The 65,971-nt window shown below is 33.9% G+C and overlaps 1 protein-coding gene across 2 annotated transcripts; it reads left to right on the forward strand.

The window, feature by feature from the left end:
• Window positions 1-5,488: 5,488 nt before the first annotated feature.
• Window positions 5,489-41,923, forward strand: LOC134845210 (uncharacterized). Of its 2 annotated transcripts, none has more exons than XM_063862111.1 (3): window positions 5,489-5,625; window positions 33,222-33,376; window positions 41,325-41,923. In XM_063862111.1, exons 1-3 carry the CDS (start codon window positions 5,573-5,575, stop codon window positions 41,621-41,623), a joined length of 507 nt encoding a protein of 168 aa, XP_063718181.1. In that variant the 5' UTR covers window positions 5,489-5,572; the 3' UTR covers window positions 41,624-41,923. The 2 variants fall into 2 exon arrangements, 1 of the variants encoding a protein (XP_063718181.1); XR_010162724.1 differs by lacking the exon at window positions 5,489-5,625 and adding an exon at window positions 14,440-14,551.
• Window positions 41,924-65,971: the final 24,048 nt, after the last annotated feature.

Consider the following 65,971-nt stretch of genomic DNA (forward strand, 5'->3'; position numbering starts at 1 on the left):
ACCGGGTATCAAATGAGTTGACGAAAAAAAAATGAGTCGTCGCCAGGTGTTTTGTGTCCTGAATAGCCCGCTGAATAGCCCGCTGATAGTTCATATTTCTCCTCTTTAAATGGGTTCTGGCCTCCGTATAATACAATTCCATATCCTGTACTAGCCAGACTGGAATTCTGTGGGAGACATGAGAAATTGACACTATAAAATTGAGTCATCAAACTGAGTTATCAGTATTTTAGATTTAAAAAGATACTCACAGGCTGCTGGTTCTATGCTCAGCTCCACGGTATTGTCTTCGATGCTTTTTTCCTGTATGTTAAAAAACGCCTGGACGACAGCATGCCCAGGAATTTTCTCGAGCATCCCTATGCATGTGAACAGAAACGTGACAAGGGCCCTGAACAAGGTCAATTGTTCTTTGTGTGTCAAGGTTTTGTTTCTTTTATCGGCTCAGTCATTCGAATTCTTGACAGTGTGTAAATTGACTTTTTTGAGAGTCTCTTTATCATCAGGGGATTTCAGCTCGTGAGGTTTTTCCAGGTTGCTAAAAATGATATGATTCAATTTCGGTATTCAGTTTTTCAGTTTAACAAAATTTTTCATGCTTCTAGAATGTGTTTGCTTTTAAAAATTTTTCTTCAACTTACAGTTTCGCCTACCTTCTCTGGCTCTGCATGATCCCTTTTGCGGCTTCCTGTGCGCTCGTCATTCCGGGCGTCTCGTGGTTCCGTGGGGTATGGGTTCGCCTCTCATGGTCATGCGGTTGTCTTTCAATTTCTCAATAATGGGGAAACGCCGATGGTCATGGAGAATTCGGATACGGTGATGCCGACATATAGGAATCTAGGTAGGCTTGTTAATGCTGATATGCTGGGGCTTGCACTCATGTACCATCGAGAGGCCTGAATGGACATGTCGCAGAGGGGTTTGTGGTTGCCCATATGTCGGTGGAATTGGCTACGCGAAAGGTCGCGGGGGTGCTCGCAAAAGGGTTATCGGTGTCGGAGGAGCAAATGATGTTGTCTCTGTTGTTGTGAGTGATGAAGGAGGCACAGGGATGTTGGAAGGCAATGCAAATGGTGGTGATAGAGAACTGGAGGGCACTGAACATGAAGTTTCAATACTCGACATTTTACTTAATTCCGTAAGTTTTTACTAGATTCGGAAGAAAAATGAGAGATGCAACTAATATTGAGCACAAGATGAGGATGAATTCATATCAATTTGGCGTCCAAAAAGACGGAAAAGAAAACCCAGCAGTTTGGAATATAAAAAATTCAACGAACACATTGATGCTTGTGTCATCAGCAGAAGGCGGTATGCGAGAAAACAAATGCTGTCGTTCAACCCCAGACGGCTGCACAGGGACTCGATGGTCTTTTTCGAACATGCTGGGAGTGTCAAAAACGGCATTGTCATCATGAACGACCCTTTCGTGTTCCAGTGCACAGTTCGGTTGGTCGACAAACCTCAGGATACTACGGGGAAAGGACCATCAGGCAGTGGCAGTTTAGTTGTTAAGTACTCCGATTTGAGAAACGAGTCACAAGGCAAATCAAGGAAACGAAGCGGAAAATTTCTGCGATACGAGTTCATAAAAATCAAAAGATTAAGGATGCTGAGAAACCTAGACCCAAACAAAAACGCTCAGCGTCCAAAGCCAAAAAAAAACATACAAGGAGGAAAACCGCAGGAAGATATTTTGAGGAGCCTTGATTACTTTGAGTTGCCAGAAAAAGACATTACCTCGAAATTTTCTCCATGCATCAAGTGTGTAAAAAAGGCAAATCTATCATGTAACTAATCAAATGTGTAAGTTACCCACTAAATAATCACGTCCAACTATCCTGATAATCTGTATATGGTTATTTTGACTTCATCTGATATCCTGAAAATTTATACTGCATTTCCGAATGCAATAATTTCATAATATTATTGGTATTAAAATTTACGTATTCTAATTATACACCGTATTCTGATTTAAGATTATGGCTAGGATCGACTACCTTGCGCGCAGGAGAAAAATTCCGTGTTGATTATTTGAATCTCGATTGCACGAAGAAACGAGCAGTTGCTGGAATGAGTTCCGTCGAAAATTAGGATGTCACCGTGAGGATGCCTTCTGTTATGGCGGAGCTTGCTGAAGACGAGTTTTTGGTATTTAGCTGTTTGTTTCAGTTTTGACGTTTTCCCAAAAACCATCATAGGGTTTTTTCTTGTGCTTTGTTTTAGATTTCACTCACCCAATTAGCCAAGTTTTTGCAACGTTTTGGGCAAAAAAAAGATGCATGGCTTGATTAGGAAAAAAACAGAGCAAACTTTTATATTGGTTCCAGCTAGACCATTAACCAGAAACTCTGATTAAATCTCTCAAGTTTAACGAACGCAGAGGTTTCCTCAGGAGCTTATTTCGATGCCATATAAATGCATGCCGTGTTAGATATACCGTCGACAATAACTACCGAGAAGTATTTAGACATAATCTGGCTGAGACTTTTTTAATATTTCTATTTAAGTCCTTCAGATTAACCGTAAGTTTCCGTAGTCTTTTTACAGTATGCAATTTGTGTTATATGGTCTGAAAATTATCCTGGCTCGTCGAATTTGCTCATAGGGAGTATATTATCAATTTAAAAAATAATAAATTCAATAAATCCGTTTTAGATAAGATATAACAAAATTTGAACAACTGCAGCTGAAATAAATGTTAATTTCAAATAGAAACGTAGAATTCTTAAAATGTTGCTTTATCAAACTATATGTTTGCAATTTGAAAACACTTGAAAAATTTAATCTAAAGTTTTTCCCTAATAATTGAATTAGTTGATTGGAATGAATGGATTAATTTAGATGCGAGTTTACATCATAGTTTGTTCAAATTTTTCTTCTTGCAGAAATTGAAATTGATGGCAGGAATTGAGAGCCAACGTTTTAGGATCTGATAGGTAGTGACAAGTTACCACATGCATTGTAAATTGAGCCAAATCAAGCGGTTGCACCAAAAAATATTAGCGCTTGGTAAAACAACCCTGAGAACGGAAGTAGACAAATTACGCAAAACAAAGAGCCCGGGCAAAAATATTTCACGGCGGCAGTAAAAACTAGATATAAAACCTAACAAATAATTTGTGAGTTGAGCCGCTACGGTGACTCATTTTGGTGTTAATAGTTTCCCGGGAAAAATTATAATGGACATTAAAAAAAGAATAGCTTGGCAAGTTACTAATGGTGTAGGTATTAAACTTGATAGTTAGGACCCCCATGGGATTACGAATCCAAATAGAGAAAATTGTCCCCGAGTGACCCCAGGGTGACAATTAATTAATCTTTACGCGTTGAGGACCAAAATGACATAGAAAATCTCGTGATCAACGCCGGAAAATACTCAACTCTTTGAAATGGGAGTCGATCAAGTCACTTATAATTGGGAGGAAACTGATCTAGTGGGAACTGAAGCAGAAGCTGAAGTAGTATACTTTTAACATTGCAACATTGAATTAGTGGAATTCAATAAAGTGCAGACGGCAAACATGGGGTTCAGCTAAGCTTGGTGAATCTGCTTTTAATCGAAAAGTAGGCCTAGAACCTATCGGTAGTAATAAGAGCGAGAAATGGGAGGAAAACCACCAAATAGTCACAGAAAAGTAGTGCCAGAGAATATCGGCAGTAATAGGAGAAAGAAATGGGAGTAAAACCTTTAAATGGTCCCAGACAAGAGTACCAAAACATATCGACAGTAATAGGAGCGTGAAAAGGGAGTAAAACACCTAAAGAGTTCCAGACAAGTAGTCCCAGAACGTACCGACAGTAATAGGAGCGTGAAATGGTAGTAAACATAGCTGAATAATCAGATCGGAAAGGATATTCACTTAGCTCTCCAGTGATGACTTTTCGGCATAACTTGACCCCTAATGGGCGAATTACGTTACCCTAATAACTTGAAACTCGAGATATTTTTAGACTCTTGAAGTGAATTGTTTATCCTTGAAAGAGGTTTTTCACTGCCCCGGGAGACCATCAGAGGAAAATTCGGGTTCGGACCTTGCGAATGGGTACCAGAGTAAATGTCAAGACTTGCAGGGACTTTTATAACTTTAGCTATAGCTATAACTAAAACTCAAATTAACCAACACAGCGGAAAATTTACGGGTAGCCTACACTTAGACAGAACAGTCAATTCTCGAAGTTAGTTAGATCACAGTTATTGCAGAGACATTTTATAGTTGGCTCTCAAAGTTAGTTAGAGAACAATTGCGCTATGAGAGCTAAGGTTAGTTCTCGAAGTTAGTGAGAACAGTTAGTACCGAGTTAGAGAATAGTTGGTTCCCGTAGTCAGAGAACACTGTAGAGAACTTATTAATTTTGCAGGTCAAACTGAGTAGTTGTGCGGAATAAAGGGGGCGGAACTAAACAGTTCAGATTCTCTGAAGCGGGAAAGTCGTTGAGTTGAATTAAAGTATTCGATAAATCGCGGACCCTTTTTTTTGTTGAGACTATTAGATCATATTCTGGCCAATCAGAGCCTTCTTGAATTAAACTTATATTAATCTGAATTCACTTACAGTTTGAAGTTCTTGCGATAGTGAATGCGAGGGATACAGCCACAGTAGCAGTCACAAAAGGGAGTTCTTGCAACATAGTAGAGTATGTCGCCAATTTAACATTTTAACCCTTTCGAGATTTTGTATAGTATTGAATCTCGGTGGTTTCACTGAATTCAATTCTCAAGGGGGTGCGGTGCAGTTAATTAAGAGAGAGAATGGACCTAGAAAAGCAATCACCTAAACCTACCTTGCAGTTCAAAAATTTATATAAGTTTTGATATTTCAATTTTCAAACGAAAAATTGATGTAGCAATTCATACCAGAAATTAATTTAAAAAGACTCTTAAAATTATCGTGCAAATTGACTGAATGTAAAAGATGTTGTCAGAGGTACAGAAGAATTAATTTCGTTTTTGTTTGCAAAAAATAACATTTTCATTTTCCTCTCAAATCACTTCTGAATCGATTAAATTTAGTATTGAAGTTTCATATCTACGTAAATGGGATGAAACACAGCAGTCAACATTAGTTACTGCAAACATGAATAAAAGTTATTGCAGTTACAAGACGGCTCGTATGAGTGCGAACTTATAGAAGTTTTGAGAGCACTTGAAGTTAACTAATGTGTCCTGTCCTAACTTGGGTTTTCAGCAATCTTCAAGTTTTCCCTAAGTTTGAATTTTAGTTCATAATAGTTGAATCCGATTGTTGTATCAAAAATAATCAAAATATTCAAAAGCGGATCTAAGTTTTTTTTGATCGGACAGCCGAAAACATCCATAATTTGGCCTCAAATGTCTTCGGCTTGAAGTCTTGTCGATTTGACATCTTAAACCATTTTAAGTCTGCCATCTATGCGCTAGTTGCAAGTTGCATATGGCGCATTAACGCAAACTTCTTAGAAATAGACTGGATATAATTTCCTAGCGTTTGGTTAACTATTTCTGACACAGATTCAGCAATCATGCGACATTAAATCGTACTTTACGCAAATCTCAACAAAAAGAGAAATTGATTTTTTTTATTTTTTCAAAATGCAATCGTTCACCCAGACTGTAAACACGCTTTTGGCGCTCATAATTGTAAGGTTAGTCTTTAAATATATACATTTTTTCAGATACGAAAACCTCAGAACGTGATTGTGGGTTTCCTGTAAGTTGCAAACATAGGATAAAACTGTTTTACGTGCCGAGGCATGTTTATTTTTAATCCAGGAACAAAAAATTCGATGTGCTGATTTCGAAAACGGTAATTACACCAGATTGTCGATATACTTCTCAGAATTTGTCAAGTTCTTGACGGGGTCCACAGAAGTCCTGAGAATCGTGTTGATTTAGTCGAGAGTGTTTATGGAATCCTAGCTTCAGTTTCTGAAATTAATGCCCATGTGAACTCAAAGGGTCAACAGCACATGTATAACCACTGTCCCCGAAACTGGAGAGCAAAAATTCTTTCTTTTTGGTATATTAGAGGAACCAAGTGAACTATCTTGCCCTCTTCAAAATCAGGAGTTCACTTGGTAAAAATTAAAAATTTTCAGCCAATCAGATTTGAGCATAATGAGCAGATTTTTGTTATACGGCCCAAAATACGTCGGTGAGGGGCCAACAAGCTAAAAATAAGAGTACCATATTCCAGCTAGCCGAGAATTAAAAATATTATGCAACATGACACCAGATTGTCAATATTGTTATGTAATTTAGTTTATGTAATTTAGTTTATTTCGATGCAGGGGCGGATCTAGGATTTTCTTGAGGGGGGGGGGGTTGAACTTTAATTTTTATTTTTTGAAAATTTTTTCGACCTTTTTTTGGGTTGACCAAATTATTATTCCGAGCTCCCCCAAGTCACTAAAAAGACCCTGTTTTTTTGGCGCGCACTCCCCCCTCAAAATTAGTATATATTGGCGCCAAAGGCGCCTTCAGAAAATGTTTACGGTCCGTCGCCAAATATGGATATCTGAAAACAGTACCCTTTGGGTCAGCAGGGGATCGAATCCCTGAAGAAATACGAGGTTTTTGAAATACATGTGATACAGTAAAAACGTGTTGTGAGCGGTTTTGCTTAGTCCTAACCAACGTTTCCAGAAATAGGCATAGCTGCATTCCAGACATAGCTATATTCCATATGTCGCAGAAGGTATAATAATTGCATCTAAAATTTTTGAGCTGACAGTTCTGAAGGTTTTTGAGGATTGAATTTTGCAAAAAACGATTCCACAGTTTTGATGCCTTTTGTGCGTAGATACTTCACGTGAGCTTTTTGCTTTTATTCCTTATGAAATAATGATGCCAATGGAAGGGTTTTCTGGGACACATTCAAGTGCTTTCTCCCAAGTAAGTTATTTTAGAGTGAGCTGCGATTCATTTTTTGTCGATTATCAGCATGACCTTCTTTTTATCGATGTTGACTCATAAAACATTATTGTCACAGTAAAAGGCTTTCTGTACAGTTCAAATTGAAGATCTAGTTGTGTTTTTTTCCAATACATGGCCATCAGCGTTAAAAAAGTGGTAAAACCCTGGTATGTTCCAGAACTTGTGCTGGATCAGCTGTGTATAATAAACAGATAGAAGTGGAGCCAGTTGGTAACCTTGTGAAACGCCTTTGTTCTGCGTGACTTTGTTGGATAGGTAGACTTGATCCGATACTCATATGTGATTGTACTTCATTATAATGGTCGCAACGGATTAGTCGCGACGGATCATCATGGTCGAAAAAGTCTGGAAATGCCAGATTTTGGTCGCCAAAGTCAGGACATGTCTAATTTTGGTCTGGAAAGTCTGTACATGCCAAAATTTTGTCGCGAAAGTCTGGACATGAGTCTATGACCTCGACCTGGGTATTGCTTTTAAGTTTGATAGAAAATTTTCAGATGAAACATTTCGGCTTAGTGTCTTCAGCAAAGGCTACTGCTCAGACTGTGCAATGCATTTCTGGAATTCGCAAAGCAAATATAAACTTTTCTCGATGTTGTGTTTGCTGTAGTAATTGATTTGATCAGTTTTTTGAGTGTTGTTATTGTTGATTTTACTTTAAGGATTCCGTACTGCCTTTTTGGGATAAGGTTGTTTTTTAAAGAAAACTCTGTCAGTCTTTCTTTTAAGAATCTGGTGTATATAATAAAAATGGTGTTGTTCACAGCTGTTCCCCTGTAATTATCCGGGCTCTATGGTGTGCCTTTTTCTTTGAAATTTTTTTGCAACTGTGTAATGTCTATTTTGCTCTGGAATTGTTGACGAGTAGAAGCAACAGTCTAGTAGCAGTTTTAAAACCTCGGCTAGCATATTATGTTAGTTTTGATGTATTCGTTGGCTATTTCATCTGGGCCAGCGGTTTTTTCGACTTTAACCAATTAATTGCAATAACTAATTCATTTAGGCTAATAGGGTGGTCTAGTTGGTCAAGATATTGGACGCCGTTTTTATTAACTTCAGTTTGAATTTTCATTTTGCTGTCGTAATATAATTTAGTGAAGTGGTTCTCCCAAGTGATTAGTGATATAAAGGTTTTTTAATTTTGACTTGTTTATTTTGAGTATGTTCCAAAGTTTCGGTATGTCTATTTCCGCGTTTTCTTTGATTCGTTCGGTTTGTTTCTTTTCAATGCTGGTTTAACTTTCTGGCAGGTTCTTTTGTAAAAGTTTTTTAGCAAACCCGTTTTCTTTCATTTCAAGTATTGCTTTTTTTTTCGCTTCATTGCTGCATAACAAGCTGCGTTGAACCAGGTTCTCTATTTTTGTTTCCTTTCTGGTAATTGCAATAGGTATTTACATTTCTGTAATGTTCCGTACAATTCCCATATTTGAGAATAAATCTGGGTGTCTAGCAGTTTCTAACTGATTTTTCAATGCTAGTTGCTATCTACAGTGCTGATTGTTCCGACTTTTGTAACGAAATTAACAGAATATTTGTGCTCGGGGTGGGTTTTTCTTCAGACAAGTTTCAGTTTTTCACCTGTGATCATTTTTTGTTAAGTTATGGGGGTTTGAAGATTGCCATTTTGGCCAATTGTAATTTTTATCCCGACTTTTGAAGAAAAATGTGGCGTATTTATGTTTGGTGTGTTGTTTTTATTCAATGAAATTTCGACTTCTTTGTACCATCTGAAAAATATTGTTGTCTGAAACTAGAATGTAAGCAAAATATAATTTACTCACAATCAGTTTTCACAAGTTATCATTGTTGTTCCGACTTTCGCAACGAAAGTAACAGAATATTTGTGCTCGGGGTGGGTTTTTTTTCCTCAGACAAATTTCGACTTTTTAACTAGCCATTTTTGACGGAATTTTTTTAAAAATCATTCAAAAGGTATTGGTGTCCTGGCCTTAAGTTTGAAAAGATATTTCACTTGTGACCATTTTTTGTAAAGTTATGGGGTTTAAAGATTGCCATTTTGACCAATTTGGGACAATTAACGCGCAATTAACGTGTGAGCGGAGATTTAATCCGTCTTATAAATCGTTCCAAATTGGTTGAAAGAAAGCTTATTTGCCATAATTGATTTGTTGCAATGAGCGAAATCTATTCTTTTCTTTTTAATATGGAGTGTGGGTTTATGGTATCAAAAAAAAATCAAATTTTAGAATTTTTTTTTTCATTTAATTATATTACCTATAATTTTTTAATGTTATTACTGCTCCATGAACCTTGAAAGGCAGTCGAAACATTTAGGGCTTCGCCCTGATACGAGCAGTCTTATTTTTCCGACTTTCGATACGAAAGTAACGGAATATTTGTGCTCGGGGTGGGTTTTTTTTTCTTCAGACAAATTTCGACTTTTTAACTGGCCATCTTGTAGCAGTTTTAAAACCTCGGCTAGCATATTATGTTAGTTTTGATGTATTCGTTGGCTATTTCATCTGGGCCAGCGGTTTTTTCGACTTTAACCAATTAATTGCAATAACTAATTCATTTAGGCTAATAGGTGGTCTAGTTGGTCAAGATATTGGACGCCGTTTTTATTAACTTCAGTTTGAATTTTGATTTTGCTGTCGTAATATAATTTAGTGAAGTGGTTCTACCAAGTGATTAGTGATATAAAGGTTTTTTAATTTTGACTTGTTTATTTTGAGTATGTTCCAAAGTTTCGGTATGTCTATTTCCGCGTTTTCTTTGATTCGTTCGGTTTGTTTCTTTTCAATGCTGGTTTAACTTTCTGACAGGTTCTTTTGTAAAAGTTTTTTTAGCAAACCCGGTTTCTTTCATTTCATTTATTGCTTTTTTTTGCTTCATTGCTGCATAACAAGCTGCGTTGAACCAGGTTCTCTATTTTTGTTTCCTTTCTGGTAATTGCAATAGGTATTTACATTTCTGTAATGTTCCGTACAATTCCACAATTGAGAATAAATCTGGGTGTCTAGCAGTTTCTAACTGATTTTTCAATGCTAGTTGCTCTCTACAGTGCTGATTGTTCCGACTTTTGTAACGAAATTAACAGAATATTTGTGCTCGGGGTGGGCTTTTCTTCAGACAAAGTTCAGTTTTTCACCTGTGATCTTTTTTTGTTAAGTTATGGGGGTTTGAAGATTGCCATTTTGGCCGATTGTAATTTTTATCCCGACTTTTGAAGAAAAATGTGGCGTATTTATGTTTGGTGTGTTGTTTTTATTCAATGAAATTTCGACTTCTTTTGAACTTTTTGTACCATCTGAAAAATATTGATGTCTGAAACTAGAATGTAAGCAAAATATAATTTACTCACAATCAGTTTTCACAAGTTATCATTGTTGTTCCGACTTTCGCAACAAAAGTAACGGAATATTTGTGTTCGGGGTGGGTTTTTTTTCCTCAGACAAATTTCGACTTTTTAACCAGCCATTTTTGACGGAATTTTTTTTAAAAATCATTCAAAAGGTATTCTTGTCCTGGCCTTAAATTTGAAAAGATATTTCACTTGTGACCATTTTTTGTAAAGTTATGGGGTTTAAAGATTGCCATTTTGACCAATTTGGGACAATTAACGCGCAATTAACGTGTGAGCGGAGATTTATTCCGTCTTATAAATCGTTCCAAATTAGTTGAAAGAAAGCTTATTTGCGATAATTGATTTGTTTTCTATTTGTTTTGAAACCTATTTTTTTCTTTTTAATATGGAGTGTGGGGTTATGGTATCAAAAAAAATCAAATTTTAGAATTTGTTTTTTCATTTTATTATACTACCTATAATTTTTTTATGTTATTACTGCTCCATGAACCTTAAAAGGCAGTCGGAACATTTAGGGCTTCGCCCTGATACGAGCAGTCTTATTGTTCCGACTTTCGTTACGAAAGTAACGGAATATTTGTGCTCGGGGTGGGTTTTTTTTCTTCAGACAAATTTCGACTTTTTAACTGGCCATCCAGTAGCAGTTTTAAAACCTCGGCTAGCATATTATGTTAGTTTTGATGTATTCGTTGGCTATTTCATCTGGGCCAGCGGTTTTTTCGACCTTAACCAATTAATTGCAATAACTAATTCATTTAGGCTAATAGGGTGGTCTAGTTGGTCAAGATATTGGACGCCGTTTTTATTAACTTCAGTTTGAATTTTGATTTTGCTGTCGTAATATAATTTAGTGAAGTGGTTCTCCCAAGTGATTAGTGGTATAAAGGTTTTTTAATTTTGGTTTGTTTATTTTGAGTATGTTCCAAAGTTTCGGTATGTCTATTTCCGCGTTTTCTTTGATTCGTTCGGTTTGTTTCTTTTCAATGCTGGTTTAACTTTCTGACAGGTTCTTTTGTAAAAAGTTTTTTAGCAAACCCGGTTTCTTTCATTTCATTTATTGCTTTTTTTTTCGCTTCATTGCTGCATAACAAGCTGCGTTGAACCAGCTTCTCTATTTTTGTTTCCTTTCTGGTAATTGCAATAGGTATTTACATTTCTGTAATGTTTCGTACAATTCCACAATTGAGAATAAATCTGGGTGTCTAGCAGTTTCTAACTGATTTTTCAATGCTAGTTGCTCTCTACAGTGCTGATTGTTCCGACTTTTGTAACGAAATAACAGAATATTTGTGCTCGGGGTGGGCTTTTCTTCAGACAATTTTCAGTTTTTCACCTGTGATCATTTTTTGTTAACTTATGGGGTTTGAAGATTGCCATTTTGGCCGATTGTAATTTTTATCCCGACTTTTGAAGAAAAATGTGGCGTATTTATGTTTGGTGTGTTGTTTTTATTCAATGAAATTTCGACTTCTTTTGAAATTTTTTGTACCATCTGAAAAATATTGTTGTCTGAAACTAGAATGTAAGCAAAATATAATTTACTCACAATCAGTTTTCACAAGTTATCATTGTTTTTCCGACTTTCGCAACGAAAGTAACGGAATATTTGTGCTCGGGGTGGGTTTTTTTATCCTCAGACAAATTTCGACTTTTTAACTAGCCATTTTTGACGGAATTTTTTTAAAAATCATTCAAAAGGTATTGTTGTCCTGGCCTTAAGTTTGAAAAGATATTTCACTTGTGACCATTTTTTGTAAAGTTATGGGGTTTAAAGATTGCCATTTTGACCAATTTGGGACAATTAACGCGCAATTAACGTGTGAGCGGAGATTTAATCCGTCTTATAAATCGTTCCAAATTGGTTGAAAGAAAGCTTATTTGCCATAATTGATTTGTTGCAATGAGCGAAATCTATTCTTTTCTTTTTAATATGGAGTGTGGGTTTATGGTATCAAAAAAAATCAAATTTTAGAATTTTTTTTTTCATTTAATTATATTACCTATAATTTTTTAATGTTATTACTGCTCCATGAACCTTAAAAGGCAGTCGAAACATTTATGGCTTCGCCCTGATACGAGCAGTCTTATTTTTCCGACTTTCGATATGAAAGTAACGGAATATTTGTGCTCGGGGTGGGTTTTTTTTTCTTCAGACAAATTTCGACTTTTTAACTGACCATTTTTGACGGAATTTTTCTACACCATTCGAAAGCTATTGTTATCCTGAGCTCAAATTTGAAATGATTTTTCACCTGTGATCATTTTTCATAAATTACGGGGGTTTAAAGATTGCCATTTTGGCCATTTTGGGACAATTAACTTGCGATATATTTCGTGCTATTAACGCGTAAGCGGAGAGTTAATCCGTCTTAGAAATCATTCCAAATTGGTTACAAGAAGTTTATGTGCCATAATTGCTTTGTAACAACGAGCGAAATCTATCCTTTTGTACTTTGTATGGCGTGTGGGGTGATGATTTTCATAAAAAAGTTCAAATTTTAGAATTTTTTTTTTGATTTTGTTATATTTCATTGAACTTTTAAATGTTATTACTGCTCCATAAACCTTAAAAGGCAGTCGGAACGTTCAGGGCTTCGCCCTGATACGAGCACTCTTGTTTAAATTAAAGAACAAATTAAACAAAACTCGAACTTTCAAACGCATTTTTCTCAAATTGGGTTAAGATTAGACAAAAAGTGAAGAGATCAAAAGTTGCTTAGAATTTCAACAGAATAAATTTGGTGCAATTGTTTTCTCAAAAATTTTCAACCAAAATTTTACACCAAAAATGGGTCATTTTGGTTTTTTTCATTTAATCAAAAATTACGCTGAAACTAATTTGTTAATTGATGAGAAACATATATCACAAGAAGCCTCTTACACAGCCCAACAAAGTTCTAGAAAGTTTGAATCTCCAAAAGCCTGGATAAGAGAAACTATTTTTGCCTGATAGTCAAGAAATGTGATTTTTCTTTAGTTAAACCAAAAAGTTTTGCTTAAAAACAACTTTTAAACAATTTGCTCAAATTTTTGGAGATTTAAACATTAAAAGAACTTTTCTTTTTTTCTAATGTGAAGCCAATTTGAGAAAAACGCGTTTGAATATTCAAGTTTTTTTTCGCTTTGTTCGGATAATTTTAGTCAGCACAGTATATCATGGCAAAACTGTGCCTGTGCTTGGTTAATGCGGCAAACACAACGGTCAAGAATTTTCTTTCTGTCATTGTGTTGAAATATTCTGGCGATCCATGCAGCCGCTTCTCTTTGACTTGAAAACTGTTCGACAATTGTTTTCAAGTCTCAATATTGGTCTAAGATTGGACGCCGCTTGACCATATTCATTGATGCTCACAGATCACAAGACTGCTTGTATCACAGCAAAATCTTCAATGTTATGGCTGCAATTCAAAGTATCTGCAGCTATTTTTCAAACAAATCGGCAAAAATTTTCAGAAAATAAATGGAAGTGTCAATTTTTGTGTTTGTTATAAGACCTTCCACCATATTGATCCGCGCAATGTCAACTACCAGGTTATTTTTTACTCAAATAGAAACTGGTTTCTCGAAGCAATTAGATTGCTGTAATTCAATATGGAATGATTTCTTCCAATGCACTAGTGAAAACGCAATCGTGATTCGAATGATATTTTCAAATTTTCAAAAAAAATCTCAGTTACGAGAAAAACCAAATAAACATTTTTGAGTTTCGTCTTATTTGGAGCAATCAAAGCAAGCAAGTAGGCCTTATAATAGCTTACAATTCAATTTCGCCGTGAAAATAAATTTGATCCTGTAAAACTAAATATGACCCATTTTTGGGTTAAAATTTTGGTTGAGAATATTGGAGAAAAAATTGCACCATGTTAATTCTGGTGAAATTCCTAGCAACTTTTGTTTATTTCTTTTTCGTCTTATCTTAACCCAATTTGAGAAAATCGCGTTTGAAATTTCAAAATTTATTCGTTTTTTACGGTTAATTTGAATGAGCACTGTATTTATTATTGTAAGTTTTCTGGATTCATATTTTTGTATCTTCCGCTGTATGCTTTTCAGCTATTTTTAAAATTATTTCCAAGTTGATCTTCCTGAATTACAGCAGTAAAAATTAAGTAGGTACTACTTCATCCGTTACAGAAACAAGTGGCCTGTTGAGGGTCGTTGAGGCAAAATAAACAGAAAAAGCATATAAAGTTCAAGCTCTCAGTTAATTTAACTCCTCCAACTCCCTTGTTCAGGCGGTAATTAATTTCTCCGACTAAGACGCAGACGCGTTTTTCACCGTTTTGCTTTGTTACTTCAAGAAAAGGGTGAGTAGAATTTCATCCAGCAAGATGTTTGGTTCGGAAAACACGAGTAACAAATATACGTCTTAACCGAGCGCATCGATGAGATTGTTCCATTGTTCCTTTCACAATCAGTTCGTGTATAATTGTAATTTCGCGTTTGATACTTATAGTAACGCTCCCTGATGGTCTTTCGCTTACAGTTTTTTTGCTGTGTGCAAATAGTATACGTTGCTTTAAAGAGATGTATGAGAGATGCTCAGCTGCAGTTTCTATAGATGCAATGTGCTCTTTATCCTTTTTATGTTCCGTGAAAGGATTTATAGTGATCAATTGTTTCATTTCCAGTTCTTTAGTCATGTTTTTTTTTGGATCTCGTTGTTGAAAATAAATATTGTTTCTCTGCATTTTCAGTTTTCATCTTGCGGAGTTTTGTTCTTACTTTTGATACTGAAACTCTGTTTCTTCTTTAGACACATCTGGTTGCATGAAGACGCCCTGTTTTTCTCTCATTCGTTTTTACTTTGATTTCAACTATGTCTTTCACTTCAATGATCTCAAAAATTTCATTGGTAAGCTCTGTTGAGTTATGTTCGATTGACTGTACTCATAGAGTAATTTCAGATAAGGTACACCGTCTGCTCGTCATGCTATCTTATTTTCGGCCGGATAGATTCGCGCAACTTCTTAGTCTAATACCGATCTTAATCTTACTCTGCTATCTCTTAGTCTCAATAGATCTAGTGTAAACTGGTTCGTGCGAGTTAGTTTCCAGAAGGAGAACAACTGTATTCTAAGTTTTATTCAAATTGCTCTGGTGCGGAAACTACTGGTGCTAGTGTAATGTTAGTTATGGATTATGATTGGTTAGTTAAGAATATTTTATAGAATTAGAGAATTATATTCATAACCAATTATAAATTCTTTTTTAGAACTGGTTCCACCCATACGGGATTTAGAGAGTTTTTAGTTCTTATTGTTTTAATGTAGTGAAGGACGGGCGATGTAGGTTCTTTTAGAAGTTGCAAGCATTGGGTTCTCGGGGGCAGAAGAAGTGTGGCTGTTGGTGTTTGACGGGTGAAGATTGTCATGTTTTTTTTGTAGATCGTTGATCGTGGTAGTCTTGTGTGATTGTGTCAAGACTTCTGATCGATGCAATGATGTATCGATTTCGTCAGGTTTGGAGCGAGACTGCATGCATGGTGAAGTTTTACTTTTCGGGTGTAGTGCCAAGTGAATAGGATCTGTACGTGTAGTCAACACATCGAGATGGCCATTGGTTGGATCAAGTGTTGGGTCCATATTTTAAATCCTTTGAGGTAGTGGCTTTAGGCAGCAAATCGAATAGATTTGCCATTCCGAAATTGGAACGTGATTGGATTGTCGTCTCCTTTGCTGCTCGTCTTTTGGGCTTTACGAAATCTATACACACTGCATTTATCTTTTACATATATAAATTTTTTTGTTAATTTTAGTTTGAGTTATGATTTGTTTTCAATAGTTATCGCAAAAGCGTTTTTATATTAGTTTGGTTATTTTTTAAAGAGTCGCTCACCCTAGAGCAACTCTTGGCAAAAATAGAGTGTGGGTCACAGCGTGTGATATAGCGCGGTGGGTTAGGCCGGCTATAGAGCATGCTCAGGACGTCGCTCTGGTTGGTGAGGTCAGGAGTGGGGTATATTTTTGAGGTCTCTTTGTGCAGAGTCTCTATTTGTGTTCAACTTTTTGTTTCGTTTTCATTAATTGTTTTTCTCTTTTGGTTTTGGTTTTGTCCTATTCTCAAAAATCGAATCTTTTGGTTTGGTTTTGTCTTTCGACTTTTTTGTGTTTTATTTGATTGTGGTAAGGCTTGAAAGTGGTCTTCAAAAAATAATTTATCCAGTTTTAATCTGGTTTTAGTCTGGTTTGGGTACCGGGGCTTTTCTTTCTTAGTCATGTTATTAGTTTGTGGTTTTTTACGTTAGTAAGCTGCGTTAGTAAGCTACGTTAGTAAGCTGCGCCAACCGGGTAAAAGGAAAGTTTGAAACGTGTGAAGACTGGTTAGAGTTGTTATCAGTGAAAGTAAAAACTTAAAACTTAACATTTAAACAATTCTTCGCGGGCGAGCTGTGCGATTGTGGAAAAATTTATGGGCGAGTCAATGATTCAAATTTTAAAAAAGAAGCGTTTTGTAAAAAAGTTAGTACTTGTATGAAATTATCTGCGGTTTTTTATGAATTTACTGCGTTGAAACATAATTTTACTGCTTTTGGGGAAATTTTTAACTGTTGAATTTTTTGCTTAGTAAAAAGAAACTTATTGAATTGGGGATCATTTATTAATTTACTGCTATTTGTGAGAAATTTTACTGCTTTTTGAATTTTACTGCAATTTGTTATTACGATTTTTGAATTTTTAAGAAAGAAGTTTTCAATTTTTGAATTGTTTTTTGTTTGGTTTAGATAATGGTGTGATGAGATCTAAAAAGAAGTGAAACATTTATAGAGAATGGTTAGTTGTGTTTTGAATTTGTTAGTCTAGAATACATAATTATACTTACTTAATCAGCAAAAAAAAATCTAATTGAAAAAATATTGCGAATGAAATTTGATGTTGTTAGAAGTTTAGCAAGTAAGCGGGTGATATATTTAGTCTGTAGTAGTGACCAAAGCAATTCAAGTGCTTTGATGATCTTGTGCTCTTCACTATATGGTGAGAATTCATGCGGTGTGTTTTGGAATAGATTATAAAGCTTATGATTATCTTTGGTGTTATGTATGTATTCTTGGGTTGGGATTTCAACGGGCTGTATATATTCGTGAGGGAAAATTAGTGGACGGGATTCATCAACACTAAAAATTTGGGCTAGTGGGCAGAATACATACTTTTTTTCTGATAGAGTCGTAGTTTCTAAGGATTTCTTGCAGGTTAGTGTCTTTGATAGAATATGTGGAGTTTAAGAAAATGGTGAAGTGTATTTGGCGTTAGTAAATTGAAATCGATGGTGTGGGTTTCGTGATGGTGTATTAGTTGTGTAATGGTGTTGTATGAATTTATTGTAAGTGTATGTGTGAGTTATTTTTGTGCGTATTATATTTTGATGTGAGCAGTGTAAGTCACGTTCTTTGAGTGTTAAGAAAATAAAGATTAATGAAAAGTGGTTAAATTTACTGAAAAAAGGTGCAAGCTTTTCAGTAAGAAAACTGATCGTAGGCTTTTGTGTTGCGAAGTGCTGCGGATATCATGTGGTCATATTTTTTATTCATGCAGTTGATAGAAAATACAAATGAAGATTTGATGACAAATTTCTCGGTTAGTTGGGGGTTAGCGTTAATATCGTCATTTGAAAAGATATCTTCATTGGGTCGTGCAATCGCGTGATCATAATGGTTAATTGAAAATCTATTAGCTTTTTGTGCAGTGAATCTATTTAGTGTTTGGTTTAATCCGATAGTTGTGAACTGTTTTTTGTGAAGTGCTGTAGTGGGATGATATAGCTTAGTTTGACATAATTCGTTGTAATCTAAGTGGTAAGAAAACTTAGAGAAATTCTTTTGTATTAGTATGAAGTGGATAATTCATGAAGGTCTGAGCTGGTCGGGGGTGAGAAGGGAATGGAGTATTGGGGAGTTTTTGTTTAATTACTCGGTGGGCTCGGGTTTTTCCAGTAGTGGATGGGGAGTTGGAGGATTCTGAGGATGTCATGATCTGTGAGAGGTGATGAATGGTTAGTGTGTTAGGGTGTTGTAGTAGTTTTTGAAGGTTTATGAAGTTATCTAATTCGTTTTCAAGTTCAGTATCGACGGGGCTAGAGTGGTTAGTATCGCTGGTCATTGGGGGAGTAGATTGGGGTTGCATCAGTGTAGGGGGAAGGAGCTGAGGAAGGTTCATCGGGGATTTGGGTATGTATGGGTTGAAAGGGGAGTTGGAAAAAGTGGAGGTTCTAGGTTCGGAGTCTGCAAATTCATCGGGGGTTTCAATATCAGAGTTATTAAATTGTGAAGTGGTGTGAAAAATTGTGTTCGTTGAATTGTTGTCTGAGTCCATGCTTGGTGACTTGTTAGTACATAATGGTTCAGGGTAGGGAGGAAAATCAAAAAATGGTAAGACTTGGAAGTGACTTTGGAGATTGGATGGGTTGAAAGGGAACGGTTGAGGGATCCAACCTGGCGGCTCATCGTGGGCTAAAAAGGTGGTTGTTCTGAGAACGGAAATGAGTGGTATGTGGTTGATCTACAATTTGTTCAAACGTCTCGTCTACATTTGGTTGTTGTGCTACATTGTGGGTATCTTTGACTTGTTGAGATGTGCTCTGTTAGAGATATGTTTCTGTAATTTCGTGGTACTAAAGATAATGGATGGTTATTTATAATGTATGTAATTGTGGTGTAGTAGGTGTTGTGTTTGTAGTGTCTTGTTAAGCATCATATGTATTGGGTTTATTTGATAGTTTTTTATTGTATTCTCTTATTTGAGCGTCTAAAAGTATTTTATTAATTGAAGTTGAAAATATTACGAAAAATCCTGCGAGAATTATGCGTGCTATACTTGCTTGTTTGTTCATTTGTGTGTGTACTGAGCATGTATTGTAAATTCTTTTCAATAATGAAAAGAGAAATCCCATAAAATGAAACCTTGCATATAAAGTAGTCAATCTTTCTAAGATGTAGTAGGGCCATCCTAGAAAGGCGAGTAGTTCATTTTTTTAAATTTACAAAACTAAAGATATTGAAAGGGGAAATATCTCAAGGACGGTAACTTTCACCGTTTAGATAAATGTAATCTTTTATATTTTTAAAGTATCCACCGTAGACTTGTGTATAGATGTCTGAAAATCCTGCGGTTTCTGCAAGTTTTCGTAAATTTTGGTCGATGGATTGTCTTTGTATTGTGTCCATTTTTGTGAGGAGTTCTTGAAATTGCTGTTTGCAGATGTTTTGTTGTATATCTGATCTGGAGTATATATCTTTTGATGGAAGATCTATTTTTGGGTTTCTAGCAATAGTTTTAATACTTTCTTATAAAAATTTCTTCAATGATGGGAAAAGTGTTGGGTGTGGTGTGAGAAGATAATATTTATCTTCATCGGGATTTAATTGTATACCATTGTGGCTATTTTTAGATCCAAATGGGACGACTGTATCCCAAAAAAAGATTCTTATAGAAAGCGTGTCAACAAAATATACTTAAATTTTGTAAAATATGGGCATTCTTTTGTAACATTTTTTTAACTTCAAATACATATAATGGTGATACTTTTTTCGTACATGGGTAATACCACAATAAATTTCCTTCGTCTTCAATAAAAATTGATCTATTTCCTGACAACAAATGTCCTGCATAAGGTATTTTTAATACTGCAACTGCAAGTGATTGTAGGATTTGTGTTCGTTCAAGTTCACATAAATGATGAAGCGCTTCTAGTTCTGATAGTGACATTTCTTGAAAAATTCTCCTTATTGTAAAATTTAATTGCATATCTAAGTGGATGCTATAGTGCATTGCATCATAATAAATATTGTTCATAAATGATAGTTCTTGTAATCGTGTACTGCTTTTGTCTTGTGGTCTAAGTTTTCCACCAGTTTCTTACAATTTTCAGAAATTTTACTGGGATGTATGAATTTTCGAGTGTTATATTTGCAGGCGAGTTCTGTTTCTGGGTAGAACTGAAAACGTGTTAGATTGTTGTCTATATTATTGATATTTTTGAAATTTTGTCTGATTTTTTCAGGGCTTACTTCATCATAAGGGATGAATTCAATAAAGTATTTTAGATGAAATTTAATCATTCTTGCGTGTATTTTTGCAACATGAAATGTGGTACATGTGTCTCGGGGAACCAAACAATTGTTGCTCGTGTTCTTGTAGTTGGATCGCATTATGGTCGTTTGTACAAGATAATTGGACTCTTTGATAAATTATAGTGTCATCATTTAAATCTCGTGTTAATTGTATTTTTCTAAGTAGATTTTCTAATAAAAAAATATAATTTCTTGATATCCTTCGTTTTTTGTGTCAGCTTTCCAATTAGAAGGCTTGTTAATTCCAATGTGTGGTATCCAATTTTTATCATGTAGATCATAAGTTTATCGTCCATGTGCGCCGTGGAATGGGTATTTGTCATCTAATTTTATATGACCCTTGTATCTTTCAAGTTCCGCTTGATGTGCAGAGTCTGGAAAAACTTGACAATTTTCTAATTTTCGATTTGTGCCTTTCTTTGTGGTTAATTTTAGTCAATTAGGTTCGTTTTTACAATCTTCAGGGCTAAGATGTAAAGTTCTTTCTATTTTACTTTGTTAGAAAGATTCTTGATCAAGTCTGTTTTTGTTTCCATTTGAGACTTGAGAACAATGAACTTTTTTCTCTGAGAATGTTGCTATAAACTTGTAACCTGTTAATGTTGTAGCTCTAGCTTTTGAATAAAGTATAGCTACTATACTTATTATTTCTATTTCTTGTGGTTCAGATTCACATTGAGTTATTTGATTTATGGCGTATTTATGTAGTGTTTTTTGTTCATTCTCTTCACAATCATAGTGTGTGACTAATAAATCTTGGGGTCCTGTTCGAGGTGAAAGGGATTTTATGATTTGTTGTTTGTGAAAAGTAAAAAACGGTAGGGTTTGGAAAGAAAATTCTTTAAAAATATATGTGTAGAATAATCTTGAATGAGGATTATAGAATGTGATGTATCCAAGTGGCTTTTTTGTATATCTTTCGTTTTTATAGATATTTTCTGTTGCGATGAATGGATAATGATTGAGCTATATTTGGTGCAGCTAAGAGGAGAGGTTGATGTACTAGATTGTTTAAGTTTACTGTTATTTCAAATTCAATTTAAATTGTCTTGTGTAAGATTTTGTACATTTTGATCCTGTATGTCTTTATGAATGTCGTGTCTATATTGTAATCTGTTGAGTGCCAGTTAATCTATATCGTACCTGAGGAGGTGGTCAAGGATTTTAAGGTAGGTTTTGTGGAGTGAAAGGAGTATCATGATAAAAATTGCAGAAAATTTAAAAGAGAAAGAGAACTAATTCGAAAGTATCTATAATAAAAAATTTGATGTGAAGAAAGATAGATATGATTGAAAAAATTTTGAAGTTGTATTTTTTAGAAGATTGACCGATTCTGAAAGAAACATTTGAGAAAAGAATCGTTCTTGCCGAATTTTTTTTTGTTGTGGCAATATTTGAGTGTGGTCGGATTGTTTATTGATTTTTGACAAGTGGGTTGAATATTGGCAATTTTTGGTGAAGAAGAGTCTGAAGGTCTAGGAGTAAGCTTTCTGATTTTGTTTTTTTAATTGGATGATCGGGGGTATCTAGGATTTTTTCGTACTTCAGGCTAAATGATCATGTCTTATATTTTCTTTAGGTTAATTTAATATTTTTCCTCAAGAGAATTTTGGAGTGTAAACTGGGACAATATTGTTGATTTTTGTACCATTTCATTTGAGGGTTGTCATATTTAGAATTTGTTTATTCCAGTTGTCAAATATGAGCGTTTTGCATTTGTTTGACCTGGAGGTCCTTCAGTTACAGTTATTTATATATTGAATTTTGCAAAATGTCGGCTAAAGATGTGGTGTCAGAATGAGGTGATGTTTAGATAGCTTCTGATTGGCTAAAGTCGAACTGGTTATTCAAGGGTGTCAGCACGAATATTGAAAAGAAAAAGAATTTGCTATATTTCTGAAAGTTTAAAAATGATAATTAATTAGAAGGAGGTTTTTAAAATTCAACTTTCTTTAAAATTTTAGATTGCTTAAGATTTTAGACTTTTTCGTGGCTGATTTTGAACTCGTGATGATTGTCGGTTTTGAGAGATTTCTTTTTTTCTGAGGTGAGATTTTTTCTTCCGATTTTCTGTTTTTTCTTGGTTTTTGAGGTATCTGTTTGTTTTTTATTTCTCGGTATTTTTGTCGAGTATCTTTTGTTTCTAGATTTGTGGTAAGCAAGTTGTATCACTTGCTTGTTTTTGTTTTTTGTCTGAGTTATTTTGGACAATTTTAAGTCCTGTAAAGGAGTATAATTGTGTTAGTTCGCGAAGGGCGTATTCTTTAGGGTAGTATGGTAAAAGATTTTTTCTGTGTTGAACAATTTTTTTTTACTTGATTCAATAAAATGATATGTTACATCAGTGGGTTTGTCAATAATTCTTTTTTGTATTACAACGTTTGGGAATAAGGCAAATGTTCCATTTTTTGAATTTGTAGCTAGTGTGAGTCGTGAATTCTTTTGGGAATGAATATTTTGACTTTGTAAAAATTTTTTGACTATTTTTTGATAAAGTTCTTTGTTTTTTTTTGTCTCTGTTTAAAATCCATTCGGTATGCGTGCCGGAGGCTAATTTCAAAATTTGTGGGTGATGAAAATGATCTTCACCGTGTGTATATAATGGTAGATTATAACACATTGATTCTTTTGTGGGTTGGCAATAGCCTTGAGCGTTTTTTGAAGAATTTGCTGTGAGCAGTATTGGTTTTCGTGGCTCTTGATTAAAAACCAGTTAATAAGGTGATTGTTATTTTTGAATTATAAGCTAAGGGGAATATTTTTACGTCTGTTGACCATTCAGTATAATTTGTATCGTTTCCATTTATGATACATCTGAGGTATTCCTGTAATGAACGGTTCATTCCTTCAACTAAACCATTAGTCCAAGGGGCATGAGATGTTCGTGGTTTGTGTTTGATGTTAAATAGATGGCATAAGGTAATTATTTCATTATTAATGAACTCGGTGCCATTGTCTGTGACAAGGATTTCTGGTAATCCTAATTTCGCTATTCAGTGTTCACAAAGTGTTGTATATGCATAAAAGGCATTACAATGAGGTACTGGGTTAAGTGCTACGTAGTGTATGAATGCGTCAACAATGACCATTATATATGAGTTTCCTTCCGAAGTGGGTGATATTGGTCCTTTTGTGTCGAATGATATTCTGTGGTTAAACTGTAAACTTTGTCCTTTAAAATCTTGTTTTTCTGCTATTTGCTCTTGATGTGGGTATCGTTTATTCAATTGGCAATTTATGCAATCATTGCATAAAACTTTAATCCAAATTGGTGCATTTGGAAAGTAAAACTTTTGGATGACAATTGAGTTTGTCTTTTTTCTGATCCTGCTTGTCCTTTAGTGTTTAAGGAATGTGAAATGTGAAATGCTTGGAGTATCATACTTAGTGGTAAGCATGGTACTGTTAACTCCGATGTTTGATATTCTAAAATATTTGTGTTCTCATTTATGGATGTATTGTTGAATTTTCTAAAATATCTTATAAGCTTATTATTTCCTAGACTTGTGATATCTGCTTTTATGGGTTGTGTTTTATAATTGTGCCAAGACTTTAATTGTCTAACGACTGGGTCAAGATTTTGGTATTTTTGTAGTAGTTCAATTGTTAATTTCTCTGTATTTAGTAGAAAGATGTTATCAGTTTCTAACTTTGAGAGAGGTATGTTATCGAAAAGGTCATGGAGGTTGAAAACTTGATTTATTGTGTAGTTTTTATCGGTATCTGGAGGTCCTGATAAATTTATTTTGTCAGTTAAAATTTCTTTTTCTACTAAAGGGAATAGATCTGTCCTGTACATTTTTTGTTTGAACGGTTTTGTTGTGTGTGGTTTTTGATCCCTGATGAGTAAAGTATTGGTTTAAATGTAGAGTTTCCTAAGAGGTCTACTTCGTAATGATTATTTTGGCAATCTAATTATAATGGAAAGTGTTGCAAGTTTTTTGTTTGTGTTTGATCAATGTCAGTTTTTACTTCATATTTGCATTCTAGTCTTGGTGATGTTTCGTCTTTTGCAAGAAAAAACTTAATTTTTGTGGTTTTTCTACTGTTGTTTTTCTTGGTAAGAATTCAGTGGTGTGTTTCTACTGAGTGTGTCTGGTAGTGCAAGATTTTTTCCTGCTGTGCAAACTATATGTAGGTTTGGTAAGTTCATTAAAATTAATTGAAATCTATAAACTCTATGGTTTGGATTGGATTTCTGAGTGAAAAGAAAAATTATAGGTTTATGGTCTGTAAAGAGAACAGTTGGATGTTTCGATCCAAGTATTAAAAGTTCAAATTCGGTGAGGGTGTATACTTTAGCTGTGCATTCTCTCATAAGTGTAGAGAGTCTAAGTTCAGCTTGTGTAAATAGTCTTGAGTTCGCTGAAATAAGATTCACCTTATTTGTTCCACTGTGTGATTGTAGTAATGCTGCGCCGATGCTAAAATTTGAGGCGTCGCACGCGGCATAAAATGGTTGATCTGGATCTGGAATGGTATTTGATATTTGTTCACTGAGAATTGTTTTTATTTCTTCAAATCTTTTCTGATGTTCTGTCGTCCATTCAAATTTATTTTGCCGTCTGAGAATGTTACTAAATGGTCTCAAATATAGTTGCATTTCATAGACGTGTTCACTAAATAAATTGAGCATTCCAGAAAACTCTTTGATTATGTTTTTATGTGATCGTATTTCCTTCGATAATATGTCCAAGGAATTTTACACGGGTGAGAAAAAAATGTTACTTATCTGGGGCTCCTTTCATGTTTTCTTTAAGTAGTATTTGATGATATTTTTCTAAGACATTAAAGATTTTGTTGTTTTTTGTCTGTGATTGCATGAAAACATCGTCTAAATATGTTATGGCATTTTTACTGAGAATGAGTGGTCGAAAAGTTTTGCTCATAAATGCTGAGAATGCTGCTGGTCTTATCGAAATTCTATAGAAAAGTCTATTAAGTTAGTTTTGTTGGTTTCTAATGACGAATTGTATTAAGCGTCATGATTGTTCATCTAGTGGCATTTGATTGTATGCACTGTTTATGTCAGCTGTTGTGAAATTTTTCCGTTTATCTTTGTGAGAGTTACTTGAATTGGTTTTATAGATCAATTACATTTAGAATCATCAATGAGTGAATTGAGATATCTTGCGTCTAGTACAATTTTTAATGATTATCTTTTAGCTATAAAAATAACGGGATTTATGAATGTGTTTTCTTTTGGTTGTTCTTCTCTGTTTACTGGGGAAATAATTTCATATTGTTCTAGAATATCAAGTAATCTATCAACTTTGTCCTGCAAGTGAATTGGGACTTTACTTGCTCGTTGCTTTTTGAAAAATGGGTCCGATTTCAGAGGTAGAAGTAATGGTGAATTTAGTTTTCCAACATCAACTTTAGATGCGGCGTAAACCTTTGGGTGTTTTAGTAGCAGTTCGGCTATTTGTTCAAGTTTTTTTGGGTAGTTTGAGAATGTTGAAAATTGAACATTGTGAGGAAATTTTGTTGATCCTTGGTGTATTTTGGTATCTGGAATGTCGGTTTAAAATAAGGTGTTTTTGTAAAATAGTCTGTGTTTCGTTTGTTATCACTTATTATACTTTCAATTGATAATTCTTCTTTAAGAATTGTTGATTGACATATATCTAATTTTTTTAAAATTTCATTTATTCTATATGATACTTCTAATGTGGGAGAATTTGTCGCATTTGTTTCGCAATAAGCTAGAATTCCTAGAGGTCATATTATTTTGTATGGATAATTATTGTATATATGTTGTGAAATGATATCTAATTTTGTGTTTTTCGTTTATTTGATGAATGAGGTTGTTACTCGGAAAAAATTTGTGAATTAGTTTGATTTCAAGGTCTGACATATATGTCGTTGTTTAATTTGTTTCATGTTATATTGATGGAGTTGATTTACTGAAAAGTTATATACATATACTGCTAGTGGTTTCAAGTGTTTTCGTTCTTGGTTATAGATAGGATAGAATTTTGAGAAAAAAGGTGGTTGTATATTTAGTCTTTGAAAAAATGTAAGTTATGAGTTTTTTATTTTTGTGTATTTGTCTTTTTTGTGTTTTTTGCTATTTCAAATATTAATAGTAGGAATATATTTAGTGATAAATGGTATTCCAAAAATATGGTGTTTTATATCTGTGATATGGAATGTTTGTTTGAAGGGTTTGGTGAAGAGTTTAATCTGTTCCATTGTTCGAGTGGGAATTAGGAATAGTCGTACTTTTCCAAAATTAGTTAAACTTGATCCTTGTGATGGAGCTAATTTGCTTGATGTTTTTGAGGGTATTAATTTTGAATGTAAAGTTTATATCTCGTTCCAAGTGGGAAAACTTATTCTATTTGATTCTGCTCCTGAGTCTCTTAAAAAATCAATTTCGAGGTCTGGTGATTGAAAATCTTTACTCTTTGGACTTTCTAAAAGAAGTGGTATTGCCCAAATTTTTTTCTTTGGGTAGTTATTTTTTGTTTGATGCGCTTTGATATATATTGTTTTTGCTTGAACTTCCTTAACTTCTTGTTCAGTGTAGTCTAATTGTTCTTGAATATTATCATGGTTTTGGTGATTGCTATGATTATGGTAATTGGTAATAATTCGATTCTATTGGTGTTTCTTATCCGTTTTCAATCTGAAGCATGTTTATTGAAAGCGTATTTTCTATTTCGCTCTCATCGCCTGTGGATTCGCAAGTTACGTGATTTAGATGTAATTCTGCGGTTTCTGTGTTATCAAAACCGAGAGGTCTGATTGAGTTTCGTCAGTTGATTGTACTTGGTTAATTTGTCTTTGAAGATTAGATGCACTTCTTCTACAGTTTTGTTGTAAATTTTAAAATTGTGTATTATTTCTGTGCGGTGATTGAGAAAAATTTCATTGTCCTTTAGATAATTTGAATTTCTATTTTGAGAATTTTCACGTGATCTGTTGTGATAATTATTAAAGTTTGATCTATTGTTTGAATAGTTTCGTGATTTGTTATTTTGGTATTGTCTGTTCCTACTGTTTGATTAGTTTCTGTATCTTTTGTATGAGGAGTTTCTAGAACGATCATTTGAAAAATATCTCTTTCGGGGGTTTGAGTTTGAACGATTTCTGTTATAATTTGAGTAATTGCATCTGTTTGAGTTTGATCTTGAATAATTATTTCGACTATATCTGCTTTGTGAGAAATTTCCTGAATTTCTTTGATCTGGAGATCTTCCACGATAGTTATATCTGTAGGATGATTTTGTCTAGAGGCATTATAATTATCAGGGAGTGGTCTTCCTGAACTGTTGTTACTGTGAATATTTTTTTCTTCAGATTTTGGTCTTTTTTCAGGTATTGGTAAAATGATTTATCTGGTTCTCTGTGTTTTTGTGGTTTTTTCTGATTATCTTGTTGTTTTTGTCTACATCCAGCAATGCTGTGTCCGTATCTACGGCAAAAGTTACACCATTTTTTGAATGATGGTTTGTCTTCAAAGTCTGGGTTCTTCTCGTAATTATTTAATTTTTGGGTGATTTTTTCAGCTAAATCAGCGTCGAAGTCTTGAATACGGTTTATTTGTGAAGTAGTGATTTGGATATTTTTTACATATTGTAATTTTAATTTTTCTGTTTCTTCTAATTTCAGAGTGATTTCAACTTGTTCTAGTTTAACTACTAGTTTTCTGAAGTCTATATCGGGTTCTCCTATTGAAGATGGATGTGATGCTCTCTTTTTTATTGCTATTTTTTGTAATTGAGGTGTTAGAGTAATCATTAATAATTCTGTCATTTTTGTATTTTTATAATCATGCGTATTAAGGGAATATGCTTTTCTTACTAGTGTTTCAATTCTTACTGCAAATTGTTTAATTGTTTCGTTTGGGATTCGACAAAATTCATTGCATAAAACTCTTTGATGTTGTTTGTTTCTTTCGGAGTCGAACAGTTTTGAAAATTTTTGTGTGAATCTTTTCCAATCTGATTTAATATCTAAAGGTAAAACTGAAAACCATTTTTGGGCGTCTATGTATCCAATTTTGATGAAGTGGTGTATTTGCTGGTTCAGGTCGAATATTTAAAATCAAATTTGCTGCATTTAAATAATCTTTCGAAATCTGTTCCTGTGAATACCATTGATGGTTTTTTCGAAAATTTTGAGGATCCACCCATAAGGTATGGATTCACAGTCATTTGTAGTGATTCTGCGGTATTTGGTATTTGAGAAAAACTTGTAATTTTGTTTTGTTATTTCATGTTGTTGCAGGTAATGTGGTAGTGGGATTCCATTTTGCATTTGTGTTGGATGGTATTTTTCTGTATTCACTGGGTTTTATGATTGAAAATTATTATATGAGGTTGGATGATGTCTTGTTTGCCTTTGGTCGTTTCGTGTATATGGTTCAAAAAGATCTGATTGATAGAATGGATCTGCTTTATCGATGTTCCGGTTATTTTGATGATGATTTGTGTTATCGCGTTGATTTTGATAATAATATTTATCATCTTCTGAGTAATAATGTGGTTGATTCCTAGTATGATGTTTGTTTGCTATCTTTTTGTTTTGTGGAAAAAATGGATAAGTTTTGCTATGTTCTAGTGTGGCTCGTGGCTGATTGTTAAAGAATACTGATTTAGAAGCTTGTTGTGGTACATTTTGATTTTGGATTTTGTGATTGCGATTGATTTTGATTATTCGTATTGGGGGGTTTTGTTGTTTTGGATTTTTGGAAAAAATGGTAATTATTATCTGAGAAGTTATTTCTATTTGATGTTTTTTGCTTATTTGTTTGTCTTGACGTTGTTAATGGTCTAAATTTTTGATATTCCATCTGTGAATAATTTGGGATTACTGAAGGTTTCACTGTCAATTGTATAGTTGTTTGTGGAAATACTGTGTTTCTTCTTTTTGGAGTTGTAAAAGTTGGATGAATAGGAGAAATGCTTTGTTGTGTTTTTTTTGTTGGCATTGTTTCAACTATTTCTTCATAATCGAAACGTGATGGAGTTTGAATATCTTGTTGTGTACGATATCTTCTTCCATTTAAACTTTCTTGGTTAATAAATGTAGAATTTAAACTATTATTTATTTCTCTATCGGTGAATATTGAAGTATAGTTTATAGGTGTTGCATCAATGGTAAGTGGGGTTAGTCTAACATAATCTTTAATAATGGAAACTTTGGTGATTGCTTGACTTGAGATGTCAACTGGTATAGTAATAAATGATGGATGAGACCGTTCAGGGTCCCAAACAAATGTTTCGTCTGCCAATATAGTTTCATCGTCTGAATTTTGTGGTTGAAAAATTTTTCTTGCTAGTGATATTAGGTCAAGGTTATGGACAAAACAATCAATTATAGACCATGCTAGTATCTTTTTTAGATTGTGTTTAACATTTTGTGACATATCGTTTTTAGTGAGATTTTCACGGTTTCTATTTAAAAGTATTGAGAAAATACTTATTTCTTGTCTTACAGCTGTATGTCGGGTTGTTTTAGTTGGTGAGTCACCTTGTGTTTCTCTCAGTTCTAGTATGCATAGATAGCTAAAAATATTTGAGAATACAACGTTCGTAAATATGGAATTTTCTCTTTGTGAATTTCGGTGTAAAAACTTGTAAAAACTTTTGAGAATTCTTTATTTATAACGTCTGTTTGTATTTGGTGTTTTTTTGTGATTTAGCTTTGGTGATGCGATTTCGATTGTAAATATAACATAATGTGATGTGATATTACATATATGTTTTCGGTAATGATCAACGATTTGTCGTTTTATTTGTACTTCTTCAGGGAATTCTTGTTTACGTGGGCTAATTCCTTTTTCAAATAAGTTTACAATTAGGTTATGACACAATTGTACTTGTCCTCGGGAGGGATCATTTTGTGGTTTTATAAAAAATGGGAGTTTCGACTTATCGTAGAAATTTCCGTTGTATTCGATCATGTTTTTGTTTGTATGACTGTTAGTGTGTAACATTCAATTTGTCTTATTGGTTGATTCCAATTATATAGGCGTATTGGTTTGTTGATATATGACTTTTTTTATTTTGCGTTTTCTTTTTTTTTATGATGTTGTTGTGTCCTCTGAGTCGGAGACATAAATTTGGTCGTCGATCGGGTTATTTTTGTTTATGGAATCTTTTAATTCTTGAAGTTCCTGTACTGTGTTTTGTAAATCGTTTTCTGATAATTCATTTTTGTTTTGTTATGATTGTCTTTTTTCGTGTTTGTCATTTTGATCTAATATATCCTATTGATTGTCTGTGTGGTGTGATTACAAGGTCGTTCTTTCGTTTTTAAATAAACAATTATGTAATATGATTGTTTGTTTACTGCCTAGATTATCTCTTGACATAATGATTAGGATAATGGATGCAATATTTGGGGGTTAGAGTTTTTGTTTTCCTAAACTGTTAGTTCTTACGGTTTGCGTGTGGTTATCCTGAATTGGGCATTGATTGTTGTGGTTTGACGGCTTGGAGAGAGGTTAGTATATCGATTCGTGAGAATGATTTCTTACTTTCTCGTGACTGAGTTCTAATTTAAGATAAACTTACCTAATCTTACTCAGGGGTTGTGATTTGTGATCAAGATTTGGAAAATAGTAAATCAATTCACAAGGTTCAGGTATAATTAGAACGCAAATAGGTCGTCATTTACTATTTTATGACTTACTGAGCTTAAGTGTTTTAGCCTGGGTCATCTAAGGGGAAGGGAATCAAGTGAAGGATGAGTAACCGAAACTCTTCACTGTTTATCTGAATTAAAATGGTTAATTCTTTCAAAAAATTTTATTAGTCTTGGGTCTTTGACAAGGGTTGGGTAGTGAATCGACGTTTGAGGTCGTTAGAGACTTTAAAAATATGGGGGGAATTGTTCTGTTTGATCCAAGGAAAGCCTTGATGATCAGAAAATAAAAAAATTTAAACTAAGTGACTTTTTAAAGACCCAAATGATCTGTTTCTAAGCCTTGATGATCTGTTTTTTAAGCTAAGGCAATTTTAGAAAAAACAAATATGCTTTGATAACATTTAATGTAAAGGTTTAAGTGTGAAAAATTTAAGATTAAGGTTTTGATGATGTTAGCTTTGGGTAATTTGTTTTTGTTTTTTAGGCGATGAAGCTGGGATGAAGAAATGATATGACAGATTAATAAAATAAACGATGATTTTTTAATTTAATTAATTTTTGCATTTTGTTCAATAAATTATTTTATTCAACATGTTCTAATTTACTGCAGATTTTTTGGAGAGAACGACTTGTGTTGTTTTTATCAGTCGTTATTGTATAAATATTAGGTTTAGTACCACTAAGGTTATTCAACGATTTCTTCAACTTTTATGTCAGTAAATGAAAATCTAAATTTACTTCGGAAAGGATTTTAAATACATAGGTTTGTTCCGGTTTCCTTTGTTTTATCATGAAATGAATCAATAGGTTTCTTCCTAATTGCAGATTGTGCCTTGTCCTTGGTCTTCTCGCAATACCTGGTATTTCTCGTGTTGTTTGGATAATTGGCGGTGATCTATTGATTCGGAGAGACATTTCTAATAAATAGTCAATTTCATGTAAGTTTTTTTTGCAATTTTGCAATTGTCTAATTCTAAAATCTAGATTTTCTAAATCTAAGTTAGTTAAGGTCTTGTTCGAGATTTTTGGTCGCACCAGATGAGTTATGTTCGATTGACTGCACTCATAGAGTAATTTCAGATAAGGTACATTGTCTGCTCGTCACGCTATCTTATTTTCGGCCGGATAGATTCGTACAACTTCTTAGTCTAATACCGATCTTAATCTTACTCTTATATCTCCTTGTTCCAATAGATCTAGTGTATACTAGTTTATGCAAGTTAGTCTCCAGAAGGAGACCAACTGTGTTCTAAGTTTTATTCAAATTGCTCTGGTGCTGAAACTACAAGTAGTTTCAGCACTTACAAATAAGTGTAATGTTAGTTATGGAATATGATTGGTTAGTTAAGAATATTTGATAGAATAAGAGAACTATATTTATAACCAATTGGTACCACTGTGTCAGATTTATTTTTGTTCCCTGATATTACTCAGTTTTTTGTTGATCTTTTTTAATTTTACTAATATTACACAACACTTTGCAATACGTAGGCTCTGGGGATTTTCTTGTTTCTATTCGGCCCTTTTTTTCTTCAAGTTTTTCTGCTTTTTCGAGTTTCTGTCCAATTTTTTCGAGTTTTCTGTGTTGTCTACTCAAGTGCTATCTTCATCTGTTTCACTTCGATTTCTTGGTAACAATTTTTTTTTCACGAGAACAAAATCCGCTCAAAAAGTTTTTGTGTTTTGCTATTTCTGGATTACCCTCTGGTACCCATACAGACTACCGAATTCAGCATTTGTTCACACGTTCTACATTTAATTGACTTCCGTCATTTTTTGAACCCATCAAATCTTGATATAATTTTTTCCTCACACTAGTGATAATTATTGCTTTTTTCTATTTCTATTCCAATTATCAACAAAATTTCAATAATATTTAATTGAACGATTTTAAGTTCCTTTTCTGATTTCAATAATTGTAATTGATTTAGTTCAGGTATTGAACTTCAAGTATTTAATTCAAGGATATCAATATTTCAATAATATTTAATTCAAGAATTTCAATAACATCTTTTTCCAATTTTGATAATATTTAATTCAAAAAATTAATTGATTTTCTTTTCCAATTTCAATCATATTTAATTCAAGGAAGAATTGAAACAGATCTTTCAGTAAATTATTAGACAACCCGCTAATTTCGTTTTTGCTCATCAAACTTAATTGAGCTTCTGTTTTAAATGAAAAACCAGATTTCTACTCGCTGATTTCAATTTCAAGCAATCAGATTGAAGCATTATGATCAAACTTTCAAAATAGCTGAATAGTTTTTCGGCTGTATAAAAGAAAAGACAAGGTACCGTGAGTTATTTTAGCTGCCCTGTTTGTGGCGACGATGTTAAGCAGGGCACCTTCTTCTGCATAAACTGCGGGGGTGAAGCGGGCTCCTGTTGCAATGGGGTGATGGGAATGTCGTTCTGCTGTTCGGACGAGTTGCTAGCTATCCAGACTTCTTTTGGAATCGCGACCAGTGAGTGCGCAGTTGGCAAAACTAGGGTTGCATTCGATTATAAACATTTTCATACAAGTTTTCTAACAGTGAAAAATCGATTGTATGATCATTAAAAAATTATACACTAAAAAAAACGAGGGATTGGTTTTGCTGTTAGAATTATGCAGGGGTGGGTCTAGGAGTTTCTTGATGAGGCATTAGTCCAAACCACTAAAAAGTCCCTATTTTCAACAAATTTTTCAAAAACCAAACGTTTTAGGCACTTTTTGGAAAGTTTTGATATTGGAAAATTTCAGGGTCGGTCAGCCAAAATAGATGGTTTGAAAAAGTGCAAAAGGGAGACCCTATGGGTTGTCAGGGAATTAATCCCTGAGGGGGGGATCCCTCTCACCCACCTAAATCCGTGCTACTGTAGATCTTTTGAAAATCCCCAGTATCAGTATAAAATTGAGGCACTTTTTCGTTTCCCTCCATTCTTTGGGTCCGGGGTGGCCTTCCCATTGAGAAATTTTGGATAAGGGTACACCCAGGGGCGGATCTAGGGTTTTCTCGAAGGGGCGGTTTTTCAAAAAAATTTCGAAAATTTTGACGACCTGTTTTCATTTTTAGTTCAACCGAATTGATTTTCCGAGCTCTCCCAAACCACTGTAAAAACCCTTTTTTCAACAAATTTTTTAAAAAACAGGCTCTCCCAAAGCAGCAAAAAGTCCCTGTTTTGGCCAAAATTTCTGCGCCGCAGGGACAATTTTGAAAAAAACAGGCGGCCAAAAAGACGTTTTTGGGCAACTTTCGGAAAATTTTGACAAAAATCGCGTTTTTATGGCGCGCGCTCCACCTCAAAATTAGTATATATTGGCGCCCAAGGCGACTTTAGAAAAATTTTAGGGTCGGTCGGCCAAAATTGAATTTCTGAAAAATTATCAAGGGGGATCGGCAGGGGGTCGAATTCCTGAGAAAAAGGCGTCAGCGCCCATCCCACCAAAAAAATACGCCGCTGGGTACACCATCTGTTCGTCACGCTATCTTTTTTTGGCCGGATAGGCTCGTACAACTACTTTGCCTAATACCAATCCTAATTTTATTTAGATATCCTATATTTCCTAGTCTCAATAGATTTACAGATTTTTCGCAAAGTTAGAGGAGAGAAGTAGGCAACTGATTTCAATCTCTAATATTACTTCTCTGACTGAAATCAGTTAACTAAGAATAGTTTCAGCTTTACAATTTTTTGTAAGTTACAAAAGCATTACAAGTTCATTTTGTGTAATCAGGGGTTTCACAGGGTCAAATGTGAAGACCAAATAGGTTTGCCATAGCCTTTGTAACAATAGGACACGTGGAACCAGTTCTAAACTAGTACTTATAAACCAATTATATCATTGATAAAATAATCTCTATAAATTATTACTAACTAACCAATCATATTCCATCACTAACATTGACACTTATTTGCACCAGAACAATTTGAATTAATCTTAGACTACAATTGTTCTCCTCCTGGATAAACTCCAACAACTAACTCGTAAATACTGATGTACACTAAATCTATTGAGATTACGAGATTTAAGAGTAGGATTAAGATTGTAATTAGACTAAGAAGTTGCACGAATCTATCCGGTTGAAGAAAAGATAGCGTGATGAACAGACGGTGTACTTTATCTGAAATTAATCTATGAGTACATTACCTCGTGAAAAACTCATCTGGTGCGACGAAAAGTCTCGAACAAGACTTTAACTAACCTAGATTTAGATAATTAGAATTAGAAAAAGACAATTGCAAAATTACAAAACGATAGATGGAATAGAAAATTTATTCGATATGTCTCTACGTCTCAAAGAATCTACGCCAAAGTTTGAAACTATACAAAAAATACTAGGTATTGCAAGAAGACTGAAATCACGGCGTGAACAGCGATCAAACGACGGACCGATCTACTACATGATAGTACGACGAAAACCGCAAGAACTATTTGTATTTAAAATAGTTTATGCAAAAAACTTGGATTTCCATTTATTAACATAGAAATTATTTAAAAATTACCTCTTCAAAAATATACTTGGTTTTTTATAGCCAATTAAATACAAAATTAATGACTGATAAAAAGATGCACAAGTCGTTCCTTTCCAAATCTGCAATGAATTATGTTGAAAACTTTTTTTAAATAAATAATTTATTGAATATAAAATTACAAAAATTGATTAGTAGAAAATTTTAACGTAAGTTTTATTAAATTTACTAACAAAAATTTTTTGCATCTCAAGAAATCATCTTTTCTTCATCCCAGCTTCATCACCTAAATTATAACCAAACTTATTAGAAAAACTAATATCAAATAAATTCGAACTTTTAACACTTCAAACTAATTTAATTTTTGAACTTGAAATTTATCAAGGCTTATCCTTGCTTTTCAACAATTTCACGTTTAATTTTATAAACAGTTCATCAAAACTTCCATTAGATCTTTGACTTAACTTAAAATACATTTTAATTCACTTGAATTATCTGATCATCAAGGCCTCCCTTGGATCAAATAGAGCAACTTCGTTCTCTTCACCTTATAATTCAAAGTTTCTAACGACCTCAAACGTCATTCCTATCGCGTTTCCATTTACGATCAAACTTCCTCACTCTTACCCACTTTCAATAATAACTCACCACGCATGGAATCTGACGATTCCACAAAAACCATCTATAACACATTTTTCTAGTTTAAAAATTCGGATATAGAAACACCAGACAAAATCCACGACTCCCAGCCCAGTCCATCCACTTTTTCGCAGCCCCCCTTTCAGACTCTTGTTTCCTAACTTTCCAATAAATCCTCCCTAGCCCCCTCCCCATACACCGACGCCACTCTAATTCTTTCCCCGATGACCAGCGATCAACCCGACCCACCGAGCCCCGTCAATGACGAACTAGAGCATGAAATAGATAACTTTATCACACTGGAATAACAACTCAAAAATCCTCATACACTATCAATTTATCAGCTATCTCACTCCATATCAACCTCTGAATCCTCAAACCAATCACCTAATGAAATAGAAACAAGAGCCCACAGTTTTTTCAAACGTAAACATCCAAATGCACAATCCCAACTACTAAGCCACCCCCGACCAGCAAGACTATTTTCCCTTCATCCACTCCATACTAACACAAAAAAATTCTTGAAATACACCATACCATTTTTTTCACAATATACCTTCTACCAGACCACTAACAAAGACCAACTGAACTTCGTTGATGAACATAGCCTGGTTCCAATACTTTCTTGTACTTAACAACTTCTTAACAGATTTATAGCACAACGAGCTAACAGATTTTCCATTAATCCTTAAAACTACGCTATTACACTCTATGTGGAAGACAAGGTATTGAAGACAACACAAACACTAACCCTCAGTTAATCGAAAGTTTTTTTGTTAAGTCAGAATATCTATTTAACATTGATAGCATTAATAAAAAAAATATGACAATATCATCGCCACTGCACTAAAAACACTAAAGCATATGAATCCTATTTTATTAAATTCAACCACTTTGCACTAACTTTTCACTTCCTTACGCCTGGGGATCGTGATTTGCCCACTAACCAAATCCTTCGATGTTGATGACTCCTACACACTATTCATCCCCCATGAATAAATGCAGCCAATCGAAATCGTCAAACTAGAATACATACGTAATAAAAAATATAACCAAAAATTGTATGACCTAATCCAAAACACATTGCATGAATTCTCACCTGATAATGAAGAACTAAAAACCATCCGAGCGCTAGAGCTTCACTGGTCTCTCCTTCAGACTAAAAACGTCATCCGCATGCTTGCAAACCTTCTAACATCATCAACCATAACTCGCACTAACTTTCCAAATGGATTTTATGAAGAAGACAACCCTTTGTAAGTATAATTGAATATTTCAACTAACAAATAACTAAAAACACTCACCATTTTCCACAAATGTTTCAATTTCCTTGTTCAGATTTCACCTATTATTCATCTAAAATTAAACAAAAACCAAATAACAAATTGTAAACTATTTTGCAGATCGTTTAAAATTTTATTTAGGAATTGAAGTAATTTTTTAAAGTAGCAAATTTTTGTTTAACAAGCAGTATTTCAATAACTCAGCAATAAAGTTCTAATAATTGAAGCAGTAAATTAATAAAAATTGCAAATAAGTTAAAAGAAAACTTATCTTTATTTGTAATGCTTCTATTGTAAATTTTCAATCGCTTCACTCGCCCACATCTCACACACTCAATTCATAAATTCACACAAATCGCCCACAAATAATCGCCCGGTTGGAAGGAAATATAAGAGTCAACTTAAACTAACCAGCGCAGCTTACTAACGCCACAGAATTACAAACTAATAGCATGAATAAGAAAGAAAGTCCCACGGTACCCAAACCGGATTAAACCCAAATTAAAACTGGACAAATTATTTTTTTTTGAAACTCACTTTCAAGTTTTATTGAAAGTGAATAAATCATTCAAAAGTGAAAAGACAAATACAAAAAGAATATTCTACTTCTGAGAAAAGGACACAACCAAAACAAATAAGATAAAAATGAAAAAAAAAAGGTTGAAGGTTGAACATAAAAAGAGACTCTGCCCAAACAGATCATAAAATGTAACCCACTCTAGCCTCATCAACCAGAACGACGTCGCTAAAAATACACGCTTACACCACTACGAACTAAAATAAAACCACTTTTACAAAAATAACTAATAACAAGTCATATATAAAATCTGACTTCATTAACAAAATGTAGATATATAAATGCAATATGATGTAAAAGACTCCTTAGAGCCAACGGAATGAGCAGCAAAGGAAGATGAAAACTCGAGAACATTCAACTCTGGAATGGCAAATCTATTAGCTTTGTTGCCTAGTCAAAAAATTCTTGAAATACACCATACCATTTTTTTCACAATATACCTTCTACCAGACCACTAACAACGACCAACTGAACTTCGTTGATGAACATAGCCTGGTTCCAATACTTTCTTGTACTTAACAACTTCTTAACAGATTTATAGCACAACGAGCTAACAGATTTTCCATTAATCCTTAAAACTACGCTATTACACTCTATGTGGAAGACAAGGTATTGAAGACAACACAAACACTAACCCTCAGTTAATCGAAAGTTTTTTTGTTAAGTCAGAATATCTATTTAACATTGATAGCATTAATAAAAAAATATGACAATATCATCGCCACTGCACTAAAAACACTAAAGCATATGAATCCTATTTTATTAAATTCAACCACTTTGCACTAACTTTTCACTACCTTACGCCTGGGGATCGTGATTTGCCCACTAACCAAATCCTTCGATGTTGATGACTTCTACACACTATTCATCCCCCATGAATAAATGCAGCCAATCGAAATCGTCAAACTAGAATACATACGTAATAAAAAATATAACCAAAAATTGTATGACCTAATCCAAAACACATTGCATGAATTCTCACCTGATAATGAAGAACTAAAAACCATCCGAGCGCTAGAGCTTCACTGGTCTCTCCTTCAGACTAAAAACGTCATCCGCATGCTTGCAAGCCTTCTAACATCATCAACCATAACTCGCACTAACTTTCCTAATGGATTTTATGAAGAAGACAACCCTTTGTAAGTATAATTGAATATTTCAACTAACAAATAACTAAAAACACTCACCATTTTCTACAAATGTTTCAATTTCCTTGTTCAGATTTCACCTATTATTCATCTAAAATTAAACAAAAACCAAATAACAAATTGTAAACTATTTTGCGGATCTTTTAAAATTTTATTTATGAATTGAAGTAATTTTTTAAAGTAGCAAATTTTTGTTTAACAAGCAGTATTTCAATAACTCAGCAATAAAGTTCTAATAATCGAAGCAGTAAATTAATAAAAATTGCAAATAAGTTAAAAGAAAACTTATCTTTATTTGTAATGCTTCTATTGTAAATTTTCAATCGCTTCACTCGCCCACATCTCACACACTCAATTCATAAATTCACACAAATCGCCCACAAATAATCGCCCGGTTGGAAGGAAATATAAGAGTCAACTTAAACTAACCAGCGCAGCTTACTAACGCCACAGAATTACAAACTAATAGCATGAATAAGAAAGAAAGTCCCACGGTACCCAAACCGGATTAAACCCAAATTAAAACTGGACAAATTATTTTTTTTTGAAACTCACTTTCAAGTTTTATTGAAAGTGAATAAATCATTCAAAAGTGAAAAGACAAATACAAAAAGAATATTCTACTTCTGAGAAAAGGACACAACCAAAACAAATAAGATAAAAATGAAAAAAAAAAGGTTGAAGGTTGAACATAAAAAGAGACTCTGCCCAAACAGATCATAAAATGTAACCCACTCTAGCCTCATCAACCAGAACGACGTCGCTAAAAATACACGCTTACACCACTACGAACTAAAATAAAACCACTTTTACAAAAATAACTAATAACAAGTCATATATAAAATCTGACTTCATTAACAAAATGTAGATATATAAATGCAATATGATGTAAAAGACTCCTTAGAGCCAACGGAATGAGCAGCAAAGGAAGATGAAAACTCGAGAACATTCAACTCTGGAATGGCAAATCTATCAGCTTTGTTGCCTAGTCATTACCCTCAAAAGTTTTAAAGTATGGACCCAACATGGTAGCAAAGGAAATCCATTGAAACAGGCCTATGGCCAACTCGATTTTGATCTCACATACCGATCCTAGTCACTTGGCACTTCAGACAGAAAAGTCAAACTTAATCTTGCACGTAGTCTCGCTCTAAGATTAACGAAATCAACGCATAATTGCATCGATCTGAAGTCTTAACACAATCACCCAAGACGAACCACGGTCAAACAAGACCCATATTTGGAACACGAATGATCAACCTTCTTCTCTCCACCCAAAGAGCTATATCTCTTTTATCCTCAAGAAGTCACTGCTCAAAGAGGAAACTTCAACTTCAAAAAGGAAACTACCTCAACCGTCCTTCACTACAACAAACAATTAAAAACTAAAAACTCTCTAAACTCGTGATGGGTAGAACCAGTTCTAAACTAGTATTTATAAACCATTTATATTATTGATAAAATAATCTCTATAAAATATTACTACCAAACCAATCATTTTCCATCAGTAACATTGACACTTGTTTGTAAGTGCTGAAATTACTTGTAGTTTCAGCACCAGAAAATTTTGATTAAATCTTAGACCACAGTTGCTCTCCTTCTGGATAAACTCCAAGAACTAACACGTCAATACCAGTGTACACTAGATCTATTGAGAATAGGAGATTTCAGAGTAAGATTAAGATTGGTATTAGAATCAGAAGTTGCACGAATCTAACCGGCTGAAAATAAGATAGCGTGACGAACAGACGGTGTACCTTATCTGAAATTACTCTATGAGTACTGTAACTCGTACATAACTCACATGTGAAACAGAAAGTTTCCAGTGAAAATTTGCAGTTGATGGAAAAAGGAAAAAGACAAAATCGATGCGGCTGGCAAAAGTTATGCAATTTTTGAACTTTTGAGCGCTTTGTGGAAGGCTTAAAGAAGTTTCGAATATTTTGGATTGTTAAATTCAATTATATTTGGTGAAAGATTTGGTTGAAGTTTTTATGAATAATCGAATTTTTAATAACTATCTCAGCTTCTCATTTTTTTCTACCATTCTGCTGAAAAGTTATAAGTGTACTCATAAGGAGATTTTCTTAACAATACCCAGGTTTGCATTCAAATTCAGTAAAGGAACTAAATTCACTGTCGCATTGAATTTACATGGGCATTCATGGACTAAGTTATAATCCCCCTCGATTCTTATTGGCTGAGAACTCTGAACCAAGTTAACGTCCCCTCCCTCTCTAAACACATTGGGGGGATGATGTTAATATGGTTTGTATTGCTAATTAGATAACTTAAATTTGACATAATTCAGAACTTCTGGACTCGCAATCAGTGGCCACCTGTCAGTCAAACGACAATTGTCCAACAGTAGCCAATCAGATTGTCGGAGTATTCGTCGAAGAGGCAAATGGTGACTACTGTTGTCCTATCTACAACATGTGTTGTCCATTCAAGGAATACTTTTGGTGGAACCTCAAAATGCTCTCTTATTCGTTCGGAGGCCCCGCGATCTTTTTCTGCCTAGTTGGCGTTATGATAAATGCTATGTGCTGTTGCTGCTGCTGTTGTTGTTGTGGCAAAAAAAGCACTACAACTCAACTCGTGGCGTAGCGCCTATCTTCATCATTCCAATCTTCGGGTCTTACTACTTATTTCGCCAAATTTCAAAATCAATGAACAGCACATCAAAAATGAATGGACACCTTTTTCAAACTATATTTGGTCAATGTAATTCGACCAATCAAGCTAGATCATTTTAACTTTGGGATCTTGTTGAATATTGCTCCCTTATGCTACCTAGAAAAAATTTGCCACTCCTGTGTAGAATTTACCCAACGGGTAAGCATATGTGAGTTTTGAAACTTTGCACCGAATGATCACCCTACATTTTGCAGAAGGGGAGGGGATCGTTTTTTGTCGTCATAATGTCGGATTTTCCAATAATTGCGGAATAAAAAAAAACATTTTCATCTAAAGTTTTGGGATTCCAACCGTAAAAGAAGGATCAGTCAAAACTGAAAACTGACCTTAAAAATCCGGGTAACACTAATTGAATCACTTTGTATCAATGAAACGTATTTCTTTTATTTGTATCAATGAAACGTATTCACTTCTTTTTGTGTTTATGAAACGCGACTTCACTATTTGCGTTTTATATATTATTGTAGTTTACATAGCGAGTGAAATTAGGTTTTTCAAAACTTCAAAAAAAAAGAATTTTCGTAATTTTTATCCCGACTTTTGAAGAAACGCGGCGTATTTATGCTTGGTGTGTTGTTTTTACTCAATCAAATTTCGATTTCTTTCGACATTTTTTGTACCATCCGAAAAATATTGTTGTCTGAAACTAGAATGTAAGCAAAATATATTTTACTCACAATCAGTTTTCACTAGTTATCATTGTTGTTCCGACTTCCGCAACGAAAGTAACGGAATATTTGTGCTCGGGTCTGTGACAAAATTTTTCGAAAAGTATTGTTGTCCTGAGGTTAAATTTGAAACGATATCTAACCTGTAATTTTTTCTTGCAAAGTTATGGGGGGTGTAAGATCGCGGTTTTGGCCAATTTGGGACAATTAACGCGCGATATATTTCGCGCTATTAACGCATAATCTTTAGTTGAATTTTACTTTAGTGCATTTATTTTGTTTCATGTTTTTACTACTCAATAGAACTTAAAAGGCAGTTGGAGCGTTCAGGGCGAAATTAATACGACAGGATAGCCAGCCTCAATTCAATTTGGAACGATTTTGTTGCGCGGGACAATTCGCCACGCAAAAATAATTCGCGTTACACTCTCAGAGTTATGAATAAAACTAGTCTATAACTTGGCCAATTTGGCAATTTTCAAACCCGCAGAACATCAGTGGGGTACAAAAAAATTTGTTGAAAGCTATTATTTCCATCGTCCAAAATTGGCTGAATAATAAAACACACCGAGCATAAATTTTCTGTTTTTTTTTCGAAATTCGAAGCAAAAAGATGATTTTGTTCAAACAATAGAGGGCAGTAGAAACATTCAAAGTTTTGTTCAAATCAAATAACAAAAGATATTTTAACTTAGATCATTTTGCCACTTAGATCATCTTTGGAGATTTTATTCCTAATGCTGGAAGCGTAAAGCGAAACATTTACGCCTGGCGAACAATCCCGCCCAACAAAATTGTTCAAAACTGAACTGAAGCTAGCTAACTGGTCGTATTAACTTCGTACAACTCAATTTGTCACACTTGAGTTTCGATTTAGTCCAAAATGTATAGTTTTTCATTGTTTTCTTTTCCCATAGCTTCGACATGGATTGAGTGGCAGTCGGATCATTCAGGGCTTTGCCCTGATGTACGAGAAACCTAGTTTTGCTTGTATTGGGGTCCAATCAACATCAAACCGATAGGGCAAACCAAATAAACTTTAAATATCCAAAACACTGCATTGTTTTTTAAAATGTTTATTTGAATGTTCTTTAAAAAACAGTTGGCTCAAAAAATATCAACAATTTTCTTTTGAGCGGTTAAGAGCGTAAACTGAGCTAAAACGAACTCCGAATATACTAAAAACTCAAAATAACTTATGGAAAGTTTTTGATCAAAATTGACAAATAAAAAAAAACAATTATGCGTTCAAGAAATGTATATATTTATAGTTTCATTTAAAAAAATGGAAGAAAAGCTAGCTAACCGGTCGTATTAATTTCGTACAACTCAATTTTTTAATTTTTCACTCTTGATTCTGTCCAAAAATTATATTTCTAAAACATAGTTTTAAGAGAGCGGTGGTGAAGTGATAACGTCTCGGCCTCTCAATCGAAAGGCCGCTTGTTCGAGGCCCACCATGATCCGTGCTCGTTGCTTGAGGGTGAGGCAACATTACCCAGCCCAGAAAATAACCAAAACAATTGCATGTAGTTCTTAAGCAGGGGCACAACAGCGGTTCGCCGTGATGAGCTGTACAGTTCGTATATTGGTCCTTTCCCTCGTGGATAAATGTTCTTAACTTAAGTTCAGAAAAGCTCAAAAAATGGCTTAAATGTCAAATTTTTATGAAGAAATTGAGATATTATTTTTTAAATATGTTAATATGTGATCTCAACCTACCACGAATGTGTGAGAAAAATAATTTGCAATAAAGGCTTATCTAATAAATTCCATGTCATTTTCCACTCAGTCGCTGCTCGGAACTCAGTTAAACTCAGCAAAACTGTATATCGAAGTCGGCAAGCTTGGTCATCTTTATATGGCTAATATATTTTATTCTGATCTCATCAAGTTTTTCATGACGTTGCGAACATGAGAAAATGTCAACAAAGGCGACTCCTGGTAATTAATTTCATTTTAGGTTTTGAGAAATTGAAAAAAATAATAATTCGTTTTTAATGACAAAAGAGATGCAAGGTCAAAGGCAAAAAAAAGATTGGCTTCTCAAAGATCTTGGCTCTTGCTTTATTTTAGAAAAGCTAGTGTTAGGTGATTTATCTAATGGCCTTTACTAGTTTGTTGGAGAATCCATTCTTAATCTAGTTTACGGTCATATTTTTCTTGCCTTGGAATCGGAACATGAATGCACCGAATACATAACACGGAAGAAAAAATGTAAAAAAAAACTTTATATGTTTTGTAATGATTCAAAATATTTAAAAGTTAGATAAAAAATGTGGTGCTGGAACCAGTTCTAAGCTAGTATTTATAATTGGATATAAATACAATTATAATATTGATAAAACTATCACTATAAATTATTACTAAGTAACCAATCATATTCCATCTCTAACATTGACGCTTATTTGTAAGTGATGCAACTACTTGTAGTTTCAGCACCAGAACAATTTGAATAAATCTTAGAATACAGTTGTTCTCATTCTTGAACTAACACGCGTAAACCAGTATACACTAGATCTATTGAGACTAGGAGATATAACAGTAAGTTTAAGAATGGTATTAGACTAAAAAGTTGCACCAATCTATCCGGCCGAAAATAAGATAGCGTGACGAACAGACGGTGTACCTTAACTGAAAACACTCTATGAGTATAGACCAAAGTTCATAACTCATCTGGTGCGACCATAAGTCTCGAACAAAACCTCAACTAACTTAGAATTAGACAATTAAACTTAGAATTAGACAATTGCAAAATTGCAAAAAATTTTAGATGGAATAGACAATTTAAAAGAAATGTCTCTACGTCTCAATAAATTTACGCCAATTTTCCAAGCAATTCGAGAAATACCAGGTTTTGCAAGAAGGCCAAGATCGAGGCGTGAACAACGATCAGGAAACGGATCAACGTACTACAAGATAGTACGACGGAAACCGGAACAAGTTTTGTATTTAGAATACTTTATGCAGCAAATTTAGATTTTCAATTATTGAAATGAAAATTATCTGAAGAATAATTCATCAACAACTCATTTGGTGCTAAACCTAATATTTAAATAAAAATGACTGATAAGAAGAACACAAGTCGTTCCCCAAAAAATCTGCAGTAAATCAAACTTTTGAATAAATAATTTATTAAATAAAACAGACAAAAATTAGTTAGTTTTAACGTTACTTTTTGGTTTCACAAATTAACACACAAGATTTTCCCATCTCAGCTTCATTACCTAAAACATAACAGCACAAATTCAAAAAACTAATATCATCTAAACTTTTAATTTTTCTGAAACCTAACCTTTCACATAAAAACTTATCAAGGTGTATCCTTGTTTTTCCATAATTCAATTTTATTTCATAAACAGATCACCGAGGCTTTCCTGGATCTTTTTTTTTCACATGAAACTAAATTAGTTTTATCTAATTTCTGATCATCAAATCAGAACAATCTGAACAATTTGATCTCTTGGATCAAATCAGAACAATTTGATCCCTTGGATCAAATCAGAACAATTTTGTTCTCCCCTTCCCAAAATTTCAAAAGTGTCTCAAACGTTGATTCAATACCCAACCCTTATAAACGACCCAGGACTAATAGAAGCTTCGAAAAAACTAACCATTTTAATTTAACTAAACAGTGAACAACTTCGGTTACTCATCCTTCACTTGAGCCTTCCGTCTTAGATGACCCAGGCTAAAACTTTTAACAAATTAGCAAGTCATAAAATTGTATTTAACGATCTACTTGTGTTCTAATTATGCCTGAACCTTGTGGATTGATTTACTATTCACAAAAAATCACAACCCCTAGGTAAGATTAAGTAGGAAACTCATAAATTAAAACTGATTCACGAGAAAGAAAAAATCATTCTCACGAATTGATATACTCTCTCTCCATCCCCTCAACCTCGACAATATATGCCCCAAATTAGATAACCAAACAAAAACCGTAAGGACTAACAGTTCAGGAAATTAAAAACTGTAATCCCCAAATATCACATCCATCATCCTAAATCTTATGTCAAGAGATAATCTAGGCACTAACCAAACAATCAAATTACATAATTGTTTAATAAAACATGAACAATACGATCTTGTTATCACACCGCACAGACAAATAATAAGCTATATAAGATCAAAAAGAAAACAAGGAAAAAGAGACAATTATAACAAAACAAAAGCAAATTATCAAAAGAAGATTCTCAAACGCAGTCACAGAATTAGAAACGAACACAATACAGGAAGTTCAAGACTTGAAAGATTCAATAAATAAGAATGACCCGATAGAAAAACAAAAAACATTTTTCTGAATCAGAAGCTACAACACCATCATCAATTAAAAGAAAACGCAGAATAAAGAAATCAAACAATAACAAACCAATACGCCTACATAATTGGAATCAATCAATAAGACAAATTGAAAATTACAAATTAACAGTTCTACAATACAATAAATGATAAAAACAACACAAATTTCGACGATAACTCGATGCTTCCATTTTTCATACAATCACAAAAATATCCCGCCCGAGCACAAGTACATTTTGTCACAACTCAATTGTAAATTTATTTGAAAAAGGAAAGAGCCCATGCAAACAAGAATTTCCTAAATTCAGATTAAAACGACAAATCGTCGATAACTATCTCAAAGTTCCATGTCATATTACAACATATTACGGTATATTCACAATTGAAATCTTATCACCCCAATCAAATCACCCTACACATCAAATAAAAACAGATGATATAGATAAAGAATTCTCAAAATTTTTTTCAGACTATAATAAAAACATACAACACCAAAACTCACTAAGAGCAAATTCCATTTATATATATATATCAATACTCGTAAATGCCGGTGTACACAAGATCTATTGAGACTAGGAGATATAAGAGTAAGGCTAAGATTGTTGTTAGAATAAGAAGTTGCACGAATCTATCCGGCCGAAAATAAGATAACGTGACGAACATACGGTGTACCTTATCTGGAATTACTCTATGAATACAGTACTTTGTAAAAAACTCAACTGGTGCGACCAAAAGTCTCGAAAAAGACTTTAAATAACCTAGATTTAGATAATTGGAATTAGAAATAGACAATTGCAAAATTGCAAAATGATAGATGGAATAGACAATTTAATCGATATGTCTCTACGTCTCAAGGAATCTACGCCAAATTTGGAAACAATACAAGAAATACCAGATCTTGCAAGAAGACGGAAATCAAGGCGTGAACACAGATCAAACGACGGACCGATCTTCTACATGATAGTACGACGAAAACTGAAAGAAGTATTAGTAATCAAAATACTTTATGCAAAAAATTTGGCTTTTCATATATAAACATGAAAACTATTTGAAAATTACCTCATCAAAAATCTATTTGTTGCTTTATAGCTTATTATATGCAGAACAATGACTGATAAAAAGATGCACAAGTCGTTCCTTTCCAAATCTGCAGTAAATTATGTTGAAAACTTTTATAAATTAAATAATAAATGATAAATACAACAAAAACTTCGACGATAACTCGATACTTCCATTTTTTATACAATCACAAAGTTATCCCGCCCGAGCACAAGTACATTTTGTCACAACTCAATTGTAAATCTATTTGAAAAAGGAAAGAGCCCATGTAAACAAGAATTTCCTAAATTCAGATTAAAACGACAAATCGTTGATCACTATCTCAAAGTTACATGTCATATTACATCATATTACGGTATATTCACAATTGAAATCTTATCACCACAATCAAATCGCCCTACACATCAAATAAAAGCAGATGATATAGATAACGAATTCTCAAAAGTTTTTACAGACTATAATAAAAACATACAACACCAAAACTCACAAAGAGCAAATTCAAAATTTATTTATCTATGTTAGATATGAAAAAAACACAAAAATAGTCACCGCCTCAAACATCTCGGCGCTCAATTGTAAGACAAGAAATTTATCTTTTCTCACCATTTTTTTTATATACAATCCGTGAAAACCTTATTTTTAATGAAAGTTCACAAAATGTGAATCATGATTTACTAAGAATACTAGCATGGTTTAAAATTGATTATTATGTCCATAACATCGATCTCAAAGCTCAATCAAGAAAATAGTTTCGACCGCAAAGCTCAGACCATGAAATTGTTTTAGCAAATGAAATAGATTATGTTTGGGACCCTGATTGGTCTCATCTATCATTAATTAATATAACAACTGATAAATCAAGTACAGCAATCACTATTATCTCTGTTGATAAAAACTATGTTAGAATAACTCCACTTACTATAGATGCAACAACCTTAAACTATAATGCATATTTACTGACAGAGCAGGAAAAAATAGTTTAAGCTCCACATTCAATAAGACACAAGAAAATGTAAACTTAACAAGAAATCTTACACAACAAGATATTCAAAGTCCACCACATTTCATTAATGAACAAATAGTCGAAACAATGCCAACAACAACACGACAAAGCTTTTCCCACATTCATCCTACACTTACAACTCCACAAAACAAAAATACCGCATTTCCACAAACAACTATACGATCCACAGTAAAACCTTCTGTAACTTTAAAATACTCACAAATGAATTATCAAACATTTAAGTCAGCAACGACATCATGACAAATAAATAAACAAAAAACGTCTAATATGAACAATTTTCAGATCATAACTACATTTTTTTGCAAAAAATAAAATAACAAAACCCCCCTATATGAACAGTCAAAACCAATCAAAAGCACAAAACTACAATCAACAAGTACCATAACAAGCCCCTAACTCAAGTTTTTTCAATGATCGACCACGAGCTACAGTGGATCGTAGCGAAAACTTCCCATTCTTTCAACAAAATAAAAGTTTAACTAATAAACATCTTACAAGAAATCAACCATATTAATCAGAAGATGAAGACTATTTAAGCCAAAACAAACAACGATTTAACACAAATCAACAACATAATAACTGGAATGTTGATCAACCAGATCCTATTTATTAACCAGATCTTTTTGAACCATATACACGAAATGAATACACACGACAAACAAGACAATTTTTTCCTCCAAAACAAAACTCAGCATCATATGATAATAATTTCCAATCACAAAATCCTATAAAAACACAAAGTTATCAACCAACGCAAATACAAAACGGAATTCGATTACTATATTATTTATAACAACGTGGAATTACAAAAACAAACCTTACAAACTTTTCTCAGAATACCAAATGCCGCAGAATCACTCCAAATGACTAAGAATCCATACCTCTTTGGTGGATCTTATATATCCTCTAATAAACCACTAATGGTATTGACAGGAACAGATCCTTAATATTCAGTAGAAGATTATTTAAACGCAGTCACAGCTAACCTTATTTTAAATATAGGATCTGAACCAGTAAATACGCCACTTCATCAAAAGTGGATACATAGACGCACAGCTCTAATCCAAACCATAATTGATGGCGCAGCTCAAAAACGGTTTTCAGTTTTACCTCTAGACACTAACGGTTTTCGCGATCTGATTCGGTTTTTGGATTAACTTGAAATTTTTCAAAGTTGCATAGCTCTAATAACTTGCTTAGAAAAACTTTTCCCGAACCAATTTAGTCTACAAAATAACTTGCAATGTTTCAACGTTTCATAGCTATAGCAGCTTGCTAAGAAAGAAATTTTGCGAACTGATTCATTTTTTGAAATTACCTGCATTACTTCAAAATTGCATAACTTGAATAACATGCTTCGAAACACTTGAAGCTTTTTAAAAAGTGATTTATTCTTTAAAAATAACTTGTACTAAATCAAAACTTCATAGTTTTGAAAGCTTGCTTAAAAAAATTCTTGAATTTGTTCGTTTCTTGAAATTACTTGCAAAATTCCAAAATTTCTTACCTTGATTCGTTTGCGTCAAAAAACTTAACGCTTTTTGCCAACTGATTCGGTTTATGAAGTAATTTGAATCATATCAAAGTTGCAGAGCTCTAATATTTGCTTAAAAAACTTATAATTTTTGCGAACTGGTTCAAATTATGAAATAATTTTAGATAATTTAAATTTCCATAGCCTTAAAAGCTTGTTTAGAAATTTTTCAGCGTTTCACGAAACAATTAAGTCCACAAAATGACTTGCAATGTTTAAAATTTCATAGCCTAAATAGTATTAATTCAAAACTTCTGTATTAATTCAAAACTTCATAGCTTCAAAAGCTTGCTTAGAAAAATTTTAAGCTTTTCACAAAACGATTTAGTCTTCGAAAGAACTTGCAAAATTTTAAAACTTCATAGCTTTAAAAGCTGGCTAAGAAAACAATTTTGCGAGCTGATTTAATTTCTGAAATTGCTTGGAAAATTCAAAGTTTCATAGCTTGAATAGCTTGCTTCAAAAAACTTGAAACTTTTTGCGAACTGATTTAATTTATGAAATTACCTGTACTATTTCAAAACTACACAGCTTTAAAAGATTGCAAAGAAAGAAATTTTGTGAGCTGATTCGTTTTTTGAAATTACTGCATTATTTCAAAATTTCATAACTTGAATAACATGCTTCGAAACACTTCAAGCTTTCTAGGAAGTGATTTAATCTATAAAATTAACTTGTACTAAATCAAAACTTCATAGCTTTGAAAGCTTGCTAAGAAAAAAATTTCTTGAATTTGTTTGTTTATTGAAATTAGTTGCAACAATCCAAAGTTTTATACCTTGATTAGTTTGCGTCAACAAACCTAACGCTTTTTGCAATCTGATTTGGTTTATGAAGTATTTTGAATCATATCAAAGTTGCATAGCTCTAATAGCTGCTTAGAAAAACTTATAATTTTTTGCCAATTAATTCAAATTATGAAATAACTTTGGATAATTTAAAAATCCATAGCTTTCAAAGTTTGTTTGGAGAACGTTTAAGCGTTTCACGAACCAATTAAGTCCATAAAATGACTCACAATAATTCAAAATTCCATAGCTTAAATATCTTGCTTTTTGCTAACTGATTTAAACTATGAATTAATTTGTATTAATTCCAAACTTCATAGCTTTAAAAGCGTGCATAGAAAAACTTTAAACTTTTGGCGAACTGATTCGGTTTATGAAATAACTTGCAACAATTCAAAAATGCATAGCTCTAATAGCTTGCTCAGAAAAACTTTAATATTTTCACGAACCGATTTAGTCTTCGAAAGAACTTGTAATATTTCAAAATTTCAAAGCCTTAAAAGCTTGAAAAGAAAGCAAATTCGCAAATTGATTTGCTTTCTGAAATTACTTGCAAAAATTCAAAGTTTCATATTTTGATTAGCTTGCTTCGAAAATTTGAAATTTTTTGCAAACTGATTTAATCTATGAAATAACCTGTACTAATTCAAAACTACATAGCTTTAAAAGCTTGCTAAGCAGTATATGTCGTGGCAGTTCAGCCGAAGGGGAGGGGGTGCTGACCCCCATTTATTAACATAGGCTATAGAGTATCCGGTCAGCACCTTTTATATTAACATAGGCTATAGATTTCCCCATGTAATAAGGTGGGAAAAGAATTGGTAAGGTTTCTTGGTTTGAGTGATGGTAAGAGAATGGTAAGAAAAACGGTATTTTGTGTAAAAATGTCTGGTTTTGCAAAAATTTTGGCGCGCGTTACCTAACTGTTAATTATTATTGGTGCATTACGTGCAAATAGATATTCCAGTGTATAAAGATTGGTCATAGGTTTCATAGTTTCAGATGGTAAGTTTTAAAAAAATTTTGGAGCCCGAATTTTTTGGCGCTTAATTTTGCCAATGTTCCAGATTCTAAATGTTTTCTTAATCAAAAATCAATATACTAATAACCCAAATGTAGCGTTTGAAAAGAGCTTTCCAAAAAAAGTTTACTACAGAGAAAATGTAATAATTCACAGCATTGTATCCATTTTACTACATAATCTCTTACAAATTTAGAGGTTTGTCATGTAATCCATCATTCTCATTTTCCCGTTAAGGGTAAAATTAGCTCAGTCCTTTTTAAGTTTGTTCATAAGTTGCGACTACATGGTTGATCGTGTTAAATCCTCTATTCGTTGACTTCAAGTTCACTGCCCCATCCAGTACTTGTCGATACGTCGCCATCGGGCCATCTCCAGAGTCTTCCAATGCGCGTTTGTTCAGACCCCTACTGCTAAACTTATACTTTTGACTTTTATTATCGTAACAGCAATAGGCTGTATTACATAGGCATAACATTTCGTTGCATCTGAACTCCTCCTTGAACAAAAATAGTTCACTGTTGTCATGTTTCTTATGTTTAGAACAGCAAGTACGGGGGAAAAAATTGTTTTTCGCATATGCTCTAAAGTCGTCTAAACAGTCCTTGCTTCGCTTTTCAGTACATTCTGCTCGCTTGCTGGGAAGGATACAACCATCTAAATTTTATTCAGTCAAAGCCAAATAGAGGGAATCTGTATCCAATTCGAATTCTTCGAATTTATTGACATCGCAAAATTTTTCGAAAAGTTATAATACAGCTCCAACATTTTCAATTTGGCATTCTGTAGTATAAAGAATCCTACTATAACTGGTTCACGATGCTCTATAGTAGATTTAACAAGTTCCACTTCATACAAGTCTTTAGCTACAATAATCAGTCTCCTGAAAAATTGGTTATTGCTAACTTTGTGGGTTTGTTTTGTCTCAAGATAATTTGTCGTTGTATGTTTTGATCTGGCCATTATTTGACAGCCGTAGGACTACTTCCTAGAAATTTGATTGTTTCGGATGCTACGCCAAATAATGGATTTTCCTCGCCGGCTCGCCTAGCATTAACAACAGACTGAAGAAAACTGTTGAATACTTTACGTGGTGTGTATTGTAGTGTATTGTACAAATCGATGAATTTTTGTAAACTGTAGTCCAAGATCCAAGTAAAAGTTGAAAAGTGGTGTGATAAGTGTTCCGTTGGTTAACTTAAAGCCCGATATCAACATTCGTTGAGGTTGTTTCAACGAACCGTTTTCGTTCGCATATGTCTTCATATATTCCCCAATATCGTTTCAGGAACCTCAATAATTTTGAAAATAGATGGAAAATTGGAAAAATTCGATTTAAACTCATCTGGACCACTCAGACCGCATTGCACGTAGCCGAACATGGTTTCATTTCTAAGGTTTTGCACTAGTGGGTTGGTAGAAAGAGGTTTTTTGAAGGTACAGTGAGTTCTAACGTAATTTTTTAGGTCTACATTGTTTGTAAATTGATCCCACCAACTACACTCTCACAATTCTTCTGTAGAGTATCCTTTTTCTCGAATGTAATCTTTTCGAAGCTCTTTCATTTCACTTTTCTTGGTTCCTCTTTTGATATCAGCATCAGTTAGGATCGGTCTAGCTTCTTGACAGGGGCAAAATTGGAAATAACAACCCATTGCTTCAAAGACAGTCTTACAATGGTTGCAAAAATCATCAACAATAAAGCAATCATTTTTTTTCTGTGTTCCTGTTGTGTAGTAACCCTCAATTTTGCCTTAAGTTCTGGTTGCTTGAAAGTATGACTTGACCATATTTTCAGTCGTTCAAACTCGATTCTGCCTTGCCTTGAACTTTTGTGTTTCTTGATCGTAGTCCCATCTCGTACACAAACCTGTGAGCATATCCTGACACATAGAATAAGGATAGAGTTGACTAGCATCAATACCAATGATTGATTTACACAAGTTGTTTGATTTTCGAAAAAACATTTTGTTCGCTACTGCTTTCCTTGTGAAAAGAAATGAGGGACCACCGGTCATATCTTCCCGGATTTTTTCAAGCAAGTCAATATCACTCGAAAAGAAGGGGTCAAACTTATAGTCGGTGGACTTGTGTAGACAGGTATTCGCTAAATTCGGCAGCCGAGCTTTAACATGTCCATTCCTTTGTCATGATAAAATTCAATCATTTTCTGCATAGCACCAAGGGTAGGAACAACATCTTTGTTGTTATACCATTGTAGAAAATCGTAAAATGTTGTCATCTTTTACTGTTCCCAAACAGATTTCAAGTAATGGTAGTTTTCCAATCCTGTAGGCGGTTTCGTTTTGAGGCCGAATTTTTTCCAGGTTGGCTCTTCAGTTAATTCAGTATTGAGAAGCTTATGAAAATCGTCATACCTTTTATCGAGAGGGTTGCTATTCTTCAGTTTGATGTAGAATTCATCATACGTGGATAGTTGTTGTTCATCAAGCTTGTTGAGAGTATCAAACCACTCGTATGGAAATTATCTTTTCATCTCACTGGCTTTGTAAGCTTTTAGAAGAGAGTCTAAAGTAGTAGCTCTTCCCAATTACTTCAGAATGTCCAGAAGCTGAACATCTCCAAGTTTGAAGAAAACAAAGTCGTTTGCTTTCTTGATAACTGAAGGTTCAATTTCTTTTTCGTTGATAAGGTGGGGAATGATGTATGAATAAAGAAATAAAGATATTCACCGGTTTCTATATTACGTAACACAAATCCCAAGGCAATGTTGATTTTTGCTGCGCAATCAAGATTTTCAAAGAATTGATCCAATTTTTCATTAACCAGATTATGGTCTAGTTTTGAAAGTTGAAAATTGAATACCTTGTGGCGTCCATTTTTCATCTCGGTATATGTCAAGAAGTGTTGACAGGCATTCAATTCATTTCGTAGCTGATCACTATCCTCCTCCTCGTTTTCCAAGACTTTATTCAGCAACAGAATCACTAGTTTTCCTCGCTTTCCACCCGTGGTCTTTTTTGCGATGTTGTTGTAGTGAATATTGGCTCGGAAATTTTTTCTCACACGATACACACTTTCTTGACTTCGGGTTTGATTTTACGTGCTTTCTGCTTGTCTGCTTGTATGGAAATTCATTTCTTGCTGGTTGTAATTACAGTAATTACATTATGTACAAGAAATAACTCCTCGCACCCAACTCTTGCGATGTCGAGCCGCATCGGACCTCCTGTACTCTTTACCACAGTCCTCGCATTTCACTTTTTCATTTCGGTTGAGTGCAGGCATTTGAAAAAAAGTGGGCGTTGTAGATTGTAGCAATATTAGTTAAAAGTACTCGCTAAATTCGGCAGCCGAGCTTTAACATGTCTATTCCTTTGTCATGATAAAATTCAATCATTTTCTGCATAGCACCAAGGGTAGGAACAACATCTTTGTTGTTATACCATTGTAGAAAATCGTAAAATGTTGTCATCTTTTACTGTTCCCAAACAGATTTCAAGTAATGGTAGTTTTCCAATCCTGTAGGCGGTTTCGTTTTGAGACCGAATTTTTTCCAGGCTGGCTCTTCAGTTAATTCATGATTGAGAAGCTTATGAAAATCGTCATACCTTTTATCGAGAGGGTTGCTATTCTTCAGTTTGGTGTAGAATTCATCATACGTGGATAGTTGTTGTTCATCAAGCTTGTTGAGAGTATCAAACCACTCGTATGGAAATTATCTTTTCATCTCACTGGCTTTGTAAGCTTTTAGAAGAGAGTCTAAAGTAGTAGCTCTTCCCAATTACTTCAGAATGTCCAGAAGCTGAACATCTCCAAATTTGAAGAAAACAAAGTCGTTTGCTTTCTTGATAACTGAAGGTTCAATTTCTTTTTCGTTGATAAGGTGGGGAATGATGTATGATTTGATGAGGTTTATACCGACCACTGTTGAATCCAAATACTGCCAGAGTATTGTAGTCTCTCTAGATGTTGCACCAATCAATTAATTGATTTATTTTGAATCCTGAGAAAGTGAGTGGATGCGTATGTTTCTTCCTCATCCTCGATACATTCGTCCTCGTACTCTCTTGCTTCACTTTTACTGAAACTGACTCCTTCATCAAGTATGCTGAAAATTGTTTGAGGAAATTTTTTGATGTCATTATTCATTTCCAAAAGCTTTGATCGCATTTCGGTTTTATTTTTTCCGCCAACAACTCCAAGTTTGCGACAAAGTCAATAATGAGGGATTGTGGATCTTTTTTACACAAAAATAGGGGTTTGTCAAATTAATTGGATAAAATTGATACTGTTATGGGTTCACGCTTCCTGATCCAAGTAATTGTTTCTGTCGGTTTTAGTTCTTAGGATGCACGCAAATTGATTCAAAGTCAAAAATAGCGACATTTCTGAAAAAGGTTTGTTGTTTTGTATACTCAATTTTGAACCCATCAAGATTCTCAAACAAAATCTATTGTAGAGTATAAACATTTTTGGGGTAAATGTTTTTGATTCAGTCCTAGCAACAGACAAGATGGCCGTTAAAGTGGTCAGCTTTGTGGAAAAACGCATCGCAAGTTGGGCATCGGAAGCATTTGAAGAAGTTGTCGATGTTATTCACTTGACTAATGTGGTTGTTTTATCGTAGAAGTTTCACTGTATTCTCGTAATTATTGATACTTCACCGAGCTAATTCTCCCACAAAATCTCCGTCTTCAATCTCCATATTGTAGATCAAGTTGTTTTTCTCTACTACATCTTCAACTGTTGGTAGATTATCTGTCGAAACTCCACGAAATTGTCCTGGATCACAACCTGATTTTTCCAGAAAATCATTAAAGATCTTGGAGGTGGATGTTTCAAGATTAGTTGTTCCATTTGGATGGACTGCAAGCGCTCGAAACAAACACAATTTGTCATTGTATGGTTGTTTTGTGTTTTGATTCGAAACCAAACAGTTAACATGATTGTTCCTCAGAAGTGGTTTGAGAATCACTGAATCTGGACATCCCACGGGTAGGTTTTTCAGTAAGGTGGCAAAAATCGTCAAATTAGTGATCAGCTTGAATCGCCATTTTGTATTTTGTCTCTCTTGTGCACAAAATTCAATTATATTTTGCTGATTGGTTTTGTTCTGTATAGTCGTAAAGTCTGCTGAAGTACAAAGCAGCATAGGTTTACCAAAGAGTGTGTTGTTTCCATGAGCGTAGAAATAAAGATATTCACCGGTTTCTATATTACGTAACACAAATCCCAAGGCAATGTTGATTTTTGCTGCGCAATCAAGATTTCCAAAGAATTGATCCAATTTTTCATTAACCAGATTATGGTCTAGTTTTGAAAGTTGAAAATTGAATACCTTGTGGCGTCCATTTTTCATCTCGGTATATGTCAAGAAGTGTTGACAGGCATTCAATTCATTTCGTAGCTGATCACTATCCTCCTCCTCGTTTTCCAAGACTTTATTTAGCAACAGAATCACTAGTTTTCCTCGCTTTCCACCCGTGGTCTTTTTTGCGATGTTGTTGTAGTGAATATTGGCTCGGAAATTTTTTCTCACACGATACACACTTTCTTGACTTCGGGTTTGATTTTACGTGCTTTCTGCTTGTCTGCTTGTATGGAAATTCATTTCTTGCTGGTTATAAGTACAGTAATTACATTCTGTACAAGAAATAACTCCTCGCACCCAACTCTTGCGATGTCGAGCCGCATCGGACCTCCTGTACTCTTTACCACAGTCCTCGCATTTCACTTTTTCATTTCGGTTGAGTGCAGGCATTTGAAAAAAAGTGGGCGTTGTAGATTGTAGCAATATTAGTTAAAAGTACATGGCACCTACAAATTTGGGAGATTTAAAAAATACCAAAAAACTATTAGATTTTTACACTTACATTGAATTAATCAAAGTTATTGAAAATAATTTCAAGTACTTATACGAAAAAGTGAGCAATTGCTTTTAATGTAAAAAAAAATCAGAATGAAATGAGTTTTATTTACTGTTGCTTAGGGAAAATCAACCAACCAGAATTGAGTATACTTTTAGTAACACTGTTAGTTGTAAGTCAACCAATCAGAACTAAATTCATTCTTATTGATGAAATAGATGTTGACTCTTACTTGTTTCATAGTTTTTTGGACGTTTTTATTGTAAAAAATTAGAGTTATATGACTAAGTAAAGGTTTCTTTAGAGAAAGTTACTCAATCAAAGAGTTTACTTTTGAGCCAAGTATTGAGTATCAAAGCTTTAAACTTACGGCTGAATTACACCTCACAAGGAATTTTTTTTATTGGTTTTAGAAATTAATCAGAAAGTCGTACGATAAGATATCAAAGACTCTTTTTTTCCTTACCCGATACCCATGTTTATAAAAACTCCCTTTTATCCTGTTGTAAAAACTACTTTTATACGAGAATTCCAAAAAAGAAAGCTGCAATCTGATTGAAAACGACAACAAACCAAATAAGGAAAAACAATTCTGAATGGTTAAATCCACACAATCGAATTGAAGTTTCCCCTCACTCCTAACCAAAATCATTTTATTTTCAACTAAACTACCGTCAACTACCTCCTCTCTCAACGGATTTTTTTTCAACTTATATACCGTCGCTACCACCTCTCTCAGCTCTTTCTTGTTTTTACTCTGCATCTTTTAATCAACTTATTGCTCAAAATGATCTTCTCAGTGCAAAACAGCAACCTCATGTACTCTTTATCGCCTGATCTATTACAAATTCAAGTGCGAGAAACAGTCTCTGGAGTTTTTCTGGCACGAACTGACATCCCAATCCAAGTCTGGCACATGGTGGAAGTGATGCAAAGGGATTTCAACGAGCATCGTATGATTCAAGTTCCCATCACAGAAAACCAACTTTTAACAATGCAAATGATGGAGGAAGTGACTGAGCAAGTGGAAAAGAACTACTCCGAGACTCCTGACTCAAGATTTGTGGCTCAACATGTCGACGACTTCCTGTTTCCTTGGGAGAAGATGGCGTCAGCCGAAAGCCTAATCACAATAGATGAAGAGGGGGTTTTTGAGAAACAATGACACCTCCAGCTCCACAACAACCACCAGCAATGGAAGTGCGTCCATCTCTGCGTTCTATAGAGAACATCCAGAACTCTTCTGCTGCTCGAAAGCTTTTTGATTAAATGTTTTTGTAAATAATTTTTGTTTGGTTTTAACTTTGTTTTTTGTAAATAAATACTTTCTTCAATTTCATTTTAGTTATGAGAATAGAAAAGAGGCTCAGGGTCTATCAACGAAAAACAATTAGAATACAACTTAATTTAGCGCTCAAAACTCGGACACATGATAAAAAACTTGATTAAATTTCGCACACTTTTTAGGAAAAACGCTAGAACTTTTTTCCCAAATAAAAAATCCCTGATGGTTTTTGCATCTTGTCAAAAAAAACTGAAACACTTTTTGCCTTTGGTAGAAAAAGAGAAACACTTTTCGCATTTTGTCGAAAAAATTAAAACATTTTTCGCATCTTGTCAAAAAAATTGAAACACTCTTGCTGTTTACAAGTTTGAAAAGTTTTTTGCAAAATTTTTAGTAACGGTGAGTTTTTTTTTCTTTTTTCATAATTTTGGTAAATTCGTAAGCATATGAGAGAAAATAGATTGATTATCAAAAGTTTTTTTAATTTTTCATTAAAAAATTGACATGATCACTATTTACAAATCCATAACCATCAATGAAGCAGTCAAATAATTTTAACAAATCCTGTTCATATTTTGAGTTTTGGGTTTAACGAATTTTTTCCAGAAAAGCTGAACCAATAGTTTGTGTGGAAGCTAGTTTCTAGTTAGAAGATAAATAATGACGTTTAATTTTTGCTTAACAGTCTTTTCTTTGCAACACTTGGCAGTTTTTTTGCTCCTTTCCATTTCAATATGTGATCAGCAGCGCAGTCAAGTTGATTGAAAACTTCACCAGTTGATGAAATAACATTAGAGTAAAATCTGTATTTTTACAGAGTGTAAAGGCAATCGATAATTTGATATCGGAAATGCAATTACTCAATCGTTATAAATCTTGATCAAAAGACGAGCCATTCAGAAGTTGGTGGAACCTACAATTTTTCAAAAAAAAGTGATAATTGTGGGTACAGACACAAAAATTATGGGTTACCATATGTTTTTTGTAAAAATCACTGGAATTCAAATAACTAGCGATTTTTCCTTGTAATCTGAGTAAAAACCGGGAAAAAATTGACACAGAGCTGCGGCCATCTGGAAGATGATTTTGCTGAGAATTGTGGGTTTATATAGGAACAATAACAACTACACAGTTCCATATTTGGAAATTTTACACAAAGTTTCCATTTATAGTTCCTATTCCTTTTATGGTTAACTGAATGAATCATATTGTTTACTTCCGTTTTCATTTAATCTCAAAATCTTTTCTCTGATTTCTCTCCATCTGAACAGTCTGTTCTCCTTTTGAAAAATGTACTCAAGAAAAGACACTAGTCCTAGTTATATTGAATTCTCAAAAAATCAAACAATAATTGGGAGATTTGCTTGGTCCAAAAAATCCTACAAGGGGAATCTCCATTTTGAACCCTGCTTTCAAATATTCAAAAAAAATGAGTTGGAACAACTCGAAAAAATACAGGAAGTATATCTTGGTGAAAAAGAAGGAGAAGCAATATCGGTAATTAGAAATACTGTTGTTCACGATGCTGAAAACCTTGGACTCGTTCCTAAATTGGAACTCACTTCTGACAAAAGAGTAAACTATAGATCAGAAGTTTGCGAACTCGTTCCTAAATTGAACTCATTTCTGACAAAGGAGTAAACTATGGATCAGGCGCTTGCCAACAAAGTATATGACATAGCAACTTACAATAGAAGACACGTTTGTGTCACGATCGAGAAGTACAATCTTAACAAACCTCCCTACTTTCAGATTCGACTCTTCATTGCAAAACAGAATGAAGCATTGAAACAAGTTGCCTATGTCAACTATACTTTGAACTAATTCAAAGAAATGTCCCAAATTTTGGGAGAAGTTATGTTTGCTGAGAACTGTAAAGTTTAATAAAATGTGTTATTCTTGTTTTTTGTCTTGTAATTTAAATATTTATCCTCAAAGTCATTTTTCATTTAGCATTCGCGTTGAACAGTATGAGTTGGAATATTGGTTTTTCAAGCAATCCAATCGTACAACTTCACAATACATTGGGACTCTTTCATATTGTTCTAGAAGAAAAATCCCAAAAAATTTCGCTAACTGTTATAAAATCACAAAATTTACCTGTTATAGTATCACAAAACTTGCTGATTTTTTACGTAGACTCACAAATATCTAATTTTGAGTGGACTCTGCATAATGGTAGAAAAAAAATTCAAATAGGATACCGATCCGATACCAAAAAATTAGTACTTGTAGAATATCGTAGAAATGGAATTTAATGGAAAAATAATCAACCTTTGCATTAAAGAGAAGAATATGATAATTTATTTGTTATAGATCCTTCATTACTAGAATATGTAGATACCTTCAATAAATCTTGTATCATTTTTGACGAATGCACTGTAGAAAATGAGCGTGAAGAAATTGAATGAATTTGAAGATTTTTTGAGATTATAAAGCAAGATTTTTCATCAAATACAAAAAAAAAATCTTATTTCTTTGTTCTTGTATAGTTTTGGACCCGAACATAAATGTTAAAGAAAAGGACCAAAAATAAAGGAGGAATAATTAGATACGGAAATTCCTGTATGGATTTTTTTGCAAACTCCAAAATTTTCAGACTACATTCAATTCTACATGACTCTGCTGGATCTGTGAAATCAACAAAGAAAAAAGGATCTGGTTTTTGTTCGGTTGCACCTAGTCTCCCCAGTTCATGCTTTCTTGGTCACGTGACTGGATTACTTTTCTGTTTATATGTTAAAATACTTGCTTCATCAGTATATGCATGGTTCGATTTTTATTCATTTTAACCAAAAAAATTAGGAGTTTATAAGGATAGACAAACTGAAGGATATTCCTTTCTTCCTCCCAAAAATGAACTTGAAAAAATTTGAAAAAATAAAGAAAAATCTAGAAGCCACAGAAACGGAGTTTTTTGCATAAGGTTATGAAAAATGTAAAACTCTGTCAGAATTTTTGGAAACAAAAGTTAATAATTTGGATCTTAACGCTTGCCCGAAAGTTCAGTTTTTGATATTCAAAGATGAAGAAAATGATTGGAGGTGTAGAAAGAAAAGCATTTGCATACATGGACTTGATGTTTTTAAACGAAATTGTAAATCATAAAAATCTTTATGTACTACCATTTTTAAACTTTAAATAAATTTCATTGTCAACTTTTTTTTCTGGAGTTAGAATGGTCGATCAAGGTGACAAGCCCGTAAATTAAGGAAATTTTGTTTGTGATGATGAAAATCATGAACGAAAATCATAGAAATTGTTTGAACGTTTATGTAATAGTTCTCTTTTATTTTTTGTGCCAATTTTTTGTTATAGTTTTGATGCTCGTAAGTGCAATTGTTCAAATTATGTTATCCACAACATGTGAAGAAACAGCAGTTTGGGTAGCTATCTTATCAAGTACAGTCGGTTAAATTCTACCTTCTCCAGAGTTATAAATAAAATAATATCTTTCAAAGAACGAATATTTATTTCCCTAGTTGGACCAAGTGGATCTGGAAAACCCCATCTTATTTTTGATTGGTTGAAAATTGGTACTTTTCAACCAGCATTCGATAAAAAAAAATTTAATTTTATCAACATTATTAACCTCTTTATAGTTAAATGCAAAGAAAAAACCTTAAAATTATCCAAGGAGTAGATTTTGACTTGATTGAAAATCTTTCCAATAGCGGAACCAAGTATCTGCTTATATTTGATTATTCTTGTGAAGAAATTTCAAACTCCAAACAATTTGTAAAAATTGCCACTGCTGGGAGACACAGGAGTCTGAACTCAATATACATCAAACACAATTTATTTCATCCAAGCCAATTGGGAAGAGATATAGAGTTTAAAAAATACACACAGTCTTGATCAAGTCGCGGAGAGATGTTTTACAAATCAATACTTTAAGTTAATAACTAGTTCCAGGATCTCAATTAAAAGAGTGGTATCAAGATGCAACATAGTTCCTTATGGTCATTTACTTATTGACTTGACCCCAAAAACAGTTGATTCACTTAGGTATTGCTCTAATAGTGGCTCAATTCCAACAAAATTTAGTTACCAGCTGGAGTAAAGAGAAAGTCTTGGACGATGAGTACAAAATGCGTCTCTATTCTCCCACTATCTCAAAAATTTTCCCTAAGAATTCGAAAACAATTCATTCTCAGCTGTCCAAAAGATTTCATTCAGTTTCTAAGCGAGTGTTTACTAAACCTTTTAGGAGGAGAACTTCGAGATCTTTGGAAAGAAGACATAGTGAAATATCGAAAAGACACTTCATAGTTAACACCAAAAAGAACTCCTCAACACAAAAGAAGAAATATTTTAAGTTCAACTAAAGGGTTACAATTGATATCTATCACTCCTTTTGTCAGTAAACGATTGACATATTATTGAACAGTTTGTTTTAAGTTAAGTGTCTATCGATCAGTTGTCTTGGATTCTTTTACTGTTATCTAGTTTCTAATGCTTCTTTTTACTGTTATCCGAATCATAGTCTTAGTTCTTTTACAAATTTTCTACCGGAACAAATACATCTTAAAGGAGAATGAGAGGTTGCTATTTCAAAAATATTGTATCCTTCATTGTACCAAAACTGAGGTACAATGAGGGTCTGAGGGTCAATTTACCTTCATCGATGGGCGGGAAAATTCTGAGGAAAAAAAGAAAAATTCAACCGATGCATATTCAACCTGGATTGTATCCAAGTAATGTTGATTTAGTTTTAACCATGAATGTCAAAGTTCGAGAACGTATTGGTGCACAAAATTATATTGAAATTTATGTATCAGTAGATAAGATTACACAAAAAGAAGCTATTCTTTTACCTGAGGATCATTCAATCAGTGTTTATAGTTCAAGGTGCTGATTTGAGCCACATTTTTGGTTCAAATCAGCACCTTATCTACTGATACATAAATTAGTGACAGTTATATACTAAACCCATTGGAGATGGATTGACCCTTTCCTCGTTCTAGCTACTCGTGCTCCGTAAGAATTACACGAGTTGCTTTCTTGTTTCGCAAGATTTCGGATTTTGGATAATCTTTTTTGATTTATACTTCATACAAAATGGTTGCTCAAAATTCAGCTAATTTTCCTATTTTTCGTGGACATGCAAGACAGCGTGGAAGAGGTTTTGGTGCTCCTGCACAAACTCTTGGGAGAACAGCAACTTCCTTTATTAAAAATTATATAGTCTCAGCTGCAAACAAAATTGGAGCATATTTATTTGAAATTGCTGCTCCAGAGACTGGAGAACTTGTTATTGAACGAAAAAAAAATTAAAATATTCGCAGAAGATGTTGGAACAAGAACTGTTCGAAACCAACTATAGTTTCATAGGTTTAAGAGCTTGTTTACTTTCCTAGCCACAAATTTTCTTAGTTTTAATTTTGAGGGCAACAGCATAAAAGAATGATTATAGTTGGTGATGGACGTTAAAATAATTTTAATGGGTGCGTGGCCGTGCCACGTTCCAAAACTTTTTAATCAGCAAGAGCGAGAAAACATTTTACGGAGAAATGACGCAAGTAGTCGAAAAAAAGAAGGCAGTGAAATGTTGGAAGGCAGTGAAATGTAGTACGACGCCATTTGTGACACGTGGTGAGTTGAGGTGGAGTAGATAAATTTCGTTTTCTCATGCGATTTGTAAAGTTGATTGTAGAAAACTGGATCACCACTTGAAGATAACCCAGAGTTATGCGTTCAATAGGGACATTGAATGGGACTGTCCGGGGAGTATGTGCCATTGCCCCGGATTGGCACAGTCGAACCTGCTGCGGCACTGAAAAAGTGACGATAAAGGCCGTAGTGATCAATTATTAGTAAAAAGGAGGGTCAGAATATTCTGGAATTTTTAATTTTCGAAATTCCGATTTTCAGCAGTTTATTTCTGAGAAGTGCAGAAACGGCCATATTTGGCAGAAAAGACGAACAAAAAAACACAACCGGAGAAACAGGACGAAAAACGGTCGATAGAAAAACACGAGAGTAACGAGACGTCTTATCGTGGTAACAAGACACGATTAGACACTTAGCAGAAAGAGATCTCTTGAAAAGAGACTTCAGTGGAACATCCAGAGCGGAACAGTACCCTCCCGTGCCACGAAACTCAGGATACAACGACGTTATATCCAGGGAAGTACGGAATTGGATGCCCGGTGACCGGAGACTGATATATGCTGAGAGACTGTAATAAACCCATATTTTTAGCTGCTTTAATGCCCTGAACATTTGAATTAACTCCAATTTTGTTTAGTATTTTGGAGCAAGAGTAGCTAGAAAGAGGAAAGGGTCAAACCATCTCCAATGGATTTTAGTATATAACTGTCACTAAAAACATAGTAAAATAGGATATCCGATTCGTGTTTTTAATGGTAGTCATGTAGTCTGGGGATCCGAGACCCAGCTATGTGATTATCTTCGCATGCAAACGAAAGCTGATCAAAAGTCATTTGACTGAAGTAAAAATGGTAGGTTTTACTTAGCCCTAAACAGACCATAAAATCAACTGGCTAGGTCGAGACGGTGAATAACGGGTAGAATCTAGGTAACTGACGCCGGCCATTTGACAATAGGTGCTTGTTCTACGCTTCGTCACTATGTAGTATTTCAGCGAATGTTCCATTCGTTTCTTAGAATTACTTGCAGTATTTCGAAGTTTTTTAGCTTGATTACCTTGCTTAGAACAAAACTTCTCAAACTGATTCGGTTTTTGAAACTTCTTGGAATATTTCAGAGTTGCATAGCTT

The sequence above is a fragment of the Symsagittifera roscoffensis genome, chromosome 4, assembly GCF_963678635.1.
Source record: "Symsagittifera roscoffensis chromosome 4, txSymRosc1.1, whole genome shotgun sequence".
Lineage (NCBI taxonomy): Eukaryota > Metazoa > Xenacoelomorpha > Acoela > Convolutidae > Symsagittifera > Symsagittifera roscoffensis.

Coding starts and splice junctions, on each gene's coding strand:
- LOC134845210 (XM_063862111.1), top strand. CDS start 5,573: ATGCAATCGTTCACCCAGACTGTAAACACGCTTTTGGCGCTCATAATT. Junction 5,626..33,221: donor TTGGCGCTCATAATTGTAAG/GTTAGTCTTTAA, acceptor GAGTTATTTTAG/CTGCCCTGTTTGTGGCGACG. Junction 33,377..41,324: donor TTCTTTTGGAATCGCGACCA/GTGAGTGCGCAG, acceptor GACATAATTCAG/AACTTCTGGACTCGCAATCA.